The sequence below is a fragment of the Lupinus angustifolius genome, unplaced genomic scaffold, assembly GCF_001865875.1.
Source record: "Lupinus angustifolius cultivar Tanjil unplaced genomic scaffold, LupAngTanjil_v1.0 Scaffold_21_138, whole genome shotgun sequence".
NCBI classification, from domain to species: Eukaryota; Viridiplantae; Streptophyta; class Magnoliopsida; order Fabales; family Fabaceae; genus Lupinus; species Lupinus angustifolius.
Genome location: NW_017719677.1, coordinates 1 through 67,167, shown reverse-complemented (window position 1 = coordinate 67,167; position 67,167 = coordinate 1). Strand labels below are relative to the sequence as shown.

Sequence of the window (67,167 nt, the reverse complement as noted above, 5' to 3'; positions counted from 1 at the left end):
CATTCATATTAGACTAGGACGTCTTGTGAGTTCTTGCTTAGGTTTTAGGCTTTGATCTTTATTGTAATATCCAAGTATTAAGTACTCATTCATAACTCAAAGCATTGTTAATTCAAGGATTGGGAAAATCCTAGTTGCGGTGAAGTAAGGCATTTTTCACACAAAGACTTTGGAGGTCTTGGGATAAAGAGCGATACCTTGGCTGGGGCCGAATCGCATAAAAAAGGTTTTCCTGGGTGGCGGTTTTGGGAAAGGTCAAACCAAGGGTGACGAAGTTCTTTGGGTTCCAAGAAGGGAGCGTTCAAGTTTTGTATTTGGAAGCGTGTATGTAACATACATTGTGTTCTATAGTGAAGAAGGAAAATCTCCCAACTCAGCAGGGAGGACTGGATGTAGTTTTGTAGTGGACATCGAAACGATCCAGGATAAAATCCCTCCACAATCTTTTCTCTTTTATATTTCAAGATGTTTTAATGCGAGTTTGGAGCTAATATTTTGCATGCTTGTTCCTTGCTATGTTCTTATTAATCATGCATAAAGTATATGTTGTATATCTGTTTGTGTGTTGGTTAATAAATGTGCAAGTTGCTGTTCTGATAATTTTGGTTCTGTTACTGGTTAATCGATTATGATCAGTGCTTAATCGATTAACTAGGCATTTTTCAGCAAGTGTGTAAAAACCCAAAAAGTGGAACTTAAGCTCTGCCACACCTATTCAACCCCCCCCCTTCTAGGCGTATTCTGCCACTGATACCTAACACATACAAAAGAATCCAAAATAAAGTTTCCAACCTCTATTGGAAAAAATGATCAAAACACTTATTTGAAGCAGGAAATGATAATGGAAAGTATCTTCAATTGTAATTCTTACAATGAAGAGAAAATGTTTTGGTGGCTACTTCAAAATTTAAGGAATATGCCCTAAATTGGTGGGATCAAATCCAAAAGGAGATGAGTAGATGTGGTGCCAAATGAATTGGTACTTGGGAAAAATTGAGGAATGTGATGAGAAGTAGGTATGCTCCAAAAGCATATCAACAAACCGATCACAACAATGTGCAAAGCCAACCCAAGCCAATCCAAATAAAGTTTGAGCCAATAGACTTCTCAAGGGAGTTAAAAAGGGCATTTTAATATGCATCCACAAAAACCAAAAGAGAGCCCCAAATCATGAGTGAAACACTTGTGAGTAAGGGAGATTTGAGTGAAACACTTGTGAGTGAGGAAAACACAAAGAGTGCAAACACTATGAGTGATAAACAAAGTGAGGTTAAGAGTGCATTGGTTACAAGACAACCCGTGTACCTACCCTCTTGTGGGCAATGTTTTTTACTACCAACTATTCTAACAAAAATTGTTTGTCCATTATCGTTAACCAATTTTTGCAGGGTGTTGGTGAATTATTTCCCAAAGAAGTTGTTAGTGTTCTTCCTATTAAGCAAGGTGTGGAACTTAGTGAAGAAGTGGATCATGTGCATATGTTGAAACCAAGCAACGTTGAAGAATCAATTTTGATGGAGAAAAATGAGTGTTATGTCATTACAAATTTTTTGCCATTAAACAATATATTTGTCAACGGGATGGTCCAAGATGAATATGTTGAGAGTTGGAGTGCAAGAATCTTGGAGATTGCTTTTGATCCGGGAAGATATGACTACTTGAATTTGAGGTCAAATTCTCTTCAAGAAGGAGGGGATGATGTGAGCCAAGATGGCGTGACCCAAATTTCATGGTTTAAGTCCTTAAAATGCCTTAAGATGACCAAAAGTCACAAATCTGACCTTGGCCAAGAAGCTGTCCAAGCCAAGCAAGCACTAGGCCAGACCAAGTTTCTGACTGAGCTGACTAGGAGCAGGGCCATATTGTTAAATATCAGTGGCCTAGGAAGATCTAGAAGGGGGGGGGGGGGGGGGAGGGGAGGTTGAATAGGTGTAGCAGTTATAAGTCACCATTTCTTGCAACAAAACCCAATTTCTAGAAACAACCTAGTTAATTGATTAACACCTAGTCTTAATCGATTAACTCATGCACGGAACAAAATGACTAGAGAGGCAAATTGCACAGTTATTTAAAATCAATTGAACATATATAATACAGATATTTTTAAGCACAAACAATAAGCATATGGCAGTAAACAAATATCCAAAAAATTAGTTACAGATTCAATTTATAACAGCAAGAAACTAAAATAAGATTCAGAGAGAAAAAGAGTGCACAAGTGGATTTTTATCCTGGTTCGGTTGTGGTCCACTACAAACTACATCCAGGCCTCCCCTTATGATCTAAGGATATTTTCTTCTTCACAATATTGATTTAAAGTATGAATACACACACCAATTCAATTACAAGCACATAGGACACTTCTTTCTTGAAATCAAGGACCCCTAAATCCTTGGTTTGACTCTACCCTTCGCCTGAGAAAATCTTTCTAACTAAACAGCCTTAGCCAAGATTCTTGTCCTCAAATCAAGCCCTCCCAGCCTTGGTGAAGAACCTCAATTCTAAGGTGATATGATAGCAAGAGATTAATGCAGAAATACACGAAAACAAATTAAACAGTAAGGTATACTAAGCACAATAATGGTTGGAATATAACAAGAAAAGATCTAAAGACTAACCCACTCACTAATCACTCAAGCCATAAAGAATCAAGTGAGTTAATCAAACAGAAATCAAACAATCTCTCTATCAATATATGTAATGCATGAACATGTGAGCAAGATAAGAATGAGCATATGAAATATGTAAAAACAGCATGCAAGAATTCAGAACTCAATTCAGCATAAAAACTCTCTTCTCACACATGCAACTCTCTTGCAAAAACAGTAAACAAAATGTAAAATGCTCTCTAAAATCAGCCCTACACAATAGAATGCAATGCTACGGTTTTCTGAATGCTGCCTCTTATTTATAGCAAGTAGTTTTGGAAGTTAGATTCGTTGCGAACAGTTAAACGGTTAAAACAGAAATCAGTTATAACAAATAACAGACATGTTAATCGATTAAGGCTACCCATTAATCGATGAACCATGCAACAGAATGACACAGAAAACAGTTGTAACAGAAAACACTGATTTAACAAAAAAGCAGTTGAGTTAATCGATTAAGTCACCACGTTAATCGATTAACTGGCACATTAAAGTATATGTTTCAAAAGGTAAACTTCTCATACGTTATGCACAACATATATACATGTTCTAGCAATTATATTATGCCTAATATGCACATATAACATGTATGATTAATGCATGAACATACAATTAACTAGATGATATGTCTCAAGGATATGATATGACAATTAAGATGGCTTGAGAGACTAGCACCTAGGTTCACCTATCCTATACTCACTTACTATGGCACACATCCCAGACTACTTAGAATAGTGACTCTAATTATATCCTAGTCTAGATATGACCAAATGAGCATAAGGCATGTTGGTTGTTGAGCCATCTTCAAGCTTTAATAGAACCTTGTCTTCATCAAAACATAGGCAAAGAATTGCTAGTGCTATCCTTGACACTTTGCATTTTCAATCTCCCCCTTTTTGATGACGACAAACACCACATCAAAATTCTTCAAATGTTTGATGAATTAGCTTGATGATGAATTTGCATAATGGTTGTTAATGGTTGTTTTTCAAAGATACAAAGTTGAAGCATATTTGCTCCCCTTTAGGTAAGCAAACATTATACGGAAGCTAGGTAAAACAACCTGCAAAAACTATTACACAACTAAACATATAACATGTATTATTAATGCATGAACATTCAATTAACTAGATGATATGTCTCATGGATATGATATGACAATTAAGATGGCTTGAGAGACTAGCACCTAGGTTCACCTATCCTATACTCACTTACTATGGCACACATCCCAGACTACTTAGAATAGTGACTCTAATTATATCCTAGTCTAGATATGACCAAATGAGCATAAGGCATGTTGGTTGTTGAGCCATCTTCAAGCTTTAATAGAACCTTGTCTTCATCAAAACATAGGCAAAGAATTGCTAGTGCTATCCTTGACACTTTGCATTTTCAATCTCCCCCTTTTTGATGACGACAAACACCACATCAAAATTCTTCAAATGTTTGATGAATTAGCTTGATGATGAATTTGCATAATGGTTGTTAATGGTTGTTTTTCAAAGATACAAAGTTGAAGCATATTTGCTCCCCTTTAGGTAAGCAAACATTATACGGAAGCTAGGTAAAACAATCTGCAAAAACTATTACACAACCTGCAAAGTATATATAACACAACAAGCAACCTTTCTCCCCCTTTTGACATTATCAAAAAGATACAAGTATTCAATTCAAGTCAAAAGTCAGGAGAGTTATGATAGTTATAACAGACTATAAGAAGCTTGAACAAATGCACAATTTTCACATCATTTAATCGATTAACTAAAGGTCTTAATCGATTAAATTGACAACAAACATCAATATCATAGTTTTAATGGCATGAAGGGTTATGTTAATTCAAATTAAGCATGGAATGATTAAGCATTTGACATGTTTGAGCAGTTAGAAGTAGGCACAATCATTCAATATAATCACATATACCAACCATAATCAAGATCCATTTAAAACAAAAGAGAATACTATTTGCAACATAATTAGATGTCAAGTGTGAACAAGATAATTCGAAATCATTGTAACTTAATGTCAAGTTTTAACGCAGTAATTCAGCATAAATTATAAAGTTATTACAATCCAAAAAATAGGAGCAACAATGCAACATAAAAGATAAGTTCTCAAGAGGGAACAAGGAACAACAAAGTCCATTAGCTAGGAAGGACAAACTAAGACTCTAAGGGCTCCTAACTAAGGATGCGATGGAGGATTTTGGTTGTTAGGAATCATCGAGCTACGACCACCCTTGATGAAGGCACTCAACTTGTTGAACTTAGCACACAATCTTCTAGTTTGTGAGTCAGCAGTGGCCTGAACATAGTTCCTCAAAGATTGATAATGGTTGTCAATATAAGCATTATGACGCTCCTCAAAATTCTCCAGATCCGTATGATATGAGTCCTGAAGAGACTAAAAGTGGAGATCCATCCTATTGTTGAGACGTTGTTCCATAGCATCCATGTAAGCTTGTCCAAAAGCGGGTTCCTATGATGCATGTCCTGAAGACTCTCCCTGAGTTGCAGCAAATGGCTCCTTGTTGTCATCTTGATCATCTTCACCTGAGGGGTCAAGATTCACAGTGTTGAAGTCCTCTTGATATTGCCATTTGTTACCGTACTTGTAAATACCCATTTTATGAATCAGACTTTCACCAATCGAGTGTTCCTTGTCTGATCAGTCCAACACTATAGTATTTGAAACATTAATATATAGATAATCAATAACTCGGGAAATGAAGATACTATAAGGAAGCAACATGATTGAGAAGTGGAGACGCTATACATGACCTTCATAATCTCGTTAGGCCAATTTATCATGATGTTCTCCTTCACAGCAAACATGAACCTCAAATCATTCATCGTAGGTTGTGCATGATTTATGTTCCTCTGAATCAATATGTAGGCAATCAAGTAGTGTAGGAGCCTATTTTACACGGACAGTGACCCAACTTTGGTCAATTTTCCCTGAACATATAATTGACGTCTACGCAAACAAGACTTATACATTTCAATAACATCAAACGAGTTTTTTTTTGCCCAACCACAATCACTTAAACTAGCACCAATACAAGATAAATTACCCACGTTCATAAAAATGTCTTCATTAATCTCAAACAGTTTTCCAGCAATCATTGATTAATACTTCCCATCTTTGTATCTAAAGTTGGCATAGTACTCCCTAACTAGAGCAGGTTATATGTTACCTTTTAATTCCAAGAAGGGGACAACCCCTTGAGCTTGAAAACCATGCGAAAAAATCGAAGTTCTATTCAGCTAGCCAAGTCAAATTGGCAAACTGAATGGATGTAGGTTTTCTCCCCTGAAATTTCAGCAATCGGGTGTCTTGCGGAATCAATGAATTGTATGGGTCCCTACAGTCCTGCCTTGCTTGTTGAGATGGCACGAATTTTGGGGCACGCGATGGACGTTGTGCAGTTGTCTTGATTTTCTTAGCACGTCCTCTCTCCATTGCACTTGTAACTGAACCGTGATGAAGGTTTAGAAGGAGGATTGAGGGAAACCTAGGGCAGGGTTTTCAATGTGGGGAAAACGAGTTTCTTGAAAATAAGGGATGAGGAAGCCGGTTTATGAAGTGGAAATGGAGTGGGGTGATTTGGTTTGGGCTAGGTTAAAGCTTAGGGATGATGTTGGATTTGTTCCTCTGAGATTTGAGAGAAAGAGGGATGAATGGGGTTTTGAAAAATGCCCAGAAACGCTTCTGTTTCTGATATACTGATGCCGTTAATCGATTAACAGCATCCCTTAATCGATTAACCTGAGTTAAAAATGCCAGGTTTGAAAAAGTTTGCCCAGGTAATTGATTAACTATTTGAATTAATCGATTAAATGCATCAGATACAACGTTTTGGATGTTTTAAAAGCATGCATGGATTTCAAACTTATTATTAAATGAATTTTAATCAATCACATATATTTAAAGGCTTTTGAAAAGAAAATCATGGATTATACAAGGAATTATGAGAATTCAATCATGATTTTATACTACAGCATACAAGGCAAAAATGGTCATGAAAGGCAATTACATATTATTAATCAAGATATTTTTCATCAAGGATTCCTAGTTCTTTTCGAAGAACATAGAAAGTATCTCGTGAGAGGGGCTTGGTGAAAATATCTGCTAATTACTTAGATGTTTCAACAAATTCTAATACACAATCACCTTTTTGAACATGATCACGTAAGAAATGATGCCTGATTTCAATATTTTGGTTCAAGAATGCAAGACGGGATTCTTGGAAAGGTCAATGGCACTTGTGTTATCACACTTAATAGGGATCTTTTCTAATATGAGCCCAAAGTCCTTGAGTTGCTGCTTCATCCAAAGGATTTGAGCGCAACACATGCCAACGACAATGTAGTCCGCTTCAGCGGTGGACAAAGCAACGCATGCTTGCTTTTTACTATGCCATGCAACTAGGGAAGTGCCATATAGGTGACAAGTCCCACAAGTGTTTTTACGATCCAACTTACACCCAGTGAAGTCAGAATCGGAGTAACCTACCAAGGATAAGGAGGCATCCCTAGGATACCATAATCCCATATTTATAGTTCCCTTTAAATATCTCATGATACGTTTTTCAGCAATATAATGTGATTCTTTTGGCAAAGCTTGAAATCTAGCACACATACAAACGCTAAACATAATATCGGGATGGCTAGCTGTGAAGTACAATAAGGAGCCGATTATCCCACTATATTTGATTACCTCAATCGCTTTTCCCTTTTTGTCTTTGTCCAGATAACATGCAGATGCCATAGGTGTAGATACGTCTTTACATTTCTCCATATCAAATTTCTTTAATAATTCTTTGCAATACTTCGATTGATGAATGAAGATGCCACTTTCCATTTGTTTAATTTGAAGCCCAAGGAAGAAAGTCAGCTCACCCATCATCGACATCTCAAACTCCCCCTGCATCAACTCGGAAAATTTCTTACAAAGGATGTCATTAGTGGATCCGAAGAGAATATCATCAACATGTATTTGGAAAAGCAAAACATGATTATCTAATCTACGGATAAAGAGAGTTGCGTCGATCAAGCCTCTTTCGAACCCTTTTTCAAGTAGGAATGAACTCAATCTATCGTACCAGGCTTTGGGAGCCTGTTTTAGGCCATAGATGGCCTTCTTGAGTTTATACACATGGTTCGGGTATTTGAAGTTTTCAAACCCTGGTGGTTGGTCTACGTACACCTCCTCTTGAATATAGCCATTTAAAAATGCACTTTTAACATCCATTTGGAAAAGTTTAAAATTCATGATTGATGCAAAAGACAAGAGCATCCTAATGACCTCAAGTCTGGCTACAAGAGCGTAGGTCTCCATCATAATCGATGCCCTCCTCCTGGTTGTAGCCTTTGGCCACTAAGCGAGCCTTAATTCTTATTATTAAGCCAGACTCATCTAGCTTATTACGAAAGGCCCATCTGGTGCCAATCACGGGATGATCTTGTGGTTTGGGGACCAAGTCCCACACATTATTTCGCTCAAACTGGTTTAGCTCTTCTTGCATAGCTATACCCCAGTGTACATCCTCGATGGCTTCATCGATGGTCTTTGGCTCTATTTGAGATACGAATGCAACAAAATTACAGAAATTACGTAAAGAACTATGGGTTAGCACCCCGTAGATATATCACATAACACCTTATCGAGTGAATGATCCTTTTTAGTTTTCCACACAATAGGCATGTCCTGATGTTGTTCTTCTACTATTTGCTCTACATCTTGTTGGATTTTATTCATGTCCTTGGATTGCACTTCTTCTAGTGTACCTGAAATGTCATCAGAAAAGACCTTTCTCTTCTCTTTTGGAGAAGATTCATCAAAATGAACATGAATAGACTCTTCTACGTGCATGGTATATTTATTGAGCACACGAAATGCCTTACTATGTAATTAATACCCTAAGAATATGCCCTCATCAGCTTTCGAATCAAATTTTCCTAAAGATCTTTTTCCATTGTTTAAAATAAAACATTTGCACCCGAATGAATGAAGATGAGCAATATTTGGTTTTCGACCTTTAAGAATTTCATAAGGTGTTTTCGAAAAAGTAGGTCTAAGTAGTATTCGATTAATTACATAGCAGGCTGTGTGAACTACATCAGCCCATAAATATTTTGGAACCTTGCTTTCATTTAGCATAGTCCTCGCGATTTCCTCTAGAACTCTATTTTTCCTCTCAACAACTCCATTTTGTTGAGGAGTGCGGGGAGCTGAGAACTGATGCATGATGCCATGCTTATTACAAAACTTATTAAATTTTTTATTTTCGAATTCTCCGCCATGGCCGGATCGAATGTAAATGATTTTCAGGTTAGACTGGTTTTGGATTTGTTTGGCTAGACATTTGAAAGATTTATAAGCATCGCTCTTTGATGCTAAAAATAAAGTCCATGAGAATCTAGAAATATCATCGACAATTACTAAAGTGTAATAACTCTCACCAAAACTCATAATTTGTGACGGTCCAAACAAGTCCATATGGAGAAGCTCCAATGGTCTAGTGGTGGATATCACATTCTTTTTGTTAAAGGAATTATTTACTTGTTTACACTTTTGACACATGTCACAAGAATCCTGAGTTTTAAAATCGAGTTTTGGAAGACCGATTACTAAATTATTTTTAGATAATTTTTCTAAATGCTTCACATGAATGTGAGCGACACGTTTATGCCAAAGCCAAATGTCATCTTATTTTGAAATAAAACATTTTGAAAATAGAGAAGTGGCATTCTCCAGATTAACCATATAAATATTATTTACCCGATATCCGACAAATTTAAAATTATTAGATAATACATCACGAAGGATACAACAATCAAAATCGAATGACACAAGATTACCTTTGTCGCATAGTTAGCTTATGCTCAACAAATTATGTTCCGAACCTTCTACATATAGTGTGTTCTCGATTATTGTGTGGGTTGAGTTGCCAATCTTCCCGATGCCTAAGATTCTTCCTTTGTTGTTGTCTCCATAGGTGATGAATACCTTTTCTTTTAATAACAAGTCTAGGAATTTTGACTTGTCTCTAGTCATATGTCTCGAACAGCCGCTATCAAGATACCAGTTTTGTCCATGTGTTCGAAGACATACCTACAAAATAGATCACCTGCTAGTCTCAGGTATCCAAATTATGTTTGGTCCTTCTCTGTTGGTGGCGAGGGAGTTATCTCCCTTTGTTACCCAAGTGTAAACACCATTAGGTATCCCATATCTCCTGATATAACAGGAATGAGAGGTATGGCCATGTGTGCCACAATAGTAGCATTTTCGCACAAGAAGATTTAGCGTTTCCTCATTAATGTTTGAATCAGACTCGTCATTTTCTATCTCTTCATTGGGTTGTGATGTTGAAGCTTTAAGAGATATTCCTTTCTTTTTACGATCAGACTACTCTTGCATGGTCAGACGCCCAAGCTCCATCTCATGCTCTTGAAGCTTTCCGAAGAGTATTGCCAAAGGCATGGAATCTAAATCCTTGGACTCCATGATTGCCGTCACTTTAGGTTGCCATCTCCTATCAAGACAGCAAAAAACTTTGTTAGTGAGTTCTCCTCTGGTGAAAATTTTATCTAGAGCAATAAGATGATTAATAATATGAGTGAATCACTTTTGCATGTCGCCAATGGATTCACTCGGTAGCATACGAAATAATTTGTATTCATGTGTTAGCGTGTTTAGCCTGGCGCGCTTGACTTCGCTAGTGCCCTTGTGAGTCACTTGTAAAGTGTCCCACATTTCCTTGGCACTTTGACATTGAGACACCCGAAATAATTCATCGTATGATAGGGCTGAGGTAATTATGTTTTTGGCGCAAAGGTTGAACTGGACCTTCTTGCGCTCCTCATCGGTCCATAAGCTTTTGGGCTTTTCTTTTGGTTCACCATCCACTAAGTGAAGTGGGACGAAAGGGCCAATGATTACGGATTCCCAAATATCCGAATCAATAGCCTCACCGAAGATCTTCATTCGAACTTTCCAGTAGGCGTAACCCTTGCCACTGAATACGTGAGGGTGGTTAATGGATACGCCATCACCGCTAAAGGGGTTGGTGGAACCCATTTGAGTTCCCTTAGGATCACGCGGATAGGGTTGAGCTAGCACATCGTACTAGCACTTATACCACTTGTTAGGTTTCAGTGGCCTATGAACACCTAGAAGGGGGTTGAATAGGTGTAGCGGTTATCAATCACCGCTTCTTGCAACAAAACCCAATTTCTGGAAACAACTCAGTTAATCGATTAACACCTAGTCTTAATCGATTAACTCATGCACAGAACAGAATGACCAGAGAGGCAAATTGCACAGTTATTTAAAAGCAATTGAATAGAGATAATAAAGATATTTTTAAGCACAAACAATAAGCATATGGCAGCAAACAAATATCCAAAAAATTAGTTACAGATTCAATTTATAACAACAAGAAACTAAAATAAGATTCAGAGAGAAAAATAGTGCACAAGTGGATTTTTATCCTGGTTCGTTTGCGGTCCACTGCAAACTACATCCAGGCCTCCCCTTCCGATCTAGGGAGATTTTCTTCTTCACAATATCGGTTTAAAGTATGAATACACACACCAATTCAATTACAAGCACATTGGACGCTTCTTTCCTAAAATCAAGGACCCCTAAATCTTTGGTTTGACTCTACCCTTCGCTTGAGAAAAGCTTTCTCACGAAACAGCCTTAGCCAAGATTCTTGTCCTCAAATCAAGACCTCCTAGCCTTGGTGAAGAACCTCAATCTCTATGGTGATATGATACCAAGAGATTAATGCAGAAATACACGAAAAAAATTTAAACAGTAAGGTATACTAAGCACAATAGTGGTTGGAATATAATAAGAAAAGATCTAAAGACTAACCCACTCACTAATCACTCAAGCCATCAAGAATCACGTGAGTTAATCAAACAAAAATCAAATAATCTCTCTATCAATCTATGTAACGCATGAACATGTGAGCAAGATAAGAATGAGCATATGAAATATGTAAAAACAGGAATTCAGAAACTAATTCAGCATAAAAACTCTCTTCTCACACATGCAACTCTCTTGCAAAAACAGTAAACAAAATGTAAAATACTCTCTAAAATAAGACCTATACAATAGAATGCAATGCTACGGTTTTCTGAACGCTGCCTCTTATTTATAGCAAGTAGTTTTGGAAGTTAGATTCGTTGTGAACAGTTAAACGGTTAAAACAGAAATCAGTTATAACAAATAACAGACCTGTTAATCAATTAAGGCTACTCGTTAATCGATTAACCATGCAACAAAATGACACAGAAAATAGTTGTAATAGAAAGCACTTATTTAACAGAAAAGCAGTTGAGTTAATCGATTAAGTCACCACGTTAATTGATTAACTGGCACATTAAAGTATATGTTTCAAAAGGGAAACTTCTCATACGTTATGCACAACATATATACATGTTCTAGCAATTATATTATGCCTAATATGCACATATAACATGTATGATTAATGCATGAACATACAATTAACTAGATGATATGTCTCATAGATACGATATGACAATTAAGATGGCTTGAGAGAATAGCACCTAGGTTCACCTAACCTATACTCACTTACTACGACACACATCTCAGACTACTTAGAATAATGACTCTATTTATATCCTAGTCTANGATGGCTTGAGAGAATAGCACCTAGGTTCACCTAACCTATACTCACTTACTACGACACACATCCCAGACTACTTAGAATAGTGACTCTAATTATTACCTAGTCTAGATATGACCAAATGAGCATAAGGCATGTTGGTTGTTGAGCCATCTTCAAGCTTTAATAGAACCTTGTCTTCATCAAAACATAGGCCAAGAATTGCTAGTGTTATCCTTGACACTTTGCACTTTCAGATATGGCCTAGACAGATGCACCAGGATGTTAGACAGGAGCACCAGGGCGCTGAGCGTATGCATCAAAGCGCAGGGCATGTGACAAATCCTGACCAAGGCACATGGACCAGACCTGATCAAGGTGTTGGCACATGGAACCAGACGCTGAGCGCAAGACTAGACCAGACCGAGACAGGATGCACCAAGCTGGGCGTGGGCGTGGCACACAGGCTAGCTGGGCGTTGCCAAGCACTGAGTCAGGTGCTGGACGCACAATCTGGCCAGCTGGATGTGGCAACATTGGCCCAACTATAAGTTGGCCAATTTTAGTCCAATGAGTCATGTGGGACCCATGAGCAATTTTGGCATACTATTTCGACGTGGAATTTATTTATCTTCAGCATATTTTAATTCCAATAAATTGCCTTGTAAATTCATGAGTAAAAGAGCCATTATGGTGTAACCATCAAAATTAAATGATAGAAGGAATGTGGCTTCCTTGTAATAATGAGTGAACTAAATAAGTTCTTAATTATGTTGAGACCGTTGGGACTCAATGGCCTTGTCCAACCGTGGAGCTTAGCTACATTTGGAAGAATATCTATGACTTGGAATCCAATGCAAGTGAAGACCATGAGCTAGCACATGGCTCATTGGACACACTTCTTGACCATGAAGAATCAAGAATCCTATGATAAAGCAAACATTTATGTTAGCCATAAGAGACTTAATGGAGGAATTATTTCATGGTTAACTCATATGATTGAATGCTTAGCCGTGGAATCAATATGACATCAATGCAAGAAAGGTATCCAATGTGTCCAAGACTTCAATACCATCATGAACAAGTGCAACAATAGAAGAAGGGAATCCAAGGCTCATCAAAACTCATTCAAACCGTGGAGCACAAGGAAGAACAACAAATGGCATCTTATGTTACTCATTATTTGTCTTTAATGTAATAATGTAGGCAATAAGCATGTGTAGAATTCCTTAAGTTGCCTAGTCGTGTAGTGGCATGAATATATCCATGTATTTCGTGCAAGTTCATAGGAAACATGGCATCCGATGTTGGATAGCCATGAATTAGGCTTTAAAGTATTTTAATTTCTTGTCTTTACTTGGAGGCCAAGTATGGCTAGCCATCCTATAAATGTAGCAGCGTGCACTATGGAATAAACAAGTTGGAAGTTGAATTGTAATTATTTTCCTCTTTAGTTGAGCATAGTCTCCTAAAACAATTTTTGGTGGAACCAAGAATTATCAATCTTATCAAGGATCCTTCCTTGTGGCGACTATCACTTGGCTTATCAAACAACTGAATTGTTTGTGGCGTCATCACCTTTCAATCTTCTCCATTTCTTTTATCCTGTTATATACATCTCTATTGCCCAACTAAAATTGGCCTAAACAACATTTGGCTCGACCAAAACCAATTCCGACCCAGCCAGACTCGGCCAGACCAAGCCAGACTTGGCCAGGATCACACAGACTCAGTCAGAGTCAGTAGACCAGGCAAGGATCAGCCAGACTCGTTCAGAATCAGTAGACCAGGCCAGAATCAGCCAGACAAGGCCAAAAACACCTAGGCACGGTCAGAATAGCTATCCTAGGCCAACTCAGCCAAACAGCACCAACTCACAAATTGGCTCGTTCCAAGAGCAATTTGTCCAGGCCAACATTTGTCTACAATTAGTCTCGGCCAAAATAAAGCCATCCTAGGCCATGGTTCAAGTCATCTCGGCCAGAGGTGGTACACCATCCAAGAACGATCGCAATGATGAGCCTTTTACCCAAGAGGTTCACATCAATATATTTCTAGATGGGAATTTTAACCTAAGGTTGGGTGATTTTGGATTAGCTAAGTTCATGGATCATGATAAGAGTCATGTGTCTACTTTAACTGTTGGAACCATGTAATACCTTGCACCTGAGTATCTTCAATATGAGAAAACAAATGATAAGTCTAATGTTTTCAGCTATGGTGTGGTTGTGCTTGAAGTGGTTTGTGGTAAAAGGCCGAGATTAACAATCTTGCATCTTTTACTTCATTTTGGAGGATTTTGTTTTTGTACTAGGAACATACTGTATACAAAATGGTTTACAAGCATGTTCACAGTGTTGGATACTGCATATCAACTCTACTTATATATCACCCAATACCTCAATTTCATTCATACTCTAGTTCTTACCTCTGATACACACAACATCATCATAGTGTGTATTTTATAACCATGAAGCTTCAACAACGTAGAACCATGAGATTCCATGGAAATATGGTCAAGATTTCTGACCAAGAACATAACCAGGTGATTGAGAATCCAATTATATTAGGATCGAGATTCTGATCCATCGTATTATTATGACTTCAACTCAAGATTTCAAGCTTGAGTCATTAACATGTACTCTCCAGCTTGAGGGACTATTGGAAGTATTTTAAGAGTTTCTTTCGAGAAGTTTTTAAGGGTTGTTTTCCCTACAATATGGTTACAATATAACGTTGGATAAGTAGTGAAGTTGATTAGTGTTGTTGCTTGTTTATCAAGCATCCATTCTATATACTTGTAAATTGTATATAAATCCATTTTGAGGTTCTGAATAATCAATGAGAATCAAAATGAATTACACCACAAAATGAAATATCAAGTCTAAATTATCATATGTTTCATTTAATTTCAATATTATTTTTTAGTAATCCTCAAATTTTCGAATCAAACATTAGTATTTATTAACATGAATAAGAATTGAAGTATCACATAAGTTTCGAAAATAAAAATGACAATTTTAAGATATCATTTTAATTAAAATATGATTGTTATTGTATTTCCATATTAATGTCATATAAAATTTGATAATGACATTTAATTTACTTCCAGGTTACTATTTAATGCCTCCATATCATAACAATTAAAAACTATGATATCTATTAATTGCGTGGGTTTAATTTTTTCTAATTTAGCCTAATATATCAATTTCTTATTCGCTTATAAATAAAATTTTCAGAATCGATTTTGAGATTTAAATTTCAAATTATAAGTAGATTGTTAAAGGTCAAAGAAATCCTTCATGGGTAAAATAACATCTTGATTATTAACATTAAACTAATTCCTTTCTCCCTAAACTATTTCCTTCCGACTAAATTCCTATCTATTCAATGTACCCCAAAAAAATCAACTAAACTAATGAACAACTATAAATAAATAATGATTATTCAACTTTCTAATTTGCCAAGAAAGGATAAATTTGTAAAAATTAAATCATATTTTTTATATATAAGACTTTTTAATTGTATCATTAATTGTTGTTCTGAAAAAACTTAAAAAAATGTGAATAAAATTTGACAAATGGAAGGAAAAGAAACATTTTGGTACATTGAATTCACACGGTTGAATAGTATTTGATGAAGGTTCTATGATATATTACTCCTATATAAAATTTTATATTAGCGTAATTAAACTTGGATTTATAAATGACTTAGTGAAAACATTGGAGTAATGAGTCATTGATTTAACCAATAGGTATATGTTTAGTCTAATTGATTCAATTGACATTAAAAATTCAAAAAAAAAAATCATAATATTAATTATCATTATTTAATAACTTCATACTTAAATTTAAAAACATTATTATATCTAATTAAACAACCAACAAAGAAGATTTAAATACTATAAGATGTCATGAAATGAAATAAGTTGAAAACATCGTCAAAACTATGTTTTAATAACAACAAAAATGCATGATAAATTTAAAATTCAATTAAACAATTAATATTTTGCTATAACATAAACATAATTAGAAATAAGTTAAAAACACTTAATCTTTTTCATATCAAACAACTATCATTTTAATCGTTTAAAAAAATATATTATTTATTGACTTGGTTGGTTCAACCGATTCGACCATTCGAGTTAACAACTTTAGGTTTAAACTGATTGAGTTGAGCCAAACTAATCCAATTTTAAAGTGAAAAATAATTAGATGAGATATTCAAATTGGTTAAGTATCTAGTTCACATTTGAACCGATCACATTGGCTGGTCAGAGTCGGAGTTTTACAGCACTACTTTATATTAACAACACTAGCATAGATATTATTCTCTTTTAAAAAGTCTTTATATAGTTACTTTTTTATATAAATTTTGTGTACCGGATTGCTTCCAATGTCGATAAAGCAAGAAGAAAGTTGTGTGAAACCTCTCTCAAGAAACATCTTAGTTAGAGAAAAAATTGAGTTATAATGGTGAAGACATCATTCAGCTATTCCAATAGGCACTAAAGCAGTAGATTGTACGCGAAACATTGACTGTATTGGAACTCCTGGATGCAGCCGATATTGCCTTCCTCTCTGTGAAGGTGAACTTGGCTACTGCACTTGTGCTTCTACCAAAGTTCATGTATCCACAACAAATGCTTTATTCATCTATGTTTAAAACTTTAAACCTTATCAAATGCATCATTCCATGCACATGGGTACTCTTTAATATGACAAAATGCATTTTTGGATGAACTTGAGTATCAACACAATGCATGTTATAGTCAATTACCTTAATTAAAAGAAGTCTGAGAAGATTGTTATAATCCCTTAATACCAACTTTATGGAGAGATCTGGGGAACTCGGAGAGAAGGAAGAATCAGAAAAGAGAAGTTAGCAATGGCCGAGGAAGACATTTAGGGGTTTTCCAAGCAAGAGGGGTGTCGCACAACTGAAGAGGAAGTGGAACTAAAGGAGTAAGTTACCAACCTTCTTGTACCACCTTCTTCCTTACAAACATTCCCGATGGCCATGATATATCTGATATGTGGATTGTCTTTGCAGAATGGTGGAGTGTAGGTGATGTCATAATAACTCAAAAAAGAGATAAGAGGGTATAGAACTATCAGGAAGGTGCTCTGGCTGGCCTTAAAAATCTTGATAAGAGGTTAGCCCAACCTGTGAGGGAGGAAAGGAAGTGGAATGTGGATTCTAGTAAACACACTTCCTGGATAGAGGCTCTAATTAGAGGCAATTCATATGCTAAACCTGTCCATTCCTGGCTGGAGTAGACTGGAATTCAAAGTCTTGAGGAAAAAGTTGCAAATCTCAGCATTTTCTTTGTTGGGGAACTCAAAAATTGGGAGATGGTGAAAAATATGAAATTATACTACATTTGCATTGCTTTAACTTATATTTTAGGACATAATTAAGACTTTATGATTGTTTTTAGCTTTTATTTCTCTTTGTTCGGGTTGAGCACGTGTTTTTGGTTATGTTGTGCAATTTGGATGGAATGAACCCAAAAAAAGTAGAGATTGGGAGCAAGAAGATGAAATTCGGTGTTGAGGCTATGCGAAGACCAATTAAAAGATCAAAAGAAGTCGTGAATATTATATTATATTCCTATTTTTAAGATAAAGGAGGGTTCTCCCTCAAGGATGAAATATTTTACACTTTACATTACAATTCTCTAATTTAGAATTTGGTATTCTCTCCTCCATCATGAGTGAGTAATCCCCTTTGTTTCTAGGATTGGGGCTATGCCCTTTTATATTCAATAAACACTTGTTCTTACTTCTATTTCATTGAGTATTGTGATTTGAATTATTAAACTGAGTTTTATTCGTGTGAGTTGTCTCACCAGCAAATTACAGCTCTTAGATACATTGGGGAAGAACCAAGAGGTGAACCCAACTATTTGACCATTCAATTATTCAAACTAGAATCCTAATTCACGAGAGTAGTATTAGGATTCTCGTGAGTTTCTGGAATTCACATTGGGTTGCTAAGAAGCAATTGGATAGAAAGATTCATGTAAAGAATTTGATTAATAACCGTACCACGAAAGTAGATGTGAATTCAATTGAGTACACGTGTCAGAGCTCGAGAGAGGATCACACATATCATAAAGCAATTCACCCTCACAACTTAAAGTTCATGAAAATGAGCAAAACAAGAATTTGTGAGTGTAAAGGTGGTAACCCTTATCTTAGGAACTATTCCTAAATTAGATTTCAATCCCTTTTTTATTATTTTCATATGTCAATTGTTCAATTGTTCTAAATTCACTTTTAATTCCTATTTGAGTTAATGATAAATTAATTGTTATAACTAAAAAGAATTTTTCAATCCTCGTGAGATTGACATTTTATTACTTGATGATATAATCATACACTTGGAATTTGTCTATCAGATGGGAATCATTAACAACATTCTGACTAAAGAAGGAATTTTTTTGATTAAGGCCATTCCTATGGGAGGAATGTTGGTGCCCCTGAAAGGGGAAACTCATGAGGATGTTGAGACCTTATGTAATGATGATGAACCATGATGCGACTCTTTATTTTCAACAATTAGGAGATGATCTACTAAAGAAGTTTCAAACGATAGATTGACTTGGATAAGATTTTTTGGCACTCTCATTGGTCGGAAGAATTCTTCTCAATTATTACTAAGCTAGAATAGAAAAATAATAGTATTTAAAATTGTCATTCAACAGTACTTTTGTGCGCTGTCTATATGAGCGTAGTAAAATATAAGGTTAAATTTAACATCACTTTTGAAGCATTGTAGAAAGTAGACATTTAATAGTGCTCACTGAAGTAAACACTATTAAATATCTTCTTTCTAAATAAGACAATATCTCTCAGACATTCTACCAAACACATGCTCAACTCCATCATATTTACAATAGAAACATCATTGTGAAAACTCAATTCATAAACTATTGCATGAACTTATCTCCATTAGTTCAAATCCATTAACCGAGAAAATTATATGCACTAATGAAAGGGACGAAGGTGGTGAAGATGTAGACGACTAATCCTTGTATTTCTTGTCTCCCTTAACTAAAGAAATAAAAGGATTTCTTGTCAACAAAAAAAAAAAGACATAATTCATATTCAATATAATAAGAATTAAAACAAAATTTACACAGAAAATAAGGATGAAAAAATAATAACCAAATAAAAGAAATACATACAGAGATTGCAAGTTTGGTAAATCACCAAGGAATCCAGCTAGATTGAACCTTGACAGATTCCTATACTATAAAATAAGCAGTTAACATAGATATATATGCAAGTAGCAAGAGTGAATCAAAGAGAAATAAATGAGGAAAAATAAGACAACGATTCACCTTATGTTTGAAGAGAGAAATCAAAAACTGATAACTTGCTTGAAGAGAGAAACTGAAAACAAAAGAGAAAAAAGGTAACCCATGGAGAAGAAGAAAATAAGAGAAATAGAAAACTAAATGATATGTGTATTATTGTATGTGAAGTTTGGATTTTAAATTTGCAAAGATTCGCACTCACTAAAACAAATGGTATTTGAATGTATGACCTTTAACAAAGCTCACTAAAACAAGCACTGTTAAATGTATGACTTTTAATGGAGCTCACAAAAGCACGCATTGTTAAACTTGTGAATATCGTATGACTTATAACAATGCTCACTGAAGCAATCACTATTAAATGTGTCTTTTAATAGTGCTCGCTTTAAGGTGTGAATGATTGACTTTTAACAGCGCTCACTAAAGCGAACGCTGTTAAAATGTGTGAATGTATGACTTTTAACAACGCTCACTGAAGCAAGCGCTGTTGAATGTGTGAATGTATCACCTTTAGCAGCACTCATTGAAACAAGTATTGTTGAATGTGTATTCACACATCACATTTAACAATGCTTACTTCACTAAGCACTATTAATTCCCTTCCTGCTAACATTTAATAGTGTTCAATACATAGGTGTTGTTAAATGGCCATTTTTAAATGTAAATTTTGGCATAGTGTATTGCTAAGGCTAGAGGTCAGTTGGTAATGCTTGATGATGCTAAGTTAAAAATGGAAAGAGCAGATTTTGGGCGATTCCTTCTATCAAAAGAGCAATTAGTAGGCATAGATTTGATCCAGAAGATCAAAATCAGGGATATCTTTTCTAAAATCAAAATGATTGAAGAGCTTGCACCGTTTGAAGTTAATGATATGGAGGATAGTAATTCTGATGCATCACATAGATCGATTACAAAGGAGGATGATGTTTGGCCAGAACCTACTTCTGGTTGAGGAGAAGATTCCATTTCCAATATGGAAGAAGCTGACATGGACTTCAACGAGGAAAGGATGAAGGTTATTTGGGATTTGTTTTTTGGGAAATCGAAAATAAAACGCAAGAGAGAGGTGTTGTTGACTTACCTTGTCCTTTCTTCGTGGACTTAACAAGAAAAGTGGAGGTGTGTGAAGGAAGATAGCTTGTTAAAGAAAGCATGGGGATTGTCATCCCAGAAAATGTCCTTGTTGACCATCTAGAAAAAGAAGAAGAGGAAATGCATGGCATGTTATACAAATTAAGACATAAGAATAAGACTGGAGGTTTAACCGAGAAAGGAGGTAAAAAGACAAAGGTAATAAAGAGAGGCTCTTTTAGGGGACTTGGTCAAAATAGGTTTGGTGGGTTTATGCATGGGCCTAAGTCTTTCATTAAGAAAAAAAGAAATAGGATAATTGAAAATATACAGACCCCTCTTTTAGCAAGCCAATTGCTTAAGCCAAATTCCCCTCTTTTAGCAAGCCAATTTGATTTGGTGGTTCCAACGTAGAAGGGTACTCTTGGCTTGGTGTCTAAAGAATGGTTGCCTTTTCAAGAAGAGGAGGACAATCTAGAAGGAAATTTGGATCTTTCAATTAACAACTCTATAATAGATTCACATGTCTAGAGTGTTAATCACATTCATTTCAGAAATGATGATCACAGAGTAGGAAACATTAAGGAGATTGGGAAAAAGCTTGTAAGGAAGGGTACTCTTGGCTTGGTGTCTAAAGAATGTTGCCTTTGCAAGAAGAGGAAGACAATATATAGAAGGAAATTTGGATCTTTCAATTAACGACTCTCTAATAGATTCACGTGTCTAGAGTGCTAATCGCATTCATTTCAGAAATGATGATCACAAAGTAGGAAAAATTTGGGATATTGAGAAAAATTAGTATCACCTGGCAATATGAAGTTTCTAATACAACTATCAACTCTCTTAAGCAGCAAAGTTGGCCAAGAGTAAACATGGAAACTATACATAAGCATGCTATGAGTTATAGATTTAACAATTTCAATTCTACCCATAATTGAGAGGGAAGATCCTTTCCACTTAGCATGCTTATTAACAACCTTGTCAGCTAAAGGTTGAAGGTGGATGAGCTTAGGCTTACCTTTGAAGAGAGAGACTCTGAAATAGTTAAAAGGAAGGTGGCCATCACAAAATCCCAACTAGTATGATAAATTCAAAGATTTCCTAAAAGAAGCCTCAGTGGAGTAAAACTTGCATTCGTTGTAGTTAAGCATTTGATCAGATACTTATCCATGTTGAAGGATGAGCTTATTAAGAGCCAAAATTTCCATCTTAATGCCTTTGCAGAAAATCAAGATATCATCAGCATAAAGGACATGGCTTGGAGATTGCTGACCTCCAAGACCAGAAGTGGAACTAATTTCCCCTAGCAAGCAACATGGATAACCCCCCTGCTGAACACATCTTCAGCCATGCAAAAAAGAAGAGGAAAAAGTGGATCCCCTTGCATTACTCCTCTTTTGCAGTGAAAGAACCAAACATTCTGTCCATTGACTGAAATGGACAACTTAGCCGAGTTAAGAATCAAATTGATCCATCTGATAAAAGTCTTGCTAAACCCAAAAGCATTTAATATATCCAGTAGAAAAACCCAATCTATTGTGTCAAAGGCTTTTTTTATATCCAGCTTGATTGCCAAATTCCCACCAAAAGTCTTATGGTCAAGGAGATTGACAACCTCCGAGGCTAGACAAATGCAATCCTTTAAGTTCAACAATTGTTGGTTGAACCATCCTGGTTTTGCAAAAATGATTTCTGATTCTTGTGCGGTGTCTAATGTTATGGGTGGAAAACTTTAGTACTCAAAGAAAAGCTCAAAGAATTGAAGTTGAAAATTAAGGTTTGGAGCAAGGAAACTTTTGGGTCTTTAGCCCAAAAGTTAGATACATTGGAAGTTGGAAGATTGATTTAATGGGTGAAGTCAAGACTCTCACTATAGTTTAGATAATAGTTATGACAAAAATGCTAGTAGAATGGTGGAAAACAACTAGTATGAAGGAAAGTCTCATAATCTAGAAAAAAAACCTTTAGTTAAAGGAAGGGTACAAATTTAGGTTATTTTCATGCTTGTATTAACAGTAGAAGAATGAGGAAGTAAAAATTGGGGATTTCGATTGATGGAGTCTAGCATGAAAAGGAGAAAGATATTGCTAAAGGCATCACTAATTATTTCGAGCATTTGTTTGATAGTGATGTGCAGGGTCTTCCTACTCTGGATGGTGTTGAGTTCAGAAGTTTATCATTGAGTGAGCTTTGTAACATAAGTTATGACTTCACATAGGAGAAGATAAAAACTGTAGTTTGGAGTTGTGCTGCTGAGAAGAGACTAGGATCGAACAGATTCAATTTTTATTTTTTCCAACATTTTTGGGAGGAATTGAAGCATGATATCTTTCTCATTGTACGTGAATTCTAGATCATGTGTAAGTTGCCGAAAACTCTTAGCTTCATTTATTGCTCTAATTCCTAAAATAAAAACCCAAATAGGATTCAAAATTTCGTCCAATATCTTTAGTGGTGTCTCTTGATAAGATTCTGGCCAAAGTTTTGGCAGGAAGGCTTAATGTAACATAGTGATTTTCTATGCACATTATATTAAATATTTAATTGACAAACAATTAATTTTAGAAATTAATTGGTATGGATTTAGGCTAAAACTGAGTTGATTTTTAGTTTTATATTGTGATTTCCTAATTTATAGTAAAGTTTCATAATTTTCCGAGACTGAAAGTTTTTGGGCCTCTTCTGGGCCCAAATTCACCCTAAATTCAGTCCAAAGGGTGATTTTTGAGTTTCGTAACTTGTAATCAAATTCTAATTTGTGCATTGGCTTTGAAATATTAATTCGAGTCAAAATAGAGACCAAGTTTATCCATAACTCATTTCTAGATATGTTTCACTCAAAAATTCAAATTTCGACATTCTAAATGTAACCCTAAATCGATAGATTTTTAATCTCCGACCAAGTTTTAACCGAAAATAGTCGGGCATGGTTTTAATCACGATGTTATCGCATTAGTCTCATCATTATCCATAAGTCAAGCTTGCTTGTTGAAGAAGCAAAAGCACAACCTTTTTGCACAATCCTCAAAATCACTCTTCAACTCCTTACATCACCAAGATTTTGGAAATCTCTCTTGGATTTTTCCACTTGTTTCTGGCTTGAAAAACCATAGCCTTGGACTAGTTTAGAATAGTTTATTTTCGGTTCTGATGTTAAAAAATATAATGTTGGTGTTTGAATGTGTTTAAAGGTGATGATTTGTATATCAAAGAACCTTTAAGGAGTTTTTGAACCATGTAAAGTTTGGATTTTTTTCACTTGCGTTTGGCTTGAAAAACCATAGCCTTGAACAAGTGTATAATGGTTCATTTTCTATTTAATGCTAGAAAAGTTAATGTTGGTGAAGGTGATGATTGGTACATCAAAGGAACCTTTAATGTGTTTTATGATAAGTTGAAAAACCAAAAGTTTCCTTGGCATTAGGTCTAAAAATCGTGCCCTATATGTGTTTAGGAAAAGTTTAGTTTCTATCTATGAAATCCAAAACGTTTATGACTTGAGTGTTTTGAAAGTGTAAAATAGTGTTGTTAGTATGCTTAATGGATGTGTTATCAACACTAAAGAACCATATTAAGGAAAAGGATGAGTTTTTGTTGAAAACGTGTTGTTAAAAGTATTATGTGTTAAGGTTTTGATTAGTAAATGATGTCCTTTGACTTCCAAGTTCAAGTAATGATTTGGGATAAAAGATGACTTATAAAAGTTGAATTTTTAAACTTAATGTGTTATAAAGTCTTTGATGGTAGATTAGTTATAATATGGACGTTGTTAAGATAAGCTTACTTTACAGTAGTAAGTTTAACTTAAGAAATCTTGATTTAAAATGTTGTTCTTGGTTAGGTGATCAACAATATCAACCCTTGTGGTTACTAATAGAAGGAAATGTGTTGAGATGACCATAAAGTTTTGTTGAATCCACTTGAATTAGCTTACTTTAAAGTGGTAAGTTTAACTTATGAGATCTTGAGTTAAAATGTTAGTTTTGGTTAAGAAATTTACCATAAAGTGGTGAATATGCCTTAAAAAGTCTTCATGAAAATAATAAATGGTGTTAAAGTTTAAAGTACAAGCTTTGTTAAAGTCTTAGTTTAAAAAGGATTGTTTTCTTAAACAAGACTTTTGATGATAAAGGATGGTTCACGAATATGTAATCTTGAATCAGATGGATGAAAGTGATTGAGTTCATAATATGTTAAAAGATGTAATTACCTTAAGGTTATCATGCAAAAATTTAATTCGAAAACCAGTAATTTGTTTTTGTGTTTACTTCCGAAGCCTCCAAAGTTGGACAACCTACTCGTTCACACTTAAAGGGAATCACTCACTCGTCAAACTACAGTGAGGAAGATTACATCGTGACATAGTGGTGTCAAAATATGACATTCGGACCTCCTAAACTACCTCAAAAGTTTGGAGTTGTTTTGGGTATTAAGAAATCATGTACTTAATCAATTATATGTTTATTTGGATTAAGTACGTATGGTTTCTTAATCCATATCGTTTAAAGTTAGGTCTTTGTGTGGAGTAATGTTATGGTTATATATGGATGAACATTACTCGAGTAACCGTAACTGGATATTCGATTAATGTGTGAGTATAATCGATTATCAGAGCCCTTGCTTGAGTGTCAGGCTCTCGCCTGGGCGTAAAGTCTCAAATAGTTGGGCGTACTATTATTTCTTAAGCAATAGCTCTCGCTTGGGCGAGAGGTCCCAGTAAATTTTGACTAGTTTTTGTAGCTTGAGCGCCATTCTCTCATTTGGGCGAGAGGCCCTAGTAATTTTATCTTGTAACTGAGATAATCGATTAATGTATAAGTATAATCGATTATCAAAGCCCTCGCTTGAGAGATAGCTCTCGCTTGGGCGAAGAGGTCATAGTAATGTGATTTTTCAACAGTGATAATCGATTAACGTGTAGGTATAATCGATTATCAGAGCCCTCACTTGAGCGACAGCTCTCGCCTGGGCGAGAGACCTCCAGGAAGATTGTTGTAATTTTTACCGTTTGAGTGCCAACTCTCACTTGGGAGAGAGTCTAATGATAACCTTTCTACCAAGGTTTCATTTACTTCCAGTTCTAGTTTCTCAAACCCATTCTTCTTCAATAAAACCTATACAACTCCTTCGTTGGGGATAATATACTCTGAAGGTGTAAACTTCATAAGAAAGAGCAATTACATTAGACTCTTGGGAGTTTGTACAAGAGGTTCATCATAACCAAAGTAATGAGTGCTAAAAGTTACGTTGTTAAGGACGAGGCCCAAATGGTTATGTTATCCTACATAGCGATGGTTTAGGCTATCCAGGGTGATACAATGATAGTTCATAGTGGAGACGAGGTTTTCCTCTGTCGATGATGAGATCAGGTCCCACTAGAAGCATTCTTGACGGGGATGTCTTAGGATGGACCGATCAATCTAAAAGAATGATTAAAAGATTTAATCTGCTAACTAGGGTGATACAATGATAGTTCATAGTGGAGAGGAAAATTACGGGAGACGAACTAGCCCCAAGATGTCGAGAGGGACGAGGATGGCAGTGATGCGTTAGCAAAGCCTTGAGGGAGAGTCTAGGTGAGACGAGTCCCCTATATTCCTGGATGAGGTATTCTGTTGGATTGGACAGCTCTTACAGAGCAAAGTAGACCTCTTTACAATGAGGATCGATGAAAAGGATGCCTAGAAAGTGTTTCACACGACACCGTCCTAAAATGGACAGTTCCTTTGGAACAAATCAATCATATATCCTTGCAAGAAATAAGTTGGTGTGTTCAAATCGGCTTGTTATGGGATCTGTACTCTCGGTTATTTCCGAATAGTTTGTTGGTAGGATATATGTGTAAGGATGGATGAAATAAACATAACATGCATACATTGAAGTTGTGGATTTTGATCCTCATAGTCTGACTTACAACATCTTTCATCATTTGCATTTATATATGAGATAATATAGCATGTATATTATGTGTGTTATATCTGAATGTGATATTTTATATGATTCCACGTTGTCGATGAAAAATATTTATTAGATGTCTTACTACCTTTCCTTCTACTTGTTTTTGGTACACATTCTCGTCAAGATGGACTGATCGGCGAGGATTCAGAGCTACTCATTCTCGATGTCTTAGGAGGGGGCATGGAGGATTGCCGAAAATCGCTACACCCACACAGGCCCTTGTGCCTTGGAGTTGGAGTTGGTGTGTGATGGCATCACGATGCGCTTCCCATCCCATCATGCAGACTTAGAGGCTTCCTTCACTCTGCGAGATTAGAGGCTGGTACCTACCATATAATCTACCCAGTCCGCGACTCCATGTGGACCAGCTGCTGTAGGGCCATCGACAAGGTGAAGGAGTTGGAACGATGTCATCTGTTCCCCACTATCTAGGAGAGCCACTCAACGGACCATGCCCGAACCGTAGGCAGATGCGAGAACATGGATTAGGTCGCAGAATTCGGCCTATGACACGATGGAGGATATGGAAGTTGAGGAGGAGGATTGTGTGGAGTTGACCTGCATATAGGATTCCATCAAAGTGGTAGATCTCTCCTCTGAATCTGAGATGAAGAAGGATTCGAATGAGGGTTCTAGTGTCCCCATTGACACTGGAGGTAGCAGTTATGAGCCATTTCCTTTTCCGTTTTGTTTATTGGGGTTAGGGTCTCTATGTAGGGTACTTTTGTAGTGTTGAATACCTCAGCCTATTTTGTATAGTTTTAGTTTAGGCGATGATTAGATTATGCCTTGTATTTTGTATAACATTTTACTTGACCAAGCAACACCTCGTTAAATGTGTTGTAGGGTCAAGTCTAATTATTAACGAAGAAGTACTCATAAAAGTGTTGTGCCATATTCAATTACTATTAGGTATCAGTTATTTACTTTCCGTAGCTTATAAAAATGTGACATCTTGAAAAGGACTGGATTTAAGGAAAATAATTTGAGGTTGATATGTTACATAAAAGAAAAAAAAATTACCCATTTTTCCAAGAGATTAATTATACTATTTTATGAAGTAATTTTCGGGGCGTTACATTAATTGGTAGTAGAGCACATTTTTTCCTATCTGGCCTTGGGCATGACCTTACATGCTTTCTTGTGTTACTTTATGTATTTAAGTGTTTGGTAGTAACATTCGAGCGAAAATGCAAACCATGGGAAACTTTGGCAGAAGAGGCATCTCACCCCCGTCTGATGTTTGCAGATTTACGATGGTTGGACGTGGAGCTGCTAACCTCAGCTTCATGGCTGCAATGAGAGCAGCAATTCAAAGTGTGAATGCTAACTTGCATCAATTGAATCAGCAGTAACAACAACAACCAACTCAAGGACCGACTCAGTATAGAGGTTTGGACGAGTTCTGTTGTCGCCAACCGCCAAAGTTTAAAGGAGGTTTTGTCCTGATACTGCATACGACTGGATCCAAGAGTTGGAAAGAATATTTCGGGCACTGATGTGCACTGAGGAACAAAAGGTCACTTATACGACCTATATGCCGGTGAAGGAGGCTGAACATTGGTGGGAGTTTGCTAGACACCAGATAATGCATGAGCAACAAGTTGTAAACTGGACAACTTTCAAGCAAAGATTTCTACAGAAATACTTTCCTGCAGACATGAGGACAAAGAAAGAGATGGAGTTCCTACGTCTACAGTAGGGGAGCATGACTGTTGGGGAATATGCTACCAAATTTGAGGATTTGGCGAGATATGCCCCAAACTATAATCAAGTTGGGAACGAAAGGTCCAAGTGTGCCAAGTTTAAGGTTGGACTCAGACAAGACATGAAAGTGATGTTCGTACATCAGCAGATACCATATTTCGCAACCCTGGTCAACAAGTGTCTACTATATGAAGAGAGTGTAAAGGCATGGAATGCAGCACTGGAAAGTGTCATTCCACCCGGAAATTCCTATGGACCCCAAAGGAATTTCGGTCCATGGAATGGAAGGGTTAAGCCATTCAACCGCATCTAGAAGCCCTATGCATCGTCATATGGGAACCATTATAGAAAATTCAAGCCTTACAACAATGGAGGCTTCCGACCATGAAATAACAATAACAATAACAATAACAATAACAATAACAACAACAACAAAATGAGCACATCAGTTGGGAACTCTAATAACAATACACCACCTTGGTGCTTGAAGTGAAAGGGTAAGCATTTTAGCGTCAACTTCCCCGTATGCTATCATTGTAACTAGCCTGGACACATCAACCCAATGTGACCGAAGCTGAAAACAGAAGATGTGAATATTGATCAAGCAGTAGGACCTAAGGCCAAAGGAAGGGTGTTCAACATGAGTCGAGTTGAGATTGAGAACAACGAGGACCTCATACAAGGTGAATGTTGTATTAATGAGATTTCCGTATATGTGATGTTTGATTCGGGAGCGACCCATTCTTTTATATCTAATGATGTTGTAAACCGATTAGAATTGCCTATAGTGTCCATACGCTATGACCTGATTGTATCAGCACTCGCCAACGAACCCGTCATAGTGTAACTATGTGTTCCCATCGTCCCCTAATACTGGATAATCGAACCTTTGTAGTAGACCTGATATGTCTACCCTTATCCCAATTAGATATCATCTTAGGAATGGACTAGTTATCCAATAACCATGTTCTCTTGAACTGCTTTAATAAAATAGTAATTTTTAGCGATCCTAAAAACCCCACTGAATCCTATTATGAAACCGAAAGCAACACTGCCAATCAAATGAAGAAACTGTTGACAGATGGAACTCTAGTATTTGTGTTGCTAGCATCATTGGAGAAGAAACTTGGAGAAAATATTCAAAGCCTACCCATAGTTAGGGATTTCTCCGAAGTCTTTCTGGACGATACTCCTGGTTTGCCTCTAGTGCGGGAGATAGAGTTTGATATCGATCTGGTTCCTAGAATTGGACCGATCTTTATAGCTCCCTATAGGATGGCACCGTTAGAGTTAATGGAGTTGAAGAACCCATTGGAAGACTTACTACAGAAACAGTTCGTCAGGCATAGTGTTTCTCCATGGGGTGCTCTGGTGTTATTTGTGAAGAAGAAGGATTGGAGCATGTGGTTGTGTACTAACTAACGATGGTTGAACAAAGTCACCATCAAGAATAAGTACCCATTGCCAAGAATTGACAACTTGATGGATCAACTGAGAGGCGTTACCGTATTTTCAAAGATCGTTCTTCGATCGGGGTATCACCAAATATGAGTGAAGTCGAAAGATATTCGAAAAATAGCTTTTCGGACGCGTTATGGCCATTACGAATACCTCGTGATTCCATTTGGTGTAACCAATGCTCCTATGGACTTCATGGATTACATGAGTAGGATTTTTCACCCATACCTCGACACATTTATAGTCGTGTTTATTGACGATATACGGATCTACTCGAAGAATCAAGAGGAACATGCGAAGCATGTGAGAATAGTATTGCAAAATTTGAAGGACAACCAACTCTATGCCAAAACATGGCATGGGTTGTGTGTTGATGCAACTAAAAAAGATGGTGGCTTATGCTTCAAGACAATTAAAGCCACATGAGCAGAATTATCTTACGCATGACTTGGAGTTGGTTGCGATCAGTTTTGTTCTTCAGATCTGGAGGCAGCATCTCCATGGGGTGGGATTTGAAGTCTTCAGCGATAATAAAAGCTTGAAGTATATGTTTGACTAGAAGGAACTGAACATGAAGCAAAGACGATGGTTGGAATTTCTCAAGGACTACAACTTTGACCTTCAGTACCACCCTGAGAAAGCTAATGTGGTGGCTGATATCTTGAGTAGGAAGTCTCTGCACATGTCAACCATTATGGTCAGAGAAATGGAACTAATAGATGAATTTAGGAAATTGTGCCTCGTTGTTCAAGTAAGACCTAAGAGCTTGACTTTAGATATGCTTACAATAACCAATGAGTTTCTGGAACAACTTAAAGGTTTGAAATTCTAGGGCTTTTCCTATCGATCAACATAAAGTACTCTTTGAAGAGACTGGTAGATCTATACATCAAAGAAATTGTCTGATTGTATGGGATTCCTACCAATATCATCTCAGATAGAGATCTGTGTTTCACTTCAAATTTTTGGAAGGGCTTGTAGACGGGTTGAGGCAGCAAGTTGAGTATGAGTTCGGCTTACCACCCGCAGACTGATGGCCAATCTGAACGGACTATTCAGTCATTGGAAGACCTAATTAGAGCATGTATGTTGGAACACACTGGAAGTTGGGCGGACTATTTGCATCTGATAGAGTTCACCTACTACAACAGCTTTCATTCGAGTATAGCATGGTGCCATATGAAGCTCTTTGCGACAGAAAGTGCAGAACACCATTATGTTGGTTTGAAGCATGAGAAAATATGATACTAGGACCTGATGTGGTTCAGAAGACGATGAAAAGGATAAGAATGATAAGGGAAAACATGAAGGCAACTCAGAGTAGGCAAAAGAGCTACTATGACAAAGGGAAGAACCCTCTCAGTTTTGAAGAAGGAGATCATGTCTTCATAAGGATGGTTCCAAAAAATGGCATTGGCAGAGTGATTAAAGCCCGTAAGCTTGCCCCTAACTCATAGGACCTTACCAAATCCTTAAGAAAGTTGGACCAATAGCTTACCAAATAGCCTTGCCCCCTTTATTGTCAAACCTACATAATGTCTTCCATGTGTCCCAACTCAGAAAATACATTGGTAACTTGTCGCATATCATTGAACCTGATTCAATCTAGCTAAAGGATAATCTCACTTTTGAAACTATACCCTCCAGAATTGCTGATCAAAGTTTGAAAATGTTGCGAGGCCAGGAGATTGCCTTAGTTAAAGTCATATGGAGCCAAACAAATGGAGAAGATGTGACTTGGGAAGTCGAGAACAACATGAAGGAGTCCTACCCTTTTCTATTTTCTTAATAGGTATGTTTAATTTTCGAGGATGAAAATCTTATAAGTTGGGGAGGATTGTAACACCGTAATTTTCCGTGCACATTTTATTAAATATTTAATTGACAAGCGATTATTTTTAGAAACTATTCAGTATTGATTTTGGTTAAAATTGAGCTGAATTTTAGTCTTGTATTGTGATTCCTGATTTATGGTAAATTTTCATAATTTTCTGAGACTGAAAGTCTTCGGGCCTCTTTCGGACCAAAATTCACCCTAAATTCGGCCCAAAAGGTGATTTTGGAGTTCTATAACTCGGAACAGAATTATGATTTTACCATTGGCTTTGAAATATTAGTTCGAGTCAAAATAGATACCAAGTTTGTCCATAACTCATCTATAGATATTTTTCACTCAAAAATTCAAGTTTTGACTTTCTAAAAGTAACCTTATATTGGGAGATTTTTAATCTTCGGCCAAGTTTTAACCGACAATACTCGAACATGGTTTTAATCATAGTGTGTCATCGCATTAGTCACATCACTATCCATGAGTCAAGCTTGCTTTTTGAAGAAGCAAAAGTATAACCTTTTTGTACAATCCCCAAAATCATTCATCAACTCCTTACGTCACCAAGAATTTGGAAATCCCTCTTGGCCTTAAGGGAGAACATTTTTTCTCCTCACTTTCTCACTTATATATTAAGCTTTTCAAAGAGATATCAAGGTAGTCTCTCATTGTTTTTTCATTCCCTTCCACGTACATTAGTAGATAGTTATCGGTTTTTTATGTCGTTGATGAGACTGTTTTATTTTAATGTTTGGATCCAAGTAATTTGTTATTGTTAAACCATGTAAATCATTTATTTTTCCACTTATTTTTGGCTTGAATATCCATAGCCTTGAACAAGTGTAGAATAGTTGTTTTTATGGATTTAATGCTAGAAATATAATGTTAGTATTTGAATATGGTTAAAGCTTGAAAAACCATAGCCTTGGACAAGTTTAGAGTAGTTTATTTTTTGTTCTAATGTTAGAAAATATAATGTTACTGTTTGAATGTGTATAAAGGTGATGATTTGTATATCAAAGGAACCTTTAAGGAGTTTTTGAACCATGTAAAGTTTGGATTTTTTCACTTGCTTTTGGCTTGAAGAACCATAGCCTTGAACAAGTATAGAATGATTTATTTTCTATTTAATGCTATAAAATTTTAATGTTGGTGAAGGTCATGTTTGGTACATCAAAGGAACCTTTAATGTGTTTAATGATAAGTTGAAAAACAAAAACTTTCCTTGCCATTAGGTCTAAACATCGTGGCCTATATGTGTTTAGAAAATGTTTAGTTTCTATCTTAAAATCCAAAATATTTATGACTTGAGTGTCTTGAAAGTGTAAAATAGTGTTGTTAGTATTCTTAATGGATGTGTTATCAACACTAAAGAACCATATTAAGGAAAATTATGAGTTTTTCTTGAAAAAGTGTTGTTGTAAAAGTATTATGTGTTAAGGGTTTGATTAGTAAATGATATCCTTTGACTTCCAAGTTCAAGTAATTATTTGGAATAAAACATGACTTATAAAAGTCTTGACTTTTAAAACTTAAAGTGTTATGATGTCTTGGATGGGAGATTAGTTATAGTATGGACGTTGTTAAGATAAGTTTACTTTAAAGTGGTAAGTTTAACTTAGAAATCTTGATTTAAAATGTTGTTCTTGGTCAGGTGATCAACAATATCAATCCTTGTGGTTACTAATACAAGGAAATGTGTTGAGATAACCATAATTTTTTGTTGAATCCACTTGAGTTAGCTTACTTTAAAGTGGTAAGTTTAACTTAAGAGATCTTGAGTTCAAATGTTAATATTGGGTAAGAAATTTACCTTAAAGTGGTGAATGTGCCTTAAAAAGTCTTCATGAAAATAATAAACGGTGTTAAAGTTAAAAGTACAAGCTTTGTTAAAGTCTTAGTTTAAAAAGGATTGTTTTCTTAAACAAGACTTTCGATGATAAAGGATGGTTCACGAATATGTAATCTTGAACTAGATGGATGAAAGTGATTGAATTCAGAATAGGTTAAAATATGTCTTTAACTTAAGATTATCATGCAAAAAATTTATTTGCAAACCACTAATTTGTTTTTGTTTTTACTTCCGAAGCTTCCGAAGTTGGACAACCTACTCGTTCACACTTAAAGGGAATCACTCACTCGGTAAACTAAGGTGAGGGAGATTACATCTTGACATAGTGGTGTCAAAATATGACATTCAGGCCTCCTAAACTACCTCAAAAGTTAGGAGTTGTTTTGGGTATTAAGAAATCATGTGCTTAATCAATTGTATGTTTATTTGGATTAAGTACGTCTGGTTTCTTAAGCCATATCGTTTAAATTTAGGTCTTTTGTGGAGTAATGTTGTGGTTATCCAAGGATGAACATTAGTCGAGTAACCATAACTGGATAATCGATTAACACGTGGGTATAATCAATTATCGAAGCTCTCGCTTGAGCAATAGGCTCTTACCTGGGCGAGAAGTCTGTAGTGATGTTGGGTGTGCTTTTGTTGCTTAAGCTTCAGCTGAAAGTTCAAATAGTCAAGACCTGCACATTTACGGCTAACCAGACTTTTGATTAAGCAAACACACATATAAGAAAGCTTGAAGGTCGTACAACGAACAACAAGCCGAAGACTCATAGGTTGCATATATATATATTTAGGACTTTATTATATTTACTTGTATTACATGTCCTAAGATGATTGCCTTAGATTGAGTCTAGGTTAGGTAAACCTAGGTGGAAAGTCTCACAAAAACTAATATAGAAAATGATTAAAATTGAGACATATCATCTAGATATCTTATGATGAATAGGCTCATGCATACATATACATAGTTTCATTCATTAAAGGTAATATATTTTGAAAAGCTATGTAAAGCATGTGCATATCATATAGGTAGTTTACCATACATTGCTTACATCTAAGAAAAACATTTTTAACTCAGTATAATCGATTAAGTGGTTAGTGAAGTCGATTATCTAGAATTAAGTTACTAACTGATCTAATGTTGTTAGCACGTTAATCGATTAAGACACCATATAATCGACTAAGATGTAACTAAAAACTGATTTTAACCATCCATTAATCGATTAAATGGAAGGATAATTGATTAATATCAGTATCAGTAGGCATAGCATAAATTATGTAATTCTTGCCAATGTGGCATAACATGCATGTTTCGAAAATTGTTAGAAAGCATACATTTTCATAGATTGCATTGCAGTGAGAAAGTGCATTTAAAAAACCTATGGAGTGAAAGCATTCCGATATAGGCTTAGAGATTAATATCATTGCATATAGTCTCTAGTTTTCTATGCATCAAATTCTTGCATGTTGTTCTTGATTTCTTTGAGAGATTTGTGAGGAAAATATTTTTCTAAAAAGAATGCGAATCAGTTTTAGAAAACCTAATGCTTTAATTTCATTTAGAATTAGGTTCTTGTGGATTTTCTGCTATATGTTTTAGATTGAGTTTTCAATTGTTGAATCTGAGTATTAAGTACTCAAGTCAACTCAATACATTTGGTTTGAAGAAGGAAGTTGATCTCTTTGTGAATTGTTTCACTATGAGAGAGATCTTTGTAATCTTCTCAGAAACTAAGAGGTCTTAGTTCGAATGATATCATGGCTGGGGCCGATTGCAAAAGGATAGGAGATCCTAGTAGGCGATTTAGTTAGGTCAAACTTAGGTTGTCAAGCTCGTAGGGATCAACTTAGTTTTCTGATTTTGTAATTGGAAGTGTGTTTGTAAAACTTACAATTGCAATAGTTGAAGAAAAATCTCCCGATATCAGAAGGGGAGGCCTGGATGTAGTTTATATTGGACCACAAATGAACCAAGATAAAATTCCTTGTACACCTCTTTCTAATCCCTGATATTTTTACTTTTCGTCTTTACCTTGTCGATTAATTGTGTTAATATAAGTTGCATGCTATAATTTGTTTATTGTCTTTCTACAATCTCTTTAATCAATTAACTGTATAAAGAATCGATAATCGGTAACTTACTGTGCAAGAAACCAAAGAATCAAGTTGTGCGAGTGTCAGGATAATCGATTATCCACAAGCATAATCAATCATATCCGAGCATAGTTTAATCGATTAAGACCAAGCACAATCGATTAACTGCAGTCTATTTTAGTTTTGCGCAAATATAGGAAAAGCAGAAAAAGTGATCCGCGACACCTATTCAACCCCATTCTAGGTGTATTCTGACATGCTGATACCCAACAAGTTGTATCAGAGCTAGTACGAAAGTGCTAGCTTGACCACGTACTCGTTTGATCCTAGAGGGTACTACGATGGGTTCCACAAACACGTTTGGCGGTGATGGTGCATCCATCAACCGCCCTCCAATTTTCAGTGGCGAGGGGTACACCTACTGGAAGGTGCGCATGAAAATATTCATTCAGGAAATTGACAATGGAAGGTGCGCATGAAAATATTCATTTGGGAATCCATGGTCAATGGTCCTTTCGTTCCACGTCACTTAGTGGTTGATGAACCTAAAGAGAAACAAAAATGTTTATAGACTGATGATGAGCACAAAAAGGTTCATCATTACGTACGTGCCAAAAACATTATCACATCGGCCATATCATACAATGAATCCTTTAGGGTGTTATATGGCCAAAACGCTAAAGAAATGTGGGACACTTTACAAGTGACTCACAAAGGCACGAGCGAGGTTAAGAGCGCTAGGCTAAATACGCTAGCACATGAATATGAGCTATTCCGCATGTTATAAAATGAATCAATTAGTAAAATTCAAAAGCGATTTACTCACATTGTTAACCATTTAGTTGCCCTAGATAAAAATTTTGCTGAAGGAGAGTTAACTAACAAAGTTTTACGTTGCCTTGACAGGAAATGGCAGTCGAAAGTAATTGTGATCATGGAGTCGAAAGACTTAGATTCCATGCCTTTAGCGACTCTGTTTGACCATGAACGAAGATTCAGACCGGAAGAAGAAAAATATCTCTCTCAAAGCAACGTGCTCGCAAGATCAAGAAGAGGATGATGATTCTGATTCCGACCTGGACAAAAAACCATGAATCTCCTAGTTTGAAAATTTGGCAAATTCAAGAGGTTTCGGAAGAAAGAAGCTCGTGACTCAACCAAAAAGGGCAAGATCCCAAAGGAGCGCTTCACTTGCCATGAATGTGGGAAGGTTGGACACATGAGGCTACAATGTTTAGTCTATCTCAAGAAGGTTGAATCAGAAAAGAGCATTGCTCGAGATTTTAAATCAAAAGTAGCATACATCATGTGGAATGCTCCCAAGGAGGAAACTACATCGAGCGCATCAGATGACGAGGAGTCTACAAAGTTGTGCCTTAAGGTCAAAACACAAGAAGCTTGCAGCTTTAGTGGACAAGATGATGCAAATAATGTATATTCTGATACTTCATATTCTACTGATGACTCTCCAACATATGATGAGTTATATAATGCATTTTTTGAATTACATGAAGAACTTAAAAAGCTTGCTAGGATTAACATTGATAGAAAATGGTTAATCCTATTGCATGAACAATAAATCTTTAAAATACATAAAGAGTTAGATGTGTTAAAACTTGAAAATGAAATCTTAGACTTAATCTTATCTTGTAGCTCATGTAATTGCTCGAAAGATAATTTACATCAACCTACTCTATGCGATACTTGCGAGACGTTACAAATTGAAAATTCAAATTTAAAAGAAAAACTCGCAAAGCTTACCTACAGTAGATTTAACCTTGACACGTTACTTGTTGAATCAAGAAATTCTGGTAACCATATGGGATTAGGTTATAAACCCCAAACTAGCAAGAAAAGACCATATAGGAAATCTGTAGTCTATAATTGTAAAAAGTCACACACTCAAATGCTTACTTGTTTCTATTGCAGCACTTATGGCCATAACTTCATGTTATATCAGAAAATATGGTGTGCTTGATGGTTCTTACATTTGAGTTAAGAAGGGACAAAATACCATGGTTACTACCAAAAAGGGACCTAATATCAATTGGGTACCTAAGCAAGTCAAGTAATTTGTTTTGCAGGTATGCCTACGAACGCATGGGCATCATTCATACTTAGATAGCAGGTGTTCAAGGCATATGACAGGTGACAGATCGAAATTCCTAGATCTATCACTCAAATAAAAAGGGTATGTCACTTATGGCGACAATAATCGAGGGAAATACTTGGAGTTGGAACTATTGGTAATGCTTCTCAATCTGTAATAGAGAACGTGCTCTATGTGGAAGGCTTGAAGCACAACTTATTAAGCATAAACCAATTGTGCGATAAAGAGAAGAGGAAGGTTTTGTCTGATGATGTTACAGGTGCTTTGGAAGAAGCATACTCTAAGGAATTGGAAAAGGACAAAGAAGTATCCACTCCTATGACATCCTCATGCTATTTAGACAATGATGATAAATGGAAAGCGACAGAGGTAACTAAATATCATGGCATGATAGGCTCATTATTATACTTAACTATGAGTTGCCCTGATATTATGTTTAGTGTTTACATGTGTGCTAGATATCAATGTATGCCTACGGAATCACACTTTACATCTGTTAAACATATCATGAGATATTTAAAGGGAACGCTTAATATGGGACTATGGTATCCTAGGGATGCCTCATTATCCTTGGTAGGTTATTCTGATTCTGACTTTGCTGGGTGTAAACTAGATGGGAAAAGCATTAGTGGAACTTGTCACCTGTTAGACAGCTCCTTAGTGCCATGGCATAGCAAAAAGCAAGCTTGTGTTACTTTATCCATTGCCGAAGCGGAGTACATTGACGCTGGTGTGTGTTGACTGAAATCCTATGGATGAAGCGACAACTTATGGATTTCGGTCTCTCTTTAGAAAAGATACCGACTAAATGCGATAATACAAGCGCCATAAACCTATCCAAGAATCACATCTTGCATTCTAAAACTAAGCCTATAGAGGTAAGGCGTCATTTTTTTCGTGATCATGTACAAAAAGGTGATTGTGTACTTGAATTTGTTGACACCACTAAACAACTAGCTGATATTTTCACCAAGCCCTTTTCACAAGACTCGTTCTTTGTTCTTAGGAGAGAACTTGGAATTCTTGATGAAAAATATCTTAACTAGTTTGATTAATGGTGTTTTGTGTCTTTAGTATGATAAATGTGCTTATCTATATGTTGTATGTAAATGTATATTTCCATTTGTGCTTGATAAATTGCATTCATGATTACTTGTTTATGTGTTAGAAGTGCGTAACTCTGTATAGAATAGGTTACTTGGTTATGAGTCTTATCATACCTTGTTAATCTAAAAAACATACTCAAATATGCACTTTTACTGATGTTAATCGATTACCATGTATGATAATCGATTAAACTGAGTTCTGGTAGCTTAAACTCTCTAAAATCTCTATCTTGAATTGATTAATTATTCCTTTAATCGATTAACTAGGCTCAGTTGCATAAGATTTTAACAGGTCTTAATCGATTAACATAAGCCTTAATCGATTAACGACAGTAAAACATAACAGATTCAGCGTGTGTTTGAGAAAGTTTTTCAAACCCTAAAATCTCAATTCCTACCTTTTCTCTGTCTGGTCGTGAAATTGGTCGTTTCCTTCACTATACTAATCTAAAATGAGTGTCCTTAAGCCTAGTTAGCCACCTATTAGCCCCCAATCCTCAAGAAATCCAAAAATCTAGTTCTTCCCAACCTAAAACCCTAACAAAAAATCACCCCCAATGGATTACATAATCGATTAGAGCTGTCTAATATCAGAACAATGGTTGATGGTAAACAAAAGAGAGTCAAAACCACTACTAATTGTCCAAGAAGGTCTAAATTCGGCTCTAGTTCTGGCCACGGTGATAGGAGGGATCGAGGTGATCCCTACTATTCACTGATTTTGCAAGAAACTCATCTAGCAATGTTTCAAGAGAGGAAACCAACCTATATCCGATATGCAGATAGGGCTTGGATACTATCTCAAGGATTCGAGTTTGCACATGGATTGGAAGTTCAGGGTGTGACCCAGTTTTTGGAGCTTAATGGTAAGGTATACCATGCTCTTGTTAGGGAATTTTATGCAAACCTTAGATACAAAGATAGAACTTAATGATCTATGGATTCAGGAAAGCTATTTGAGTTGAATGAAAAACTATTTTTGGATGTGGGTGCATTAGCTAGTGATGGTTCCTGCCTTGGAGACTGCTCGAATGAGTTATGGAACTCATTCGATGCGACTAAAATGTACAAATCGTGTCTTCGGAGACCTCACATGTATGTGCAAGGTGAGCTAACTAAATCTAGATCATTATCTATTGAGAATCGTCTTCTGCACTATATTGTAGCGTATATTCTGGTTCAAAGGAACACTAACCATGCTCAGCCTACTATAAATGACCTGAAATTCATGTTTGTTGTCCGAGAAAATATAAGGATCAAATGGTCTGAGGAGATTCTAAAGGTTATGAATGGTATCTCAACCTCATCAAACAAGTTGCTTGCATATGTAATATTCATATTTCATATTATTAACCATCTAGAAATAGATACGTCTGATACGTTGATTATTACAACGAACTCTCGTGAGCACTTGATTGGAGATAATCTCATCCGCAAAATGGGTATTTACAAGTTAACAATGCATGTGAATACTAGGAGGATCATAACACAACCGTGGATTTGGAGTTATCTGATGAAGATGTTTCTATGAATGAATTGATTCTAGAGAATCAGGGAGAGGCTTTTGCTATGCCTCAAGAACCTTCATTCGGGATAATGCTATGGAACAGAGGCTCAATTATCTCATTGACACACACTATGAGTCTCTTAGGAACATGCTTGCTTAAATGAACATGCTTGGAGAGGCAAAATGATTGCCTAAATGAAGAAATCAATCGTTTGGACTTCCTCATTCGGACCACTCATGACATAATGCATCCTCAAGAAAGACGTCCTCCTTCACCATCTTAGGATTAGTCTATGAGTGTTTAGCCTATAGGGTGTTATATTTTGTCGTCTAATATTGTGTTTTGGGTCTTATACTTCATGTTATTTTTTAGCATTGTGATCTTTTGGCTTGTAATATGTTGTTGAACTCTATTTTGGTACTTGTTTCTTTCTTTTCATAAATATTATGCTTTGTTGGACTATTCCTAATTATGTCGAATAGTTTATAAATTTTGGTTTTATGAGTATCTTGACCATATCTTGCGTTTATGTCATATGTGTTTGATTAATACATGTTTAACCTAACTATATCAGAATTGTTAATCATTCTATAACTGATTGAATATTTACATGTTGGATGTGTCATATTAACCTAGTTCATATGCTATTTTTTGTCAGTTTAATCGATTAACTGCTCTCGATAATCGATTAAATGCAGAGATTTTGTGCATCTGTTCAATTTTATAAAAACTGATTAATCAAATCAAAGCTTGTACCTTCAGATTAACTACAGTTTCTTATCACAAATTTTATATCTCTTCTTAGTTTTGACCAACTATTTTCACGTAATTGTCTATACTTTTTGATAATGTCAAAATGGGGAGAAAGGTTGTTTGTCGTTTGATGTGTTTCAGGTTGATGAGCTTCAGCACGTAAGTTTACTACCTACTTGTGTGTATTTCACCTCATAGCTTGGTTGAGGGGGAGAACAAAGTAAGGGGGAGCAGCGCAACTTGGACATATAACCAACCTAAGAAAACAAATGTTGATCATCATCAAGCTTATCAAATAAGATATTGGTAAAGTGTTTGTCATCATCAAAAGGGGGAGATTGAAAGTGAAAAGAGTCAAGACCTGCACATTTAGGGCTAACCGGAGTTTTGATGAAGCAAACGCACATATAAGAAATCTTGAAGATCATACAACGAACAACGAGCCAAAGACTCCTAGGTTGCATCTATAGATTTAGGACTTTATTATATGTACTTGTAATTAGAAGTCTTAAGATGATTGCCTTAGATTGAGTATAGGTTAGGTAAACACAGGTGGAAAGTCTCACAAGAACTAATATAGAACAAGATTAAAATTAAGACATATCATCTAGATATCTTATGAGGAATAGTAGTGACGGATCTTGATCAAAATTTTAGGAGGGACAATAAAATTTATATGCAACTTGTAACTAAAATTAATTTAGTGATGAAAAATATAAAGAAACATACATTATTAGATTATAACTAAAATTTTCATTTATTTCCTTTTCAATATTAATCACTATGTTGTCTGCAATAAATCCATCTTTTGTCTTCATACCTAATTTTGTTTGGTTGTTTTTTTTTGTTGAAAATGATGTTTATGTTAGTTGAACCACAATAGTTAAATAAGACGAATGATTTGATAAAACAAAATATGACTAACAACATTTTGTTGAAAGTTTTTCAAACTTGAATGGCTAACGACACCAATAATAAAATGTTAAAATTGACATCTAAAACTAACATTCTCTTGCTCATTAAAATCCATAGCATATAATTGTTGGACAAAAATACATATATGTTCAATATCAAATGACTTATAAACATTCTTAGGATATATTATCAATACATATGTAATCTCTTTCATTAAGTGTAAAGTAATTTCGAAATCACATGAAGTCATATTATTATAAGCAACATCAACATCTACATATGTAAAAGAATTAGATCAATTATGTATAATTTTTAGAATGACACACAAGTTGGACCATATTTATTTATTAAGCTTCATATTAAAGAAATGTGTGAGTGCAATTAGTATCTCCATAAAGACGTCATTTGGGTGTAGGTAAATGCAGGTGCATGTGTTCTGCCAAAAATGGTATCACTCTATGTGTTACTTATTATGATTGATTAAAAAAATGTATATTGTAATTTATAAGTTTAATAATTAAGTACATTTATGATCAATCACAACAAACAACCCACAGAGCCATGTATTTTATTGAACAACAAATATGTTCAAGTTGGGAAATATTAAGGGAGGGCAACTGCCCCCACCCATCCCTATAATCCATCGCCACTGATGAATAGGCTCATGCATACATATACATAGTATCATGCATTAAAGATAATATATTTTGAAAAGCTATGTAAAGTATGTGCATATCATATAGGTAGTTTACTATACATTCCTTACATCAAAGAAAAACATTTTTAAATCAGTATAATCGATTAAGTAGTTAGTGTAATTGATTATCTAGAATTCGGTTACTAAATGATCTGATGTTGTTAGCACATTAATCGATTAAGACACCATATAATCGACTAATATATAACTAAATACTTATTTTTAATAGTTCGTTAATCGATTAAATTGAAGGATAATCGAGTAATGTCAGAATCAGTGGGATTAGTATAAATTCTGTAATTCTTGTCAATGTGGCATAACATGCATATTTCGAAAATTGTTAGAGAGCATACATTTTCGTAGATTGCATTGCAGTGAAAAAGTGCATTTAGAAAACCTACGGAGTGAAAGCATTCTGAATTAGGCTTAGAGATTAATATTATTGCATCTAGTCTCTAGTTTTCTATGCATCAAATTCTTGCATGTTGTTCTTGATTTGTTTGAGAGATTTGTTAGGAAAATATTTTTCTAAAAAGAATGTAAATCGTTTTTGGAAAACCTAATGCATTAATTTCATTTAGAATTAGGTTCTTGTGGATTTTATGCTGTATGTTTTAGATTGAGTTTTAAATTGTTGAATCCAAGTATTAAGTACTCAAGTCAACTCAATAGATTATATTTGAACAAGGAAGTTGATCTCTTTGTGAATTGTTTCACTACGAGAGAGATCTTTGTAATCTTCTCAGAGGCTAAGAGGTCTTAGTTCAAGCGATACCAAGGCTGGGGCCAATCACGAAAGGATAGGAGATCCTATTAGGCCATTTAGTTAGGTCAAACCTAGGTTTTCAAACTCATAGGGGCTAAGTAAGGATCAGCTTAATTTTTCTGATTTTGTAATTGGAAGCGTGTTTGTAAACTCACACTTGCAATAGTTGAAGAAAAATCTCCTGAGATTAGAAGGGAAGGCCTAGATGTAGTTTGCAGTGGATCGCAAACGAACCAGGATAAAATTCCTTGTGCACCTCTTTCTAATCCCTAATCTCTTTATTTTTCGTCTTTACTTTGTTGATCAATTGTGCTAATATGAGTTGCATGCTATAATTTGTTTATTGCCTTTTTGTAATCTCATTAATCAATTAACTGTATAAAGAATCGGTAATCGGTAACTTGTTGTGCAAGAAACCAAAGAATCAATTTGTGCGAGTGTCAGGATAATCAATTATCTCCAAGCATAATCGATTATATCAGAACACTATTTAATCGATTACGACCAAGCATAATCGATTAACTGCGGTTTGTTTCAGTTTTGTGCAAATATAGGAAAAGTGGAACTAGTGATCCGCGACACCTATTCAACCCCCCCCCCCTTCTAGGTGTATTCTCACCTGCTGATACCCAACAACAGATCTCGCTTGGGCAAGAGGTCCTAGTAATATTTGACTAGTTTTCTTCGCTTGAGCGCCATTCTCTCGCTTGGGCGAGAGGCCCTAGTAAGTTTATCTTGTAATTGAGATAATCGGTTAACGTATAAGTATAATCGATTATTAGAGACCTCTCTTGAGCGACAAATCTCGCTTGGGTGAAGAGGTCCCAGTAATGTGATTTTGTAACTGTGATAATCGATTAACGTGTAGGCATAATCGATTATCAGAGCCCTATCTTGAGCAAGAGCTCTCGCTTGGGTGAGAGGTCTCCATGAAGATTGATGTAATTTTTATCGTTTGAGTGTCAGCTCTCACGTGGGAGAGAGTCCAATGATAATCTTTCTACCAAGGTTTCATTTTCTTCAAGTTCTAGTTTCTCAAACCCATTCTTTTTCAATAAAACCTATACAACTCCTTCATTTGGGATAATGTACTCCAAAGGGGTAAACTTCGTAAGAAAGAACAATTAAATTAGACTCTTGGGCGTTTGTACACGAGGTTCATCATAACCAAAGTAATGAGTGATAAAACTTACATTGTTAAAGGCGATGCCCGAATGGTTATGTTTTCCCATGCAGCGAGATCGTATGACCGTAAGAAGCTTTTCCATTGGGCCGTCCAAGGTGATACATCAGTGGTTCGTAGTGGAGACAAGGTTTTCCTCTGTCGATGATAAGATCAGGTCCCACTAGAAGCATTCCCGGCGGGAGACGAACAAGCCCCGAGATGTCGAGACGGTCAGTGATAGTGGTGATGCGTCATCAAAGCCTTGAGGGAGAGTCTAGGTGAGACGAGTCCCTGTATTTCTGGATGAGGTATTCTGTTGGATCGGATAGCTCTCACAGTGCAAACTAAACGATCTTTGACAACCCCTCTTTGCAATCATGATCGATGATAAGGATACTCAGAAAGTGTTTTATACGATACCGTCCCGAAATGAATAGTTCCTTTGGAACAGATCGATCATATATCCTTTTGAGGAATAAGTTGGTGCATTCAAATCGGCTTGTTATGGGACCTGTACTCTCGGTTATTTCTGAATAGTTTATTGGGAGGATATTGGTGTAAAGATGGATAAAATAATTATAGCATTCATACATTGAACTTGTAGATTTTGATCCTCATAGTCTGAGTTACAACATCATTCATCATTTGCATTTATGTATGTGATAATATTGAATTTATATTATGTGTGTTATGTGTGAACATGATATTTTTATAATTTCATGTCGTCTATGAAAAATATTCATTAGATGTCTTACTCACTCTCCTTCTACTTGTTTTCGGTAAACGTTCTCGTCTAGATGGGCTGATCAGCGAGGATTCAGATTTATTGATTCTCAATGTCCCAGGAGGGGGCATGGAGGATTGACGGAAATCGCTATACCTACAAAGGGCCTTGTGCCTTGGAGCTGGAGAAGGTGTGTGACGGCACCATGATGCATTTTCCATCTCATCATGCATACTTAGAGGCTTCCTTTACTTTGCCATATTGGAGGTCGGTACCTACCGTATCATCTACCCAGTTTGTGACTCTGTGCGGACCAGCTAATGTAGGGCCATCGACGAGGCAGATGCGGGAACATGAATTAAGCCGCAGAATTTGGCCTATGACACGATGGAGGAGATGGAAGCTGAGGTGGAGATGGAAGGTGAGGAGGAGGATTGTGTGGAGTTGATCTGCATAGAGGACTTTATAGAAGTGGTAGATCTATCCTCTGTTAGGAGCCATTTCCTTTTCCATTTTTCTTTTTGGGGTTAGGGTATCTGTGTATGGTACTTTTATAGTGCTGAATATCTCAACCTATTTTGTATAGTTTCAGTTTAGGTGATGATTAGATTTCGCCATGTATTTTGTACTAGCATTTTACTTAATCAAGCAACACCTCGTTAAACGTGTTGTAGGGTCAAGTCTAATTATTAATGAAGAAGTACTCAGAAAAGTGTTATGTCATTTTCAATTACTATTAGGTATCAATTATTTACTTTTCGCAGTTTATAAAAATGTGACGTCTTGAAAAAGGAATGGATTTAAGAAAAATAATTTGTGGTTTATACATTACATAAAAGAAAAAAAATACCCATTTTTATAAGAGATTAATTATACTATTTTATAAAGTAATTTTCGGGGCGTTACACTTAAAGTGGTGTTGCTCGAGTTAATTTCATCGATTAAGTCTTCATTTTTATGTGATTGAAATATCCCTAATGGCCCCATTGTGTTGAATGAGGTGATTCATTCTACTAAGAAGTCAAAGGATGAATGTCTTATCTTTAAGGTGGACTACGAAAAGGCGTACGACTCTGTTAGATAGGAATTTTTTGACTTTATGCTTGGAAGAATGGGTTCTCGGGTAATTGAAGAAAGTGGATCTATACTTGCTTATCATCCATGTCTATATGACTCTTAATTAATGGGAGCCTTTTTCTCAATTTTCAATGTCCACATGCATTCGTCAAGGGGACCTAATGGCTCTGTTTCTTTTTTAACGGTGACAGAAGGTTTTGCAGGGTTGGATCGAAGTGCTACTCACCAATATTTGTGTGAGGGTTCAAAATTGGTAGTCAAAACGTTGACGTAACGAATTTGTAATTTGTTGATGATATTGTAATATTGTGTAAATTGTCTTCTACAAACTTGTGGACTATCAAAATAATTCTCAAGGTCTTCGAACTAGCTTCAGGTTTGAAGGCAAACTATTAAAAGTGTTTCTTGGTGGGAATTAGAGTCCTAAACAGTTTTGTCTCAACAACATCAAATTTCCTATTATGCAAGGTATAGATTATTCTTTTCCCTTATTTGGGGATCTTGGTTGGAGCAAATCCGAGAAGATATGCTACTTAGAATGTTGTGATTGACTCGATTAGGAAAATATTAACAGAGTGGAAATGCAGCCATATTTCGTTTGGTAGGAGATTAGTGCATCTAAATTTGGTTATGTCTAGTATTCTAATTTATATGTTATCGTTGTATAAAGCCCCAAAAAGGTGATCAGTAAAATTGAAAGTATCTAGAGAAGCTTTTATTGGGAAAACAAAAGAGGAAAAAATGTATAGCTTAGTTTTCTTGGGATGATGTGTGCAAGCCGGTGTTAAGACTCATAACAAACCTGAATTGAAACACATGTATAAAGGAGGTAAGAGGAAAACGTGGTTGTTAAATAACCAACTTTCCCTCCATTTCTCTAGTAGTTATGACAGTTAGGAAACTATTAATAGGAGGTTAGCCTAAGGGTAGGGGTATTGGAGAGTTAAGCAACTGATTGAGGAATCAGTAGGGAAATAGGATCGTGGGATCCTCTATCTTGTATCTACATTCACACTACTTTGTAATTCTTTCTTCTCAATAAAAATCATAGAACCCTACCACATGTCTAGTTGATTGTGGGTTAGGGGCAATTTCTTCAATTCTGTCTAAATTTATCTTACCTAGATACCAGTGTTTATCACTGGTATCAGAGCACTATTCTGGTGCCTGTGGAAAATAACCACCCACGCTGTAGTTGAGTTCGTCGTATGGTTTCTACTCGAAGCATGGCCAAAGAAAATGATAGTGGAACTTAGGGGAAGGGGGGCCAAGAAGGAGAGGAGATACGAATGAGAATGGAGTTGAATGAAGCACATACTCAGAAGTTAGAAGATTTGATGATGGCAATAGCCACGAAATTGGGGGTCACCACAGAGGAGCCATCCTTTGAGGTGGGCAGTGAGAATGAGGAAGAGGTAGATAGCCATCATCGAGGTCGAGGCCATGACAAATGGAGGAGGTTGGAAATACCTATATTCTCGGGGGATGATGCATATGGATGGATACAAAAGCTGGAGAGGTATTTTGCACTGAGGTCCATTTCTGACACTGAAAAGATGAGGGCCGCTATGGTAGCTTTGGAGGGGAAGGCCCTTAGTTGGTATCAATGGTGGGAAGGGTGTAATCATTACCCTACCTGGGAGGGATTTAAATTGGCGGTTGTGAGAAGATTTCAGCCAGCTATGGCTCAAAATCCGTTTGAGTTACTCTTGTCTCTCAAGCAAGAAGGGGGAGTAGAAGCCTATGTGGAGGAATTCGAGAAGTTTGGAGGGGCCTTACGAGGAATCAATCACGATTTTGTTTGGGGAATATTCGTAAATGGGCTTAAGGAGGAGATAAGGGTGGAGGTCAGATTATATGAATTGAAGACCTTGCGAGAATTGATTCAGAAGGCCATCTTGATTGAGCAGAGGAACCTGGTGGTGCACAGAAAGACTCAAACAGGGTATTCTAGGTCTTTTGGTTCTTCCAGAACAAATTCCTATAGCAAGGTGGTTACCTTGGAACCAACTGCAACTAATAGCTCTAGGAAGGAGGGCTCATCTGTAGGAAGTGTGACTACACCCCTCAGGAACACGCTGGACCTAGGTAACTCTAAAATGGGGGGAGACTACAGAAGATTATCTAGTGCAGAGATGAAGGAGAAGAGGGAAAAAGGGCTCTGTTTTAGGTGTGATGAGCCCTTTTCCAGAGATCATAGGTGCATAAACAAGCAATTCCATATGTTACTAATGGCTGATGAGGAGGATTCTGAAGAAAAAGAAATTGATGAAGAGGAGAACTCAGGAGTAGAGGTAAGGACTCTTCATTCATTACAACTGTCCTTATACTCAATGAAGGGGCTCACTTCTTCAAGATCTTGGAAGATCAGAGGTATTTTAAGGGAGACACCTGTGGTAGTGATGATAGACTGTGGGGCCTCTCATAATTTCATCTCAAGGCAATTGGTGGAGGATTTACAGCTTAAGGTGGAGGAGACCAGGACTTATGTGGTGGAAGTAGGGGATGGGCATCACATACAGTGCCAAGGTAAGTGTGATATGCTCAAATTTCTCATGCAAACACTTGAAGTAATTCAAGACTTTTATCTCTTTGAATTAAAGGGAGTGGACATGGTTCTAGGCTTAGAATGGTTGGCTAGCCTAGGGGGGGGTAAGGGCTTGTTTTGGGAGGATGAAGTTGTCAGTCAGAAAGGAGGGTGCTAACATTACTATAGTTGGGGATCCTTCTCTAACTAAGGCTGAATTGTCACTGGGATCTTTTATGCAAGTATTACTCGAGGAGGGGAGAGGTTTACTACTACAGTGTGAAGAGGCTTCACCAACCAAAACAGAGGGGGTGTTCCCAGCAGAGTTGGAAGAAGTGATGCATCAGTTTCAATCCGTATTTCGGGATATCCAGGGCCTTCCTCCAACTAGGAGACAGGACCATGCTATTCATTTGAAGGAGGGGGCAGGGATCCCTCATCTAAGGCCCTATAGGTGCCCTTACTATCAGAAATCAGAAGTGGAAAGGTTGGTAGCTGAGATGTTGGAGGCTGGGGTCATTAGGCCTAGTATTTCTCCTTATTCTAGTCCTATAATTCTAGTTAAGAAGAAGGATGGAGGGTGGAGATTTTGTGTGGACTACAAGGCTCTTAACAAGATAACCATCCCAAATAAATTCCCCATACCTTTGATTGAAGAACTGCTGGATGAGTTAGGAGGGGCTAGAGTCTTCTCTAAGTTGGATTTGAAATCTGGGTATCACCAGATTAGGATGAGGCCAGAAGATATAGAGAAGACAGCTTTTAGAACTCATGAGGGCCATTATGAGTTTTTGGTGATGCCCTTTGGGCTAACCAATGCCCCATCCACCTTCCAATCTCTGATGAATGAGATCCTGAAGCCTTATCTCAGAAAATTCACACTAGTGTTCTTTGATGATATCTTGGTTTATAGCCAGGATATGGTTTCTCATGGCCAACATTTAGGGTTGGTCTTGGAACTACTAATGCAGAATTCCTTCAAGGCCAATCCCAAAAAATGCAGCTTTGGTCAGTCTAGTATTGAATACCTGGGGCATGTCATCTCTGAAGGAGGGGTATCTGCTGATCTTTCTAAGGTAAAGGATATGATCTCTTGGCCTGTTCCTACCAATATTAAGGGGTTGAGAGGTTTCCTGGGGCTCACAGGTTACTACAGAAAATTTGTCCAAAATTATGGAAGAATGGCTAGGCCACTAACTGAACTTCTCAAAAAAGATGCCTTTAATTGGTCTGAGGATGCCAATGCTGCTTTTGAGAAGTTAAAGGGAGCTATGATTGAGTTACCTATGTTAGCTATCCCTAATTTCAATAAGGAATTTATAGTGGAGACTGATGCTTCTAGTAAAGGCTTAGGTGCAGTATTGATGCAGGAGGGAAGACCCCTAGCCTTTTGGAGTAAGGGTTTGTCTTTTAAGGCTCATCAAAAATCTGTGTATGAGAGAGAGTTAATGGCTTTGGTGCAGGCTATCCAGAAATGGAGGCACTACCTTATGGGCAGACATTTCATCATCAGAACTGATCAGAGGAGTCTGAAATTTTTGACAGAACAGAGGCATTTTTCTGATGTTCAGTTTAAGTGGGCAGTGAAGTTGGTGGGTCTGGATTTCGAGATACAATATAAGCCTGGCAAGGAAAATTCTGTTGCTGATGCTCTGTCCAGGAAGTTAATGTATGTTGCCATTTCTATGATTAATAATGAGGAGGTGGAATTATGGATCCAAGAGTTACAGTTGGATCCTAAATGGAGGAAGGTGATGCAAGAATTAATAATTTCTTCTAATTCTCACACAGGCTTTGAACTAAAAAAGGGGGTCCTCTACTACAAAGGAAGGCTGGTTTTGTCTAAGGGATCCAACAGAATTCCCCTAATCTTGTCTTAATGCCATAATACACCTGCTGGAGGGCACTCAGGGTATCTAAGGACCTACAAGCGAATTGCAAGCTTCTTATTTTGGGAAGGAATGAGGACTGATATTAAGGCCTTCATAGTAGAATGTGAGACCTGCCAAAGGAACAAATATTCAACCTTGGCTCCTGCAGGGTTGTTGCAACCCCTTCCTATCCCTCAACAAGTTTGGACGGATGTCTCCATGGATTTCATAGGGGGTCTTCCTAGAGCTAAGGGTAAGGACACTATTTTTGTAGTAGTGGATAGACTTACTAAGTATGGCCACTTCTTTGCCCTAGGGCACCCCTACTTAGCCAAGGATGTAGCTGTTGTGTTCTTGCAGGGAGTAGTCAAATTGCATGGTTTCCCTAATTCAATAATTTCAGACAGGGGCCCCTTATTCTTGAGTCATTTTTGGAAGGAATTGTTTAAAATGGCTGGGACACAATTGAAATTTAGCACCTCTTATCATCCTCAAACAGATGGGCAGACTGAGGTTACTAATAGGTGCTTAGAGACTTACTTGAGGTGTTATGTGGGTCCAAGACCCAAGCAGTGGGTGGAGTGGTTGCATTGGGCGGAATTTTGGTATAATTCCAACTATAATCAATCAGCTAGAATGACCCCTTTCAAGGCCCTATATGGGAGGGAGCCTCCCCTGCTAATCAGAGCAGGGACTATACCTTCTAGAGTGGAGGAGGTCAATTGTTTATTTACTGAAAGAGATGGGATAATAGAAGAGTTGAAGACTAACTTGGCTAAGGCACAAAACTACATGAAGCAAGTAGTTGACAAACATAGAAGAGCAGTGGAATTTCTACTAGGGGATTGGGTGTTCCTCAAGCTACAGCCTTATAAACTAAAGTCCCTAGCTGCTAGACCATTTGCTAAACTAGCCCCTAGATACTATGGTCCTTATCAGGTTGTTCAGAAGGTAGGAGGGGTGGCATATAAATTGGATTTGCCTGCTGTATCCAAGGTACATCCAGTCTTCCATGTTTCATTGTTGAAGAAGGCACTTAAATCCCATCAGCAGTCTCAGCCATTACCACCAATGCTAAATGAAGAATTGATCCTAGAAGTGAATCTAGAGGACATCACGGATTACAGGGGAATGGAGCAGGGCAGGCTAGAAGTCTTAGTCAAGTGGTAGAATCTCCCTGAGCATGACAACACTTGGGAGACAACAGCTAGTGTTCAAGCCAATTTTCCAAACTTCCAACTTGAGGACAAGTTAAAAAGTTTAGGGGGGGGGGTAGTGTTAAGACTCATAACAAACCTGAATTGAAACACGTGTATAAAAGAGGTAAGAGGAAAACGTGGTTGTTAAATAACCAACTTTCCCTCCATTTCTCTGGTAGTTATGACAATTAGGAAACTATTAATAGGAGGTTAGCCTAAGGGTAGGGGTATTGGAGAGTTAAGCAATTGATTGAGGAATCAGTAGGGAAATAGGATTGTGGGATCCTCTATCTTGTATCTACATTCACACTACTCTGTAATTCTTTCTTCTCAATAAAAATCATAGAACCCTACCACAAGTCTAGTTGATTGTGGGTTAGGGGCAATTTCTTCAATTCTGTCTAAATTTCTCTTACCTAGATACCAGTATTTATCAGCTTAGTTTTCTTGGGATGATGTGTGCAAGCCGAAAATTAAGGGGGGTTGAGGGTGAAAAGGCTAGATTTATTTAATGAATCACTATTGAATAAATGGAAGTGGATGAGGTTGAGTGAATCTAGTTCTTTATGGGTGTCCACGCTTAATTCCAAGTATGGACAAGGTACATTGGTTAATGCAAACAGGTCTTCCTCAATTTGGTGGTAGGATTTATGGAAAGGTGATTAAGTGATAGGTCAGGAAAGGAATCTATTTGAGCCTTGTACTTAGAAGGAACTTAGAGGTGAGATGTCAACTTTATTTTGGGAAGACTATTGGTGTGGTCTGCAATGTTTGAAACAATTATTTCCTAGACTCTATCTTTTGTCTCTTAATAAAAATTACTGGTAGCTAAGTCGAGAGTTTGGAGAAATGATAAATGGTTGTGGTTGTTGTATTGGAGAATATCATTATTTGACTGTTATGAAGCATTAAGGGTAAACTTTTACAATCAGATTCAGTCTCATTCACCCATAAAAATTGTTTGAATGAATTTTATTATTTATATATCTATTTAAATCTATTAGCTCTAATATATAAAATGAAAACATGACTAAGGGGTAAATGAGTAATTGAGTAGGTGTAATTTCTATATTACATTTTCCCCTCTTTAAAATAATGTTAACATTTAAATCACATATTTAGTGTGGTTGATCTTTAATTTCATTTTAAATTTAATTCTATACATTTTCTTCTAAATTAAAAATTTAAATTTAGATTTATCTTTTAACTAACTTAGAAGTTGACACTTTTGTAAGAATTTCTAGCATATAAAGATTGTAAACTTAATCTTGGCAAAACAATATGAATGTGTGTTAAGGGGTACCATAGTGTTAGTCAACATGCTAATATCAATAAATATTATCATTGAATCGATAAATTGAGGATTATTAAAAAATAGTATTGAAATTGAATAAAACATGCAATAATTTAGAATGTGATATTTTTATTTATATGTTATGTAATATTATTAGTTTCTAATCAAATTATAAAATTCGTGAACATATGTATGTACACTTATTAAATTATCTATTTAATTATATTTCTTCAAATGTTTGGATGTGAGAAAGTTGACATTTTTTTAAGAATTTCTAGCATATAAATATTGTACACTTGATATTGGCCAATGTTAGATATCAGTGGCAGAATACACCTAGAAGGAGGGTTGAATAGGTGTGGTGGAGCTCAAGTTCCATTTTTTGGTTTTTACACACTTGCTGAAAAAAGCATGCTTAATCGATTAACCAGTGGGCTTCATCGATTAACTCACAACAGAACCAGAATTATCCTATCAGCTACTTGCACATTTATTTATCAACAGATAAGCAGAGATACAACATATATTTTTATGCAATATTAACAATGATATAGCAAGGTATTAGTATTCACAATATCAGCTTCAAACACGAATTAAAACAGTGAGAATTATAAAGAAGATTAAGAGAGAACAACTTGCATAGATGGATTTTTATTCTGGTTTGTTTGCGGTCCACAACAAACTACATCCAGGACTCCCCTTCTGATCTTGGGAGATTTCTCTTCACTAAATTGAAAACCTTGTATCGTTACATACACCAATTCAATTACAAGACTTGAACGCTCCTTTCTTGGAACCTAAAGAACTTCGTCACCCTTGATTTGACATTTCCCAAAACCGCTTCCCAAGAAAACTTTTCTTACCGCAATTCAGTCCCAACCAAGGTATCGCTCTTTATCCCAAGACCTCCAAGTCTTTGTGAAGAATACCTTACCTAACCACAGCTACAATTTTCCCAATCCTTGAATTACAATGCTTTGAGTTATGAATGAGTACTTAATACTCGAATTTTACAATAATGAAAGCTCAAAGATTAATCCACACTTAAGTGCCACAAGCCATCATGCACATGTGAGTTAATACAAAACAATAAACACAAAATATTTCTCTTAAAATCTCTAATAAGAATGTATTAACATGCAAGAAAGAATGGATGAGATTAAGCATATGAAAACAACATGTAATACATCATGAATAACATCAACTAAGCATGTTAATCTCTATTCCTCACACATGCATTTCTCTTCACAATATGATCTCTAATGATTCCTAAACAATGATATTCTTATGTTACACGTTTCTGCAATTTGTCAGACCTTATACAAAATAGATTTGACCCTTCAAACTGTTGCAATCAGTTACGCAGTTAAACAGAAAATAGTTATAACAGGAAAGAGTCACGTTAATCGATTAAGCCTTGGGGTTAATCGATTAACCAGTGTATTTTAATACATGATCAAATGGTAAACTACTTATATGTTATGCTTGACTCATATACATGTTTTAGCAATTATATCATGTCTAATATGCACATATAACATGTATGATTAATGCATGAACATATAATAAACTAGATGATATGCCTCATGAATATGATATGATAATATTAATGGCTTGTGAGACTTGCATCTAGGTTTACTTCACCTATACTCACTAACTAAGGCACACATCCCAGATTACTTAGAAAAATCTACTCTATTAATATAACCTAGTCTAGATATGACCAATGAGTTTTAGGCATGTTGATTGTTGAGTCATCTTCAAGCTTTAATTAATTTCTTGTCTTCATCAAAACTCAGGCAAACATTGCTAATGCAATTCTTAACACTTTGCACTTTCAGCCAAATAATATGAGTGTTGGTTGGCCGACATGGTAGTGTCGGTCAATAGATTAGTGTTAATAAATAATAATCATTCTTTCGAAATATTGTGGATTATTAAAAACTAGTATTGAATTTAAATAAAACATGTAATAATTTAGAATGTGATAATTTAGAATATTATATTTTAAATTTATATTATGTAATATTATAAGTTTCTATTAAAACTTATAAAAAAACCAATACTTCTTAACTATGAAAAAATAGAAAATTATAAAATTCTGACATATATACTTATTAAATTATCTATCTAATTATATTTTTACAAATATTTGGAAGAAACAAATTTGACACTTTTGTAAAAAAAATAACATATAAAGACTATAAAGTTAAATCTCGGCCAAACAATATAAGTGTGAATTGACCAACTGTCAATATGCTAATGTTAATAAATAATAATTATTGATTTGAAAATTTATTAAATAATAATTATTGATTTGAAAATTTATTAAATAATAATTATTGATTTGAAAATTTATTAAATAATAATTATTGATTTGAAAATTTATTAAATAATAATTATTGATTTGAAAATTTATTAAATAATAATTATTGATTTGAAAATTTGAGGATTATTAAAAAATAGTATTGAAATTAAATAAAACATGTGATAATTTAGAATGTGATATTTTCATTTTTATGTTATGTAATATTATAAGTTTCTAATAAAAATTATAATAAATTAATACTTGTTAACATGATCCCACGTTATTGTATACTCAAATATTTGGACAAAATTATTCTTCATTACTTAATCCAACTAAAGTATGTTAGAAAGGTTAGTTTAGTAAATAGATTAAAATAATGTGTTGCTCCCACCCAAACCCTCCAACCCAATCATTATGTAATTTCTCTCTCCACAACACCAAAGCTGTTAATTCCCTCCTTCATTATTACACCATGTACAATGATATACAATGTAGCTACTGTTTTTAACCACACCCACGACGCAGTGTCTCAGAGCCACCATCACGACTGTTTTGGTTTTGAATATTATATTGTCAATCAATTTTCATATTCTTTTGAAGTATTAATTAACAATAATACATAACACGAAGACTGATAATAATTATTGAACTGAAACTGCAAGAGGAAATAAACATAGTATAATTTTTGTATTTAACTTGTCTATTATTTAGAACTCACAATATTTTTTAATCTAATATACTGTTGTAATAACAATAACAAACTACATGACAATATAATTAAAGAGAATGCAAGAAGAAGGAAAAGTGTTTTCTTCTACTTTTTGTGTTTGTGGTGGCTATGATTGTCTATTGCAAGGTGGGTGTGGTTAAAAACAGCAACAACACTGTATGTCTGGTGCGACAATGAAAGGGGGAGTGGATAGGTTTGTGTGTTGTGGAGGGAGAGAAATTAGAGAATGGATGGACTCGAAGGGTTTGGGTCGGGGGAATATTATTTTAATCTATTTACTAAAATAACCTTGATAATATACTTTAGTTGGATTAAGCAATGAAGGATAATTTTATTCAAATATTTGGGTACACAATGCTAACACGATCCTTCATAAAAAAAATAGGTGAGATCATGTTAGCAAACCCATATATATATATATATATATATATATATATTATATATAAAGTTATCTATCTAATTATGTTTCTTCAAATGGTTGGAAGCGATGTATACTAAATAATTACTGTCCAAAATTTCTTCAGTTATTTATCAACAAATTAATTTTATTAAAGAGTTTAATATCATGTCATTATAAGTGTGAAGTTTATTGCTTTTTATCACAAACATATAAATCATGATTTTAAATATTAAGTGTGTGGTAGAAACTATATGCTTGAGTTTAAATGTCGAAGCTTATTGCTACTTGTTTTGTTAATAACTCAAAGAATTAATAAACTCAAAGAATTGATACTCGTGGACTTGAGTTCTTAGATTGACATGACATTTAGGAAATTAAAGTATAAATAGATTTTGTGACTTGGATCATTTTGATATTTAATAGTCGAATAGCGAAATTTAATCTCAACACATTTTATCAATTTAGTCTTAGTTTTACTTTCTAGTTGTTTAATTGTTGGACATCAAAAACAATTTTAAAAACATTAGTTTAGAACCATAATTATTATTTATATATTTAATAACATTCAAGTCTATATGAATACAATAATTCTTGATGTTTTTTGAAACAATTCAATTGAATATTTTATTGGTCAATTTACTAGTTAGCAAATATATAATTTATATAATAACTTAATAACACATGTACTACATTGTTTGAAAACTTAATAAAACATTGTCATAATTTATGTCTTATTGAGACAATGTAGATTTTCTAGTGTAACACCGTGAAAATTTGATGTATTTTATTAATTATTTATTTTAACAAAAACTAATTTTAGAAATTAATCGGTAATGATTTAGGCTAAACCATGGTTGAGTGTTAGTCTTGTTTTGTGAATTCTTATTTTCTGGTAAAGTTTCGTAATTTTCTGTGACGGAAATTGTTTAGACTGTTGTTGGGCCCAAATTCAGCCCCACATCGTGATTTTGAGTTTCGTAGCTCGGAATTGAATTTTTATTGCACCATTGGCTTCGAAATATTATTTTGAGACAATATTCCAAAAATTTCAAGTTTGTCTCAAACGCATTTCTAAATATTTTGCACTCTGAATTCAGTATTCCAAAATTCTAACCGTAATCGGAAGATTTTTAATATTCAGTCGAGTATTAGCCGATAATACTCGGACATGATTTAAGCGTGAATGTTTCTCCAAATAAGTCACTTCACTTTCACAAGCGAAACATGTTGGGCAAGCAAACAAAAATGCTCATCTTTATACTATATTCCTTAAACCCTTCATTTAACCGTTACGTTGTTATTCTTTGAAAACTCATGGCTTGCCTCCTTAAACCTGATTCAATTCCTCTTAAAAGAGCCATTTAATCTTGAAACCATTGGCTTGCTTCTCTAAAAACTGAATCATTGCCTTTAAAAGAGCTCACCCAACTTGGAGAAACCCTTGGCATTACTTTTCTCTTCTTCTTCATTTGGATTTTCTCAAGAACACCAAGGTAAACCTCCATACTTGTTCTTCATCTTTTGGTAAATTTAGTCATTCATTGTTTACAATATTTGAGTATGATGTTTATGCGCATGTTACGAACGTTTTCAACCGTCAAAATTTTCTAGAAACCTTCTTATACCTTGTTATACACAAGAACGCGAAATATAAGTTTTGTGAATTTAGAAATCGTTGTTTTGAAACCATGAAATATTGTTGTTCATGGGGCTGTTTTAGTGTTTAAAATATATGCATGTGTTGATTTTGATGAAAAGAGATGATGATGAAATTAAGGATGTTTGGTTTGAAATATCGTTTTGAGCATGAGATCAGCCATTGTAAAAAGGTGTTGAAATGATCATGAATCTATAGGAATCGGGAATGAGACTTTCGAGGATAAATGATGGTTCGGGAATATAAGTCTTGGACTGGATGTATGAGAGTCTCGGATGCTCTTGAAATAGATTAGAACGATGTATGTGTCATAGAGTTAATAAGTGAACGATTTAACTTACGAATCATTGATTTGTATTTTGTGTTTAGTTTCGAGGCATTCAAGTCAGACAACCGATCCATTCACATGACGGAGATCAACCGCGCTGCAACCCAAGGTGAGGGAGAATACATCGTGACATAATGGTGTCCGAATATGACACTTGGATCTCCCAACTACCTCAAAAGTTAGGAGTTATTTATATTTTTGTTATAAACCCGTACTTAACCAAATGATTTCGTGTCTGGTTAAGTACGGATGTTTCCATAGGCTGTATGCCCCTAGGATAGTATAAAATATCAAGTAGGTTGTTGTTATTCATGAAGGAACACCACTCGAGAAACTAAAATGCGTAGGGATCCAAAATAACGGAGATTTTCGATCCGATAGCCCAAAATGGCGAGGAAATAGTCCTGGCAACCGGACTACCCTCGCCTGGGCGAGGGAGAAACAATGAATTAGGCCCCCAATTGTCGCATAAACAACATGTACTATGACGCATCTAAACAAGGCCAAGGTTGCATGTTGATGCAACAACAAAAATTGGTAGCTTATGCTTCAAGACAATTAAAGACACATGAGCAGAATTATCTGACGCACGACTTGGAATTGGCTGTGATCGTATTTGCTCTCAAGATCTGGAGACATCACCTTTAGGGAGTAAGATTTGAAGTCTTCAGTGATCACAAAAGCTTGAAGTATCTATTTGACCAAAAGGAGTTGAACATGAGGTAGAGATAGTGGATTGAATTCCTCAAGGACTATGACTTTGATCTCTACTACCACCCTGGGAAAGCTAATGTGGTGGCTGATGCCTTGAGTAGAAAGTCTCTGCATATATCAACCATGATGGTCACGGAGATGGAATTGATTGAGGATTTCAGGAATTTAAGTCTTGCAATGCAAGTAAAACCTAAGAGTTTGATGCTAGGTATGCTTACAGTAACAAATGACTTTATGGAACAACTGAATGGTTTGCAAAGTTCCGATCCAGAACTGCGAGAGAAGAGAATCTTGTTGGCTGAAGGAAGAGCCATGGAATTTCAAGAAGGAAACGATGGAGTGTTTTGATGCAAGAACCGAGTCTGTGTGCCAAGAGACCCTGAGTTGAAAATGGCAGTCTTGGATGAAGCCCATAAGAGCAAACTAAGCATTCATCATGGAGCTACCAAGATGTATCAAGACTTGAAGAAGATGTTCTAGTGGTCTGGTATGAAGAGATAAGTAGCAGAGTATGTCTCACACTGCTTAACATGTCAGAAGGCAAAGATCAAACATCAGCGACTCGAAGGAGAACTCCAACCCTTGGATATCCCCGTTTGTAAATGGGATAGCACTGCAATGGATTTGAGTGGATTTCCTTGGACTCGAAAGGGTTATGATGCAGTTTGGATGATAGTGGATCGTTTGACGAAGACAACTCACTTTCTACCCATCAATATGAAATACTCCTTAGAAAGGCTAGTGGATTTATACATCAAAGAGATTGTCTGATTGCATGGTATTCCTACAAATATCATCTCGGATAGAGACCCACGTTTCACTTTCAAGTTGTGGAATGGTTTGCAAACAGCCTTGGGTACTAAATTGAGTATGAGTTTAGCTTACCACCCGCAGACGGATGGTCAATCTGAACAGACTATCCAATCTTTGGAAGACTTGCTGAGAGCATGTGTATTGGAACACTCTGGAAATTGGGCAGACTATCTGCATCTGATAGAATTCACCTACAATAATAGCTTTCATTCGAGTATCGGCATGGCGCCGTACGAAGCTCTGTACGACAGAAAGTGAAGAACCCCGTTGTGTTGGTTTGAAGCAGGAGATAATCTGGAATTAGGACCCGATGTGGTTCAGCAGACGATGGTAAAGATAAGAATGATAAGGGAGAACATGAAGGCAGCTCATAGTAGGTAGAAAAGCTACTACGACAAAATGAGGAACCCTCTCAGTTTTGAGGAAGGAGCTCATGTCTTCATGAGGGTGGTTCCGATAACTGGCATTGGTAGAGTGCTTAAAGCCCGTAAGCTTACCCCTAAATTCATAGGATAATACCAAATCCTTAGAAAAGTTGGACCTTTAGCTTACCAAATAGCCTTGCAACCTTTACTATTGAACCTACATAATGTCTTCCACGTATCCCAACTCAGAAAATACATTGGTGACTCATCGCATATCATTGAACCCGATGCAATCTAGCTAAAGGATAATCTCACTTTTGAAACTATGCCCTTGAGGATCGATGATTGAAGTGTGAAGGTGTTGCGAGGCAAGGAGATTGCTCTAGTTACGGTGATCTGGAGTCAAGCAAACAGAGAAGATGCGACTTGGGAGGTCGAGGAGGCCATAGGAGAATCCTATCCTCATCTGTTTTATTAAAAGGTACGTTTAATTTTCATGGACGAAAATCTTATACGCGGGGGCGGATTGTAACACCGTGAAAATTCGATATATTTTATTAATAATTTATTTTAACCAAAATTAATTTTAGAAATTAATCATTAATGATTTACACTAAACCGTAGTTGAGTTTTAGTCTTATTTTATGAATTCCTATTTTGTGATAAATATTCATAATTTTCTGTGATGAAAAGTTTTTGGACTGATGTTGGGGCCAAATTCGCCTGAATTCGGCCCGATAGTGTGATTTTGAGTTCCGTAGCTCGGAATTGAATTTCAATTGCGTCGTTGGCTTTGAAATGTTATTTAGAGTCAAGATAAACATCAACTTTTTCTAAACCGCATTTCTAAATATTTTGATTCTGAATTCGGTATTCCAAACTTCTAACTGTAATCGGAAGATTTTTAATATTCAGCCGAGTATGAACCGATAATACTCGGGAATGATTTAAGCGCGACTGTATCACCAAAGAAGTCACTTCACTTTCACGAGTGAAACTTGTTGGGCAAGCAAGCAAAAATACTCATCTTTACACTAAATTCCTTAAATCCTTCATTTAATCGTTACACCGTTATTCTTTGAAAATCTATGGCTTGCCTCCTTAAATCTGATTCAATACCTTTTAAAATATTCATTTACTCTGGAAAATCTTGGCTTGCTTCTCTAAAAACTGAATCATTGCCTTTAAAAGAGCCCACCCAACTTGGAGAAACCTTTGGCATCACTTTTATCTTCTTCTTCATTTGGATTTTCTCAAGAACACCAATGTAAACCTTCATACTTGTTCTTCATATTTTAGAAAATCTAGCCTTTCATTTTTTACGATATTTGAGTATGATGTTTATGCGCATGTTTCAAACGTTTTCAACCGTCAAAATTTTCTAAAAACCTGCATATCTCTTGTTATACGCAAGAACTCGAAAAATGAGTTTTGTGAATTTAGAAATTGTTGTTTTGAAACCATGAAATATTGATGTTCATGGGGTTGTTTTAGTGTTTAAAATATATGCATGTGTTGATTTTCATGAAAAGAGATGATGATGAAATTAAGGATGTTTGATTTGAAATATCGTTTTGAGCATGAGATCAACCCTTGTAAAAAGGTCTTGAAATGATCATGAACCGATAGAAATCGAGAACGAATCTTTTGAGGATTAATGATGGTTCGGGAATATAAGTCTTGGACCGGATGGATGAGAGTCTTGGATGGTCTTGAAATAGATTAGAATGATGAATGTGTCGTAGAGTTAATAAGTGAACGATTTAACTCGTGACTCGCTGATTCGTGTTTTGTGTTTAGTTTCGAGGCGTTCGAAATCAGAAAACTGATCCATTCACGTGACAGAGATCAATCGTGCTACAACCCAAGTTGAGGGAGAATACATCGTGACATAGTGATATCCGAATATGACACCCGGATCTCCCAACTACCTCAAAAGTTGGGAGTTATTTATGTTTTTGTTAGAAACCCGTACTTAACCAAATGATTTCATGTCTGGATAAAGTACGAATGTTTTCTTAGGATGTATGCCCCTAGGATAACATAAAATATCAAGTATTGTGGTTGTTATCCATGAAGGAACACCACTCGAGAAACTAAACCGTGTAGGGATAAAAAACACGCAGATTTTCAATCTGGTGGCCCAAAAGGGCGAGGAAATAGTCCTAGCAACCGGACTACCCTCACCTGGGCGAGGGAGAAATAGTGAATTAGGTCCCCAATTGTTGCTTGGGCGAGTCAGCCTCGCTTGGGCGAGTGGTTCTCGCCTGAGTAAGGGTCAGGCGGCCGTTTGGCCTGTTCTGGGCGCCCGAGCGACAGTCCCTCGCCCGGGCAAGACCCAAAGGGTGATTTTGACCAGTTTTTGGTGGATTTTTAGCTTGAGCGAGATCCGTGCAGGGAGTGGAGTCTATTTTGTTGAATTGGTCGCTTGAGTGACAGTCTCTCGCTTGGCTGAGAGACGGATATAAATTGTGACTGTTTTTTATTGATTTATTTCTTAGGCCATTGACCTAGCTTGGGTGTGAAGTGTATTTACACTTGGGAGAGATCATGACTCGAACGAAGAGCCTGATGCCCAAACCAACAAACTTATACTCTAACTTTTGTTCTTGCGCCTTATGAGGGCGAAGATTCCAACGATGATGTCGTGAGCAAGGCAATGCCTAAAAAGGATTACATGATACCACATAGTGAGGTCCTCTGACCGTAAGAGGCTTAACAATGTGGCCGTCCAAGATATTTCAGCGATGGTTCGTAGTGGTAGGGATGTAATTCCTATATTACGTGATAATGTAAGATCAGGTCCCACAAGAAGCATTCCTTTGGGAGATGTCTTAGGATGGGTCGATCAATATAAAAAACTAATTAAAAGATTTAATCGACTAACCTCGGTTAGTGTGTATACCCATTACAAATAACGAAGTAGTGGAGAGGATATTTACGGGAGACGAACAAGCCCCACGATGTTGAGAGGGACGACGATGGCGGTGATTCGTCAATAAAATCTTGAGGGAGAGTCTAGGTGAGACGAGTCCCTTGTATTCCTGGATGAGGTATTCTATTGGATTAGACATTTCTCACAATGCAAACTAGACAATCTCTGACAATCCCTCTTTGCAATCAGGATCAATAAGAGGGATGCCCAGAAAGTGTTTGATATGACACCATCCTGAAATGGATAGTTCTTCAGAACCAATCAATCATATATCCTTGTGAGGAATAATTTATTTTTTGTGCGTTCAAATCGACTTGTTATAGGACTTGTACTCTTGGTTATTTCCGAATAGTATATTGGGAGGATCTTGGTGTAAGGATGGATGAAATAAGCATAACATTCATACATTAAGATCGTGGATATTAATCCTCATGATCCGAGTTATAACATCATTCATCATTTGCATTATATTCGTGATCTATATATTGTATATTATGTGTGTCTGTCTGGATTAATATTTTGTGTAATTCCACGCCGTGAATGAATAATATTCATTAGATGTCTTACTCCCTTTTCTTTTCTTTTCTCTTCTTTCTGCTTGTCTTCGATTCGCGTTCTCGTTCAGATGGACCGTACCGCGAGGATTCGGAGCTATCAATTCTCGATGTCCTAGGAGGAGACATGGAGCAGTGACGGACACAGATACACCTACACAAGCCCTTGTGCCTTAGAGTTGGAGATGGTTTGTGATGGATCTACGATGCGCTTCCCTTCACAGCATGCGAACTTGGAGGCTTTTTTCACCTTACCTGCTCGGAGATTTTCACCTACTACACTATCCATTCAGTCTGTGATTCCTCACAAACCCACTACTACCGAACCATATACTAGGAGACGGAGTAGAGACGATGTGCCCAATTCCCCACTAAGAAAGAGAGCTACTAGATAGACGCTACCCGATCTTCAAGCAAATGCGGGAGTGGGAAGTAAATCATAGGGTTTGTCCAATGAACCGGATGAGGAGGAACTGGAAGCCAAAGAGGGAGATTGTGTGGAGTTAGTCTGTATAGAGGACTTCATTGAGGTGGTGGACCTCTCCTCCGATTCTGGGACGGAGGAGGACCCCAACGAGTGTCCAAGTACACTCGCTAACACTGGAGCTAGTCACTAGTGGTCATTTCCATTTCTAATTGCCCTTGAGGCGAGTATATATGTATGATATTTTGGATGTTTTGAATAAACCAGACCACTGTATATATTTTCAGTTTGGACCAGGATGTATTCCGCTTTGCTTTCATATTAACGCTTTCAGTTGTTGTCAATAAAGAATTATTCCACGATATATATATTAAGTGGCTTTCAGTTACCACTAGGTAATTATTGTTGTCTTTTCCGCATTTTAGGTTACTTAACATGGTGTCCCGAAAAGGAATCAAATGTAAATGAAGGAATTTTACATTATACCAAAAACAATTACCCATTTTTGGCCAATATTATTGGAGTAATTTTCTGGCGTTACATCTAGTCATCTCTTTCCATTTTTTTTTTACTTTCTAGTTGTTTTTCTTACCAACTAAGGAGATTTGTTTTTTTAAAATTGTAAGTTGTTACCTTTATATATTTTTACAAGAAAAATTATATGTTGTTTGTATACAAATATTTAAACTTTTGACGTACGCAAGTTATAGAAGTACGATGTTATGTTATCCAATAATTATTTGGTTCTATATTTTATACAAATTTTCCTGACTAAATTAAACATTATATGAATGGCTATCATCATTTAAGCTTAATTCAAAGTAATATCACTTAACTTAATATAAATTAAGTAAACAACGATATTGGACATCTGTTGTAATTATTATTAATTTAATAAATTTATGAAGTCAGTCTACATTCAAGGACAAGTCCTTAACTAAAACAATTGTAGTTAGAAATGAAATTTGGTAGAAGGACAAGTGCATTTGCAAACTCCACCTTCACACAGAGGAAGGCATTCTGAGCTGCATCTAGGAATTCCAATACAGTCAGTGTTTTGATTGCACTCTTATTCAAGTTATACAATTAGAAGGAATGCAGAATACCTAATGTAGCAAAAAACAAGACCATAAAGAGAGCTAGATAAAATGATTGCTTCGTCATTACAACTCAATGTTTTCTCTGCTTATGACGCTTTTATGAGAGAGTTTTACACAATTTTCCTTATGTTTGATTTAAATGAGAAGCAATGGTATACACAAAATTTATATAAAAAGTATCTATAAAACTATGAGTGACAAATAGATGGATTTGGATTTAGATTTAGATTCAAATTAACATATGAAAATTCATCAACTAATTTATACAAATTTATTTAATTGATATTTTAAATTATTCAATTCAATTATATCCAAATTAATGGATAAATTCCAATCCATCTATGACTCTATTTTCAGGGATTTGGATGGATGAATATTCCACTTATTTGATTTACTTACTCCACATTATAACCTTAATTCTAGAGAAATTCAATAGTTTAAATTAATGAGTAGATCTAAACCATTAGATTTTCCTAGAATTGATAGCTAATATATTGAGTAAAATTTTAAAGGTACTCTTGGAGTAAGTAAATCTTATCTCTTAATTTTTTATTGGAACTAAAAACACTTTTAAAAGAAATTACTCTTTTAAAAATCACTATTTCAATAAAACATTTTTCAAAATCATCTTTTTTTTTAATTCGTTTTAAGAATCATTTAATATATTTTCTTGAAAAAGAATTTTTCTTTTTTCTTTAAAGAGTGTATTTTTAAACTTTCAAAAAAATATTTTTACAATTTTCTAAGAGCATGCGACATTTAAGTTTTATGTATATAATTTTTAGTAAATGCTTATATATTTATATACTTAATAACTAACTTTTAATATAACTAACTTTTAATATTAGGTAGATCCATATGATTATTATAAGATCAATTTTTTATAAAATGATGCTCATCAAACTAATTATATATTAGAAGAGAAGTGTTGGATATCTATGTTGTCATTATATTTATTCTCTTAATTATTGTTCTAATCTTCTGTAAGTTTTCAAACCATATCATTACATGCATCCTTACACCATACACTTGAAAAAATCAAGGTTATTTCTATAAATAAATAAAAATAACATTTAGGTAGTTAAATTAAATTAAATTATCTATTTCATGGAAATAAGTATAATGTATTTTTTTATAAGAAAAAATGAAAATTTATCGTGTAGTATGTGTATCTTTTATTTTTACAGGCTTATGTTACTAAGTTACTTTTTGTTTCATGTTATTTTTTTATTTATAAGTTTTTTAATATTAGATATTTAATTCAATGAGAAAAGGTATTAAAAAATTATTTTTTATTTTAATGGAATTGAGTGCATGTGACCGGAAACTACTACTAGATAGATTAGTGTTTTTATAATTGATCTTAATTTAATAATAATTTTTTTAAATGAGAGTGAGAAATACTACAAGAATGTAGAGTTGAGATAGTGAATCAAAAAAATATTTTTGAATGTTTTTTTGATGGATTAGTTATTCATTGGATATAATAATGAATTCAAATCTATCAATTATCAAAGTTATTCATTAGATTATATCTACCTAAATTA

At 35.8% G+C, this 67,167-nt stretch overlaps 1 long non-coding RNA gene across 1 annotated transcript; it reads left to right on the top strand.

Moving 5' to 3' along the window:
• The first annotated feature begins 22,790 nt into the window (after window positions 1-22,790).
• LOC109338302 lies at window positions 22,791-48,634 on the top strand. Its single transcript, XR_002106541.1, has 3 exons — window positions 22,791-22,801; window positions 28,430-28,435; window positions 48,530-48,634. It is a non-coding gene; the product is annotated as an uncharacterized LOC109338302 (long non-coding RNA).
• Window positions 48,635-67,167: the final 18,533 nt, after the last annotated feature.